This window comes from Balearica regulorum, chromosome W (assembly GCF_011004875.1).
Source record: "Balearica regulorum gibbericeps isolate bBalReg1 chromosome W, bBalReg1.pri, whole genome shotgun sequence".
Taxonomy (NCBI): Eukaryota; Metazoa; Chordata; class Aves; order Gruiformes; family Gruidae; genus Balearica; species Balearica regulorum.
In genome coordinates, this window is record NC_046219.1 from 4495215 (window position 1) to 4567303 (window position 72089).

The 72089-nt window shown below is 45.2% G+C and overlaps 1 protein-coding gene across 1 annotated transcript; it reads left to right on the forward strand.

The window, feature by feature from the left end:
• Window positions 1-7919: 7919 nt before the first annotated feature.
• On the forward strand, window positions 7920-31487 carry LOC142599169 (zinc finger protein 608-like). Its single transcript, XM_075738954.1, has 4 exons — window positions 7920-9476; window positions 11257-11671; window positions 17769-17941; window positions 31183-31487. Exons 1-4 carry the CDS (start codon window positions 7989-7991, stop codon window positions 31186-31188), a joined length of 2082 nt encoding a protein of 693 aa, XP_075595069.1. The 5' UTR covers window positions 7920-7988; the 3' UTR covers window positions 31189-31487.
• The last annotated feature ends 40602 nt before the right edge of the window (window positions 31488-72089 follow it).

A 72089-nucleotide genomic window follows, 5' to 3' on the forward strand; every position in this document is an offset into this window, starting at 1 on the left:
GTAATGGCTTTAAGCTGAAGGAGGGTCGATTTAGATTAGATGTTAGAAAGAAATTCTTTACTGTGAGGGTGGTGAGGTGCTGGAACAGGTTGCCCAGAGAGGTTGTGGAGGCCCCCTCCCTGGAAGTGTTCAAGGCCAGGTTGGATGAGGCTTTGGGCAACCTGGTCTAGTGGAGGGTGTCCCTGCCCGCAGCAGGGGGAATGGAACTAGATTATCTTTGAGGTCCCTTCCAACCCTAACCGTTCTATGATTCTATGTTTCTATGACATGACTCTTTGCCACATAAAGGGTAAAGTCTGATGTAAAGGTCCTCCTGTTGAGTCACGAGGTTCAGAAAGGACCCCCTTGCTTTCTAAACTCCTTCTCAGAGAGGAGCCTAGGTGTGGCTAGGTCCAGTCTTAGTCCCAGACTTGGTCAACGGTTTATGTCTAAAGGATTATGTGTGTAGCCACTTATCAGAGTCAACGTTTGCCTGTCAGAGCCCCACTAAGGACTTTCACTGAAACAGTTTCGCAAAGTTGAAAAGAAAAATAGGTAATTTATTGAGGCGACAGATATAAATAGTTCAGAATTGCCGTTGATAAATGCACTTACTTCAATAGCGCTAATATATGACTATGATTATAATTATAATGCTAGCAAAGTACTATCCCAGATATTCTCACTGAAAAGGTGAAATCGCAATTGCTTACCAAGAAGACATCCCTGTCTTGGTTGCAAGAGAAGGAGCACAGCGTGTCGACTGCCTCTTCGGGGTGTTCAATCTCTTCTCTCCCCCCTGTGGGTAACTTCCTCAATATCCTTTGTACTCCAGTCTTAGCTGTTCCATCCCTGGGGTGACGTTTAACATGATTTGGGTGGAGAGTCACGTACTAGTCATATATGTTTAGCATATACTTCTTATAGCTCATTAGCATATTTAGGGCTGTCAACTTTAATATTTGTATAATACATAAGTGGACACCTGTGTTTTTAACCTCTTAGGTGCAATTCCCACAGCCTTTCACCCCATAATAAAATCCAAGTACAAATTGTCACAGTTATTTGGTATTTGGTATTTGGTATTGATTTTCCATGCTAAGGTTTTGGTGGGGAAGGGGGGCTGCAGGGGTGGCCTCTGTGAGAAGAGACCTGACCCCGTGCCAGACACAGCCAGTTACAGCCAGCTCCAAAACAGGCCCACTCCCAGCCAAAGCTGAGCCAATCAGCAACACTGGTGGCTCCTCTGCAATAACATATTTAAGATAGGGTAAAAAATCCTTTGCAACAGCAACTGGGAGAGAGGAGTGAGAATAAGTGAGAGAAACCCTGCAGACAGTAAGGTCACTGAAGAAGGAGGGGGAGGAGGTGCTCCAGGTGCCAGAGCAGAGATTTCCCTGGAGAAGCACATGGTAAAGTAGGTTGTCCTCCTGCAGCCCATGGAGGACCACGGTAGAGCAGATATCCACCCTGCAGCCTATGGAGGACCTTATACCAGAGCAGGTGGATGCGCCCTGAAGGAAGCTGCAGCCTGTGGAGAGCCCACCGTATGGGTTTCTGTGGCAAGCTTTTGGTAGTGGGGGGGGGGGCTACAGGGGTGGCTTCTTTTAGAAGCTGCCAGAAGCTTCCCCTGTGTCCGATAGAGCCAATTCCAGCCGAATCCAAGAATGACTTGCTGCTGGCCAAGGCCGAGGCAATCAGCGATGGTAGTAGCGCCTCTGTGATAGCATATTTAAGAAGGGAAAAAAACCAACCTAGAGGGAGATTTTGCAGCCAGAGAGAGGAGTGAGAATATATGAGAGAAACAACTTTGCAGACACCAAGGTCAGTGCAGAAGGAGGGAGAGGAGGTGCTCCAGGAACCAGAGCAGAGATCCCCCTGCAGCCCGTGGACTAGACAATGGTGAGGCAGGCTGTCCTCCTGTAGCCCATGGAGGATGATAGGGAGCAGATATTCCATCTGCGGCCCATGGAGGACCCCACGCTGGAGCAGGTGGAGGCACCTGAAGGAGGCTGTGACCCTGTGGGAAGCCCGTGCTGGAGCAAGCTCCTGGCAGGACCTGTGGCCCTGTGGAGAGCATGGCAGAGCAGGTTTGCTGGCAGGACTTGTGACCCCGTGGGGGACCCACACTGGAGCAGTCTGGTCCTGAAGGTCTGCACCCTGTGGGAGAGACCCACGCTGGAGCAGTTCGTGAAGGACTGTAGCCCGTGGGAGAGACTCACGTTGGAGAAGTTCGTGGAGGAATGTCTCTCGTGGGAGGGACCCCACGCTGGAGCAGGGAAAGAGTGTGAGGAGTCCTCCCCCTGAGGAGGAAGGAGCGACAGACAACATGTGATGAACTGACTGCAACCCCCATTCCTCGTGCCCCTGTGCCCCTCGCGGGGAGTAGGTAGAGAATTTGGGAGTAAAGTTGAGCCCGGGAAGAAGGAGGGGGCGAGTGGAGGTGTTTTAAGATTTGGTTTTACTTCTCATTGCTCTACTCTGTTTTCTTGGTAATAAATTGGATTAATTTTTTCTAAGTTGAGTCTGTTTTGCCCATGATGGTAATTAGTGAATGATCTCTCCCTGTCCTTATGTTGACTGATGAGCCTTTCATTATATTTTTCTCTCCCCTCTCCAGCTGAGGAGGGGGAGTGATAGAGCAGTTCGGTGGACACCTGGCCTCCAGCCAGGGTCAACCCACCACATAAATTAAATTAGTTTTCCCCAAGTTGAGTCTGTTTTGCCCATGACAGTAATTGGTAAGTGATCTCTCCCTGTCCTTATCTGGACCCATGAGCCTTTTGTTATATTTTCTCTCCCCTGTCCAGCTGAGGAGGGGAGTGATAGAGCGACTTTGGTGGGCACTTGGCATCCAGCCAGAGTCAACTGGCCATGCACACCACACCCACACAGGAAGAGACTCCTGGCAGGAGCTGCAGCCTGTGGAGAGGAGCTGACACAGGAGCAGGTTCTCTGGAAGGAACTATGGCTTGTGGGGATTCCATGATGAAGCAGTCTGTTCCTGATAGTCTGTACCCCATTGAAAAGGACCCATGTTGTAGTTTGTGAAAGACACTATCCCATGGAGAGGGACCCTACACTGGAGCAGGGGAAAAGTGTGAGGAGGAAGGAGTGGCAGAGATGAAGTGTTGTGAACTGACCACAACCCCCATTCCCCATCCCATTGTGCTGCTTGGTGGTGGGGGTAGAGTTGGGAATGAAGAAGTGAAGTTGAGGCTGGGAAGAAGGGTAGGGGGAAGATTTTTTTTATTTTGTCTTTGTTTCTTACCATCCTACTCTGTTATTAATTGACAATAAATTAAATGAATCTTCCTCCTCAAGTCAAGTCTGTTCTGCTGGTGACAGTAATTGGTAAGTGATCTCCCTGTCCTTATCTCAACCCACAAGCTTTTTCCTCTTGTTTTCTCCCCCGTCCTGCTGAGGAGGAGGAATGAGAGAGCAGCTGGGTGGGCACCTGGCAGCCAGTCAGTGTTAACCCACCACAAGTTTATTACATCTGTCTATCAGGACTACATATGTAAAATGTTTTTATGCTCATGTAGGCATGAGTTAGTTTTTCCTAACTATTGTTGGGTTACTTTTTGTCATGTAGCTTCTCTACATTGTGGTTATGAATGTGATGAGTAAAGAAAAAAGCTCATAATGGTACATAGAGAGTGAAAGACAATGCCCAAATACAGAATCTTTTCTTGCTCCTAAGAGGCTGATGAAACTCCCCTTGATGTTAAAGGATTGATTTCCACGGACAGCGGTGGACACTGGGTAACATCCTTCATGCATCTTCGTCTTATAAAGCAGCTTTTGTGTGTAATCCTGTCTTGGCTAATAATAGATTTTGTCAGAAAAGTTACTGACTAGTTTAGGTGGAGTGAATTATAAAAATTCTAGGTAACATGACCGTGTTTTCCTGTACTAGATTATGTTTGACAGTCCCTGAGCATATGTTCACCAGTTACTGTGTCTACTCCTTATTATTAAGGAGGAGCATGGGCAGTAACTTTTAAAATATACAGAAGATTATTTCTTTTCTTGGTGCTTTAATTATTGATATTTGACACTGAGGACTGCGGAGGATATTACTAATTTCAGAAATATTGTAATTGTGAATAGTTACATAATTTGCAAATGGAATGTTAAACTAAATTAAGAAATTTACACTTTGAAATATATATATTTTTTCTGTTAAATCCAAATCTTGTTAACTGTGCTCTGGTAATTGGTGAAACCCTCAGTTGACACCTTTACTTGGTAGAAGAAACATTGGTATATAATCTAAATATTATCATTTGATCTTACCTCACAAGAACTGCATTAAACATTTTAGACAGGTTCCCTGAATTGGAATCTTGGAGTCCAGATACCCTTATATACATTACATTACAAGCATCTGATTTTTCTCCCATTCTTCACTAGTAGTTATTTTGAATAGTTTAGCCTTCTGTGCTTTTTTTCTTGTGGAAATACATTAATGTATTCAGAACCTGTGGGTTCTTCAGACTACCTCCCCATTTTCCCTCTTGTTGAGACAATGCTAAGTAAATATTACAGGACATGCAGTCTTATGTAGAGGAAAACCCCTCTACCCTCATTACAGAGATTTCTTATCACTTAACACAGCCCCACTGCCACATGATAGATTACTTACCTTATGAGATATAGAGTTAGTATGTGGAGAGCTATGCCCCAGCACACACACACACAAAAGAGTGAGAACAAATTAGAGAAGGGCTCATGGATCCATGACTACCTGCCCTGTGTATTCAGATGCTGCTTTAGTACTATTTGCGTACTGCTTCTGAAACCTGGAAAGAAGTTTCAGCAGAGATTCTTGTTTTGAAGCAGATGTAATTAAGCTCTGTGTCAGGACAAATATTTGGATCAAAGAAACCTGTAATAGTACATCCTGACTGGGTGCAGCAAGAATAGTCCTTTCTATTCAGTAATGCATCTAGCATACAGAGTAGACTACATATCTTTCTCATCTATTTTCATTTACCAGTGCTTTGGTCTAATAAGCTTTCTAGTTGCATGTTTCCTTAGGGGTCAGTCCTAGCTCCCATGTTACATCTATTCTTTTGACTAATTTCTATGATAATTTTAGTATATTAAATGAGCTGCTTCCTTTGCCCTGTTCTATGAAATCTTACCTGTGGCTTAGTAATGTACTATCCATTAAAGAAAGGAAATTTATTCCTTACCACAGTTACTTAACACAGCATGGGGATTAATCTTCCCTCCTACTTGCATTCTTGGGCCTTAGCTAAGATTAACAAAATTAATAAAATGCTAAATTTTTCCTCCTTTAAGGGAGGAACTTACTTATGTTTGCTTTGAAGTATTGATTTTCTTACACTGGAAGGTCATTTGAATGTCTTCTAAGAATTACTGAAAGATTTATTGATTTGGGGGGTTTTATTATTTTTTATTATACCTACTCCTTATGCTTAAACAGTTCAGTGATGCAGACCTTGATGTATGAATGCAGTGCAGTTGAACAGACAGTAACCTTTCATCACACTGGCAAGCCTAGTTAATACAAACGAACCCAGGTTTGATTTACAGGGGCAGGAAGCATTAGACATTAAGATTATTCCTGCCTGATAAAACAGTTTTTGCATATACATCCTCCTTCCCACCATCATCCTCCCCCCTCCCCCAGCCCCAGCTGGGGTGTTGCATCACACCACCCCAACACACCAATGGATAGCCCCGTCTGGCTGCGGCAAGTGTCACAGAGTCTGGCGTGGACTATCAGGGATTGGAGTTGCCAGTGGGCATATCCCAGTGGTGGGCCGGGCTGGGCAGCCTGGGGACCCCTGCGGGGCCAGCAGGAACAAAACTTTTTCACTGCACACAAATGTGAAGTGTCTGCACAGACTTTCCTTGTTTAATTTTATTACTCTAAAAATGGGGTACCTGTTGTTTCTTTCATGTTTCATTTCAAGCAATTTTAATTCTATATTTTTGCTATATCAGAGGCTTTCGAACACAGCAATTCAACATATTGTGTCTGAGGCAAAACCAGAGTAAACTTCTGGAAACAAATATATTCCAGTCCTGTAAATATAGCTGACATGCTGAAGAATTTTAAGCAGTCAAAAATGTCATAGACACCACACATGAAGCATTATAGAGTAAAAGATGAGAAAAACATTGCTTCCCCCCAATAGCTTTTTCAGGTGTTTGTTTTTATTTGAAGGGAAGAAGACTAAAATATATTTTTCCAGGCTACTAAATTTGCATAGATCATAAAAATAAACTTGATTCTGATTGCCTATGTATCTATTTTTAGCTTAATCCTTTTATGTATCCAAAGTCTGCTTTTGACCCTGATTGAAAGAGTAGTTTATCTTTTATCCCTTAGACCATGTTGTATGAAATGTATGAAATTCTACACTCGCTTTATCATAATGGCAACTTAAAATGATATGGGAAATAATTTTCATATCTGCTATTGAGAATTTTCAAGGAAATCCCTTCTTCCAATGTACCTCAGCTAACAACACTTCAAATATGTCTCTGCTGTTAAGATCCCTGACAAATTAAGCTGCTGGTTGCATGCTTACTTTACCTTGGTGCATCATAGAGAGATACTTCTGGTGCACAATTAGAAATCACATCGATAAGACAAAATAAGCAGACAGGCTAGAAATATTTTTTCACAATGCCATTATTATATTCATTGTAGAAAAGCCAGAGTAAGAACAAGGAAAGTGTAAAGAAAAAACAAATCACAAGACTGCAATTTAGTATCTAATGCAATGCTTCTTATAAATTAGAAACAGTTTGCACCACATGACTTTCTTTGGATAGGAAAATAATTGTTTATATTGATTTATGTTCTAAAAAGAAGAAATGGCTGATTCAAGAATATTACCACATATTTATCTGCAGTACTTAATGAATTAAAAGGGTAATTCTGTTGACTAGTGCATAAACATGATGATAAATTACTTCTGTGAAGGAGTGTTTGAGGGGAGCCTGAAAACATTTGAATGAACTGCCCTCCCCCATTTATTTTATTTTTAAGACATCCTTACCATGTATATATTTTACACTGATATTTTGAATAAACCAAAATTCTAAGTCTACCTTAGATGGGCAGATATATTTACATTTTAATAGAAGTCTTAATTAAAAAAGAAATTAAATGACAATACATTTTTAAAAGTAGTCCTCATTCTAAATATCTGTATTTTGATTCCTCTTAGCTTTATTATATGGTTGCAATTTCATGTGTAATCCCTCTCTTTCCAGGGAAGAAAAGGTAAGGCAAATAATACATATTTGTATCTCTCTCTGCTAAACAAAAAACTTACAACGCATATGTGCACGTTTTTTTTGTGTTTGGATATATGCAATTTCAAATAAATAAAAGCATCATTATCATACTATTCAAAGTAAAGCAGGTTCTTCTCAGTCATTTACTAATTTAAAAACTGTAACTGATGCTCATTTTATGTTGACTAGCTGTCAAACAAAAGTGATTATGATGTGCAATAAATGCAAAATTAAGAGGTGAGTGTTGCCGTATTACAGCAGGACATGGCAAATACGTGTCCTACATCTCAAAACACATAGAGGACAGGGAAGTGATTTGAGACAGCCAGCATGGCTTCACCAAGGGCAAGTGTTGCCTGACCTAGTGGCCCTCTATGATGGAGTGACTACATCAGTGAACAAGGGAAGAGTTATGGATGTCATCTATCTGGACTTTTGTGAGGCCTTTGACACCATCCCCCACAACATCCTTCTCTCTAAATTGGAGAGTTATGGATTTGATGAGTGGACTGTTCGGTGGATGAGGAATTGGTTGGATGATTGCATCCAGAAGGTAGTGGTCAATGGCTCAATGTCCAGGTGGAGATTAGTGATGAGTGGTGTCCCTCAGAGTTCAGTATTGGGACCAGTACTGTTTAATATCTTCATCAAAAATTTTGGGAGATAAAGAAAAAGGCAAAAAAGCTAATCATTGCAAAGTGGATAAAATCCTTTCCAAACTGAAAATGGCCAGGCCCATTGCACCGACTCCTCCCCAATTAATAGCTATACCTACTGCAGCCTTTACAACCACCACTACAGGGACAATACCGGGACTGCCCTCTCTAACAGCTACTGTTGTTCAGGCTACACCAAAGAGCCCTCCACTAAAACCTATTCAACCAAAGCCCACAATTATGGGAGAGCCAAGCACTGTAAACCCAGCTCTCGCTTCACTCAAAGACAGAAAGAAAAAGGAGAAGAGAAAACTAAAAGACAAAGAAAGCAGAGAGACTGGAAGCCCTAAGACGGATTCTAAGCTGGGAAAACTGGAGGATTCAAAAGGGTCTGGGAAAGATTTATCTGGACATTTTCTAAAGGGCCATCTCAATAAAAATGAAATGTTAACTAATGGACTGTCAGAGTCTCAAGAGAGCAGGATGACAAGTATCAAGGCTGAAGCTGATAAGGTTTACATGTTCACAGACAATGCACCCAGCCCTTCTATAGGAAGTGCCTTCAGGATGGAATGCAGCACTTTGGTGAATGGACAATCTTCAATTGTGCCTCTGCATGTGTTGACACAAAGTGGTGCAGATATTGCAGCCACTAAAACCAACAGCCCTGCTTACTCGGATATTTCTGATGCAGCTGATGACAGTGGCTCTGACAGCAGGTCAGAGGGCATGAATTCAAAGGCCAGTTCTCCTTTGGATATTAGATCTAATAAGGACAGTGTTGTAAAAGAACATTCTTCAACCACAACACAATCGGTTCAAGCAAAAGAGTCCTGTTCTCCCTATTACCATGGCTACGGACCTTATTATTCTCCAGGTTACATGCACTCTGAATGGGTCAGTGCCACAGTAGCTGGGAACAACAGTACCCCACAGGGCCTGAAGATCAAAAAAGAGGCTGAGGAAGAGGCTGTAAAGAAAGAGAAGACAGAACTGTCAGATTTCAAGAAAAGTGAAACCAATTCCACTACTTTGCAGCCATATCAGTCAGTAATAACGCAAAGACACCCTGCACTTGCCCAGTCACTTTTTTATGGACAGTATGCTTATGGACTCTATATTGACCAAAAGTCCTTAATGGCCTCTAACCTTGCTTATAGACATCAGTATGAAAAATACTATGAGGACCAGAGACTAGCAGAACAGAAAATGGCACAAACTGGGAGAGACTGTGAAGGAAAAAATGAACCCCCTTTGAAGGAAATTGACAATGGTGATAATAAGCAGAAAAATAACCCATCTGCTACTATTTCAAAGGCCCCTTCAACTCCAGAGTCAAGCAAAAATAACACTAAAATAGGGTCATCAGTCCCTAACAAAGGTGAGGAGATGAGCAAATCACAGATCCTTTCCAATCACCAGCAGCAGCTTCAGTCTGACAGTTTCAAAGCCAAACAAATGGAAAACCACCAACTCATAAAGGAGGCTGTGCAGATGAAATCTGTTATGGACTCCATGAAGCAAACAGGAGTAGATCTGATGACAAGATTTAAAAAGGTGAGATCACAGGAAATAGAACAAATGTGTCTTGACTTATAATTAAATCATGTGAGATTTTTATCTCTGATTTTGCTATATTCTTTTACCTTTGCAGCCAACTAATCTCTGCCATGCTTTTTTCATGCTGGGTAGTACTGCAGTCTGTGATTAGACCAATAGACCTTTCATTTGAGCTGTTTGAAAAGAAAAAAACCTAGCAAGTGACAGAATCGAGGCTTAAAATACAAATAGACTATTTTAAATTGCATGCAGGAATAAAATAGAATTAGATTTCTCTTTTAGATGTAAATTCCAAGCAATTTGCGAAGTTCAGAAATGAGAAATTTCGAGCAAAATAAGCGGCTTTCATTGTGAGAGGACAAAGTAGATTCGAAACACAGTTTGGAGTGTTTTGGGGGTTTTTTGTGTTAAATGACAGTTGGCATTACTAAAGATGGGTGAATTGATTCTTTGAAGAGTTGGCTTGAAGTTCAGCTCTTTATCTTAAATCAAGGTCACCTTTTTGAAATAGTTAAGTTACTTTTCCCTCCTCAACCAACTCCAAACCCCTACAGACCTATTGTTGTGGTTTGACCCCAGCCAGCACACCTATACAATGGATGAAATCATCTCTCCGTTGAAGTTGGTGATAGTTTTGCCATTGACTTCAACAGAATGAAAATTTCATCTAGTGGCTTATGCTGACCTTACTAGATGTCAGATTTCCTTCATTTGAGGCAATGTTACTGTCTCTATGCTCTGAATCAGAGCCTCAATGTTGAATGTTTTTATGTTCTGGTGTATGGTACATCCCAGACTTCACCCTAATGGGCTGTCTTTCAAGATACAGTGGAGTCAGGTGAATAGGATTTAGGGAGCTATAAAGAAAATGGGATGGTATGGGCATGAGAAGAAGATTTCTGCTGATTCAAATGAGTAGTTGAACCAGACCATCCAAGCATCTAGTTCTGTGCTTATGTTTCTGTTGCATGTGCCATGAATGTATATTTGTTAGACACAATGTTTACAGTTAGCTCTTGCATATCTTGTATTTAAAAAAAAAAGTTTCCTGTTATTGTTCAGTACTGATTTGATATAGTCTTGCAAAGAACTCACCTACTTAGTTCTAGAACATACTTATAAACAGCTCTACATAATATATTATGCAAAAATGTATTTGTGATATCCTGTACATGTTCTTTAAACCTTGTGGTCCTGATCCTGTAAATACTTATGTGTGTGCAATTTTACAAACTTCAAATAAGAGTGAGTGTCAGCTGAAGGAGTCTGCCTAAATGTCTGACTTCCACTGATTCATGAGCGTTTGTAATATCAGAGGTAGCATAAGCATCTTTCCAGCTAGATCAGCTTTTCAGGTAATCTAAGTGCTCTGACGTATCATTAGGCAGCTTTAATTTTGTGGTTGACATATTTTTTGCTGTCTAGTGGGAATATCTCTCTGTGGGTTTTAATAAAAATGTTTTATGTATAGTATGGTCTCAGAAATTTGATAAAATGCATAAATATTTCATGATTAAGCTAGTTAAAGGCATGAAGGGGGATATAAGATGAAGCAATTGAATTAAATATTGATAATAGTCTCTTACTCTTTCATGGGAATATTGGTTTGACTTGGAGCTCAAGGCACTGTGTAGCAAGCAAACCTCTCCACTATGTAATGCAGATATATTATTAAAACAGCTCTTAAAAAGACATTAACAAAAATATTGGAAATATCAATAATAATCTTATTTCAACATTGAAGTTGAGAAAAAAAATTTTTTCTGCTCCATATTAGGACCCAGATTCACGAACCTGGCATCATTATGTCTATCAGCCCAAATACCTTGATCAGCAAAAATCAGAACTTGATCATGAGAAAAAGTTAAAAGAAGACAGCCCTACAAAAATACCTAACAAGGAAAGTTCCCTGCCTAACCTTCCTGTCTCATTAGCAAGCATTAAAGAGGAGCCTAAAGAGATCAAGCGTTCTGATTCTCAATCAGTGGATGAGAGCAAGATAAAAAATGATGATCAAAAGACTCCTGTAAATTGGAAGGACCCTTGGGGTGCTAGAGTGGCAGTTTCCTCATCAATGAGTCAGCATCAGCCATATATCCAGTACTTGCACGCTTATCCTTATCCACAGATGTACGATCCCAACTATCCAGCCTATCGTGCAGTCTCTCCTGTCCTAATGCACAGCTATCCTGGTATGTATTCTAAAACTTGCCTTGCACACTAGTAAAGATTTACACGCTCAAAGTGCAGTAAAGCTGTAACCATAGGATAGGGGCCGTGAAACAGAAACTATAGAATCAGGTTGAGATAATTAGTTTGTAACCAAGGTAATAGGTAATGAAGCTAACTGACCATGGCAAGGTACAATGCTGCTCTGTTCCATGTACAGTCCCTACCAAACTGAACAATAGGTTTGGAGATATTAATCTTATGAAGTAAGTTGCTATGGACAGGTGCATCCACAGCAAGGGTACTGCGCATGCCCACAAGAAGAGGGTCACCCAGCAGACATGGGTGCAAGACCACTGACGACCACCAGAGACCCTTGAGGACCACCGACTCAAATCACTGAGCATGGGTGATGGGGAGGAGAATATGGAAATGGATTCTAAGAAATGATTATCATAGGACTGCCTTTTTTGAGAAAAACGATGAATATGTATGTTTTGATCCTACATAACCTGTGTGTTGGTGATCACCTGGCATGCACGTTGGGTGGAGCTATCCCCCGTGCATCCAGCGCTGCAATAAAGAATGCCTGCCTTTTAACACTACATTGGTGTTACGAGGTTTATTCCCGGATTTCGGTGACAGTTTTTGGCGACCCAGATGGGACACTGCTTTTGAACCTCGACGGATCTGTGGGATTGCAGGACCTCCAGCCGGCACGGGGGAATTCTCGGGGAGAACCTCCGATCCCCGGACCGAAGAGCTCGGAGCAAGACCCCTGGGAGAGGTAAAGGCATTCTTATTTGATCTGAATATTTGCATGAGTTGAAGGCCTTATTCAAGGAGCCCCGTGGCTCTCCGGGACAGGCCTGCATTGGGACAGGCCCGCACCAGGACAGGCCCGCATTGGGACAGGCCCACACTAGGAGCACAGGAGGCCTGCTCGTAAGGCGCAGTGAAAGCTGCGCAGAGTTGGGCTAGGGAGACGTCTCAGGTAAAAGTCTCTGCTAGGCGAAAGCCTGTGGAGCAGGGCCCACGGGGGAGGGGAAGCCTCCAAGGTTGGGATTTCTGGTGGCAGGAGAAATCCCTGGGATTTCCAGTGGCAGGGGAAATCCCTGAGGGAGCTCTAACACGGGTTGGGGTCCCTCTGACTAGGTGCTTGTGATAGTGCACAATCACAACCACTGAGTCCCTGGGAGATGGGTACTTTTCTGAGTAAGAAACCAAACCCACAAAAAACACCACTGGGATGTATTTTGGAACATTGGAAAGATCTGGGAAACGTTGATCCTTTGACTCGGAAACAATTGGTTGAATATTGTAATCACTGGTGGCCACTGTATACTTTAGAGAATGGGGAAAAGTGGCTGGAAAATGGGACGTTGCAGTATAACACAATTTTGCAATTAATGTTATTTTGTAAAAGGGAAAGTAAATGGAATGAAATGGCATATGTAGATTTGTTTTTCACACTGCGAAATCATCTGGAATGGCAAAGGCAATGTGAATTGGTTTCATCTAATTCTGTGGTAATGGCATCAAAGGGGCAGGAACCTGATAAAAATTTGAAAAAAGGTTGCTCAGCTTGTGATATTGGTAAACGGTGGTTTAAATGTGAATTTGAAGATGATGATGTTGAATTATTGGTTGCACCTCACAGAAGGCTAGGAAATGATCAAGGGGATCAAAATCTGGAGGCTAACAATGCTTCCACGCCTCCTGTGGAAGGGGAGGCAGAAGGATTCAGCCTGATTGCTGGGAGGACAAGGGGAAGAGGGGGAGGAGATGGACTAACTCCCCTCCAGGCCCCTCTTTGACAGGCAGTTGGTAATGAGGGTCTGGTAATGGTAAAAGTTCCCTTCTCAATAACTGATTTAAGACCAGGGAAAGAAACTGCAGGCACTTATCGAGATGATCTTGAAAGAGTTGCCAAAGTATTTGAAACAATAATCAGAACCCAGAACCCCGATTGGGAGGATTTGCAAGTAATATTGGATACTTTGTTGGAAGACACTGAAAAGAAAATGGTATTGAACACGGCCAGAAAACAAGTGGAAGGAGCTCATGCTAATGGGATTATACAAGGGACAGTGGACCAGAATTTTCCATCCACAAATCCTGAGTGGGACCCTAATCAACTGGGACCCAGAGGGATGTTTAGGTATCAGGTGGATTTGTTTGGTGTTAGACATGCAATGCCAAAAGCAAGTAATCGGTCTAAACTTTATGAAGTGAGACAAGAATTAAATGAGTCCCCTTCAGCCTTTATGGAAAGACTGAAGGTGACTGCTAGAAAATATACTAATTTGGACCCAGAGAAGAAAAACACAAACAAAAAAAAACACCATGGAAGAAGCTATACAATTGGCCTATATATTTATGGGCCAATTGGCCCTAGAAAAAAACCTCCAGAAATTGGAAGGGGCTGAGTCCAGAGACTTAGGTAAAATGCTTGAAGTAGCCTGGGCTGTGTATAACAACAGAGAAAAAGAAAAAGAAGTCAGACAAATGCAAAGGGATGGAAAAATTCTGGCAATCTTGACTGAGAATAATAAATACGTAAAGCAAAACTCAGCCATAAATCAGCAGAGGTTGTTGGTGTGACAGGGCGAAAAGAGAACTGGCCTTTCTTGAAACTGTTAAAATTTAAGCTGGGAAAACAGTGGGTAACACATCAATTTTTGTACATGCCCAAATGTCCGTTGCCTTTATTGGGACGAGATTTATTAAGCAAATTAGATGCACAAATAATTTTTAAAGATGGAGAAATCAGATTGCTAATACCAGAATCAAAAGCCATAGAGGCGAGAGTGTTTATGTTACAGGATTCCTCCAAGGAGGAACAGATTCCAGAAGAAGTGGACAATGCAGTAACCCCTTTGGTATGGGCAAGTGAAGTTCCAGGACGATCCAAACTGGCAGAACCGGTAAAGGTGACTTTAAAACCTGGAGCCAAGCCGGTAAGACAAAAACAGTATCCTATTAAGTGGGAGGCTCGAAAGGGATTAGAGGGATTAATTACAAAATTTTTAGAATATGGGCTGTTAGCAGAATGTGAATCAGAATACAATACCCCTATATTGCCAGTAAGGAAATCAGGAGGTAAGGAATACCGATTGGTTCAGGACCTGAGGGCCGTAAATCAGATAGTTCAAGGTATACACCCAGTAGTGGCCAATCCATACACTTTACTGACCTCTTTGAAAGAGGAACATAAATGGTTTACTGTACTGGATTTAAAGGATGCCTTCTTTTGCATACCTCTGGATACAAAAAGTCAAAGCATATTTGCTTTTGAGTGGGAAAGTCCTGCTACAGGACGAAAAACGCAACTAACATGGACTGTACTTCCACAAGGATTTAAAAATAGCCCTACAATATTTGGAAATCAATTGGCAAAGGAGTTAGAAATGTGGAAGAAACAGAATCAAGGAGAAGGTATATTATTACAGTATGTGGATGACATCCTGATAGCAGCAGAAAGCAAAGAAACATGTTTTGAAATGACCATCAGTTTATTGAATTTCCTGGGCCAAGGGGGATACAGAGTTTCCAGAAACAAGGCCCAGATAGGGAAAGAAGCAGTGATTTATTTGGGATTTGAGATATCTCAAGGACAGAGACAACCGGGAAACAAAAGAAAAGAAGCCATTTGTCAGATCCCCGAACCTAACAGCCCAAAGGAACTGAGAGACTTTCTGGGAATGATTGGGTGGTGTCGACTCTGGATTCTAAATTATGGACTCCATGTGAAACCCCTATATGAAGCCCTGAAGGAATCCAAAGACCAATACTTGACTTGGACACCTGAATGCCACAAATCATTTAAGGAACTCAAAAAGGCATTAATGATGGCCCCTGCATTGGGTTTACCTGACCTAACCACACCTTTTGAGCTCTTTGTGCACGAAAGGCAACATCTGGCCCTTGGAGTGCTGGCACAACAGCTGGGATCCTGGAAGCGACCGGTGGGGTACTTCTCCAAACAACTTGACACTGTGAGTAAAGGATGGCTGGGATGTTTGCGTGCTGTGGCAGCAACGGTGCTGCTGATTCAGGAAGCTCAAAAATTGACGATGGGCCAAAAGATAGTGGTATATGTACCGCATATGGTAATAACTGTCTTTCTTAGAACAAAAGGGGGGTCATTGGTTATCCCCTAGCAGAATGTTGAAATACCAGGTTGTCCTATTGGAACAAGATGATGTGGAATTAAAAAAACACAGCAATTGTAAATCCGGCAATGTTCCCGTCAACAGAAAATCCTACCGAGAAATTGGAACATGATTGCCTGCTGACCATTGAACAAGTTTATTCCAGCAGACCGGACCTGAAGGACGAACCTTTGAAGGATCCTGATCTGGAGCTGTTCACGGATGGAAGCAGCTTCATGCAAGAAGGAAGGCGAATGGCCGGGTATGCTGTTGTCACCACTGACAAGGTATTGGAGTCAGGGACGCTACCTGCAAATACATCAGCGCAGAAAACAGAATTGGTGGCGCTAAAGCAGGCCTTACGGATGGCAGAAGGGAAAAGGGTAAACATATGGACTGATTCCAAATATGCATTTGGTGTGATCCACGCTCATGGAGCTATCTGGAAAGAAAGAGGACTGTTATCAGCCCAAGGATCACCGATAAGGCATAAGGAGGAAGTTCTTCAACTCCTACAAGATGTCCAAAAACCGAAGGAAGTGGCCGTAATGCATTGCAAGGCTCATCAATTTGGTCAGACAGCTGTAAATATAGGTAATCGGTTGGCAGATAAAGCTGCAAAGGAGGCTGTAGAACAAGGTATCCTTGCACTAGTACCAGTAAAACAGATGAAAATTCCATATTTAAAAGCAAGATACAGTAAACTAGGTGAACAGTTGGCAGAGCACTTAAAGGCCTCTCAGAATACGGAAGGATGGTGGGTAACACCAGAAAATCAGGTAATAGTGACCCCACAAGTTATGTTAGAACTTGCAAAAGAGAAACATGAGCAGACACACTGGGGTGTAGATGCTATGGTTACAAGTTTAAGAACATCTGTAATGTGTCTAGGATAGGAAAATATGAGTGGAAGTATTGAAAAGTTATTATTTCAAAACTTCCAAAGGGGGGAAATGTAACCGTGGGATAGGGGCCGTGAAACAGAAACTATAGAAGCAGGTTGAGATAATTAGTTTGTAACCAAGGTAATAGGTAATGAAGCTAACTGACCATGGCAAGGTACAGTGCTGCTCTGTTCCATGAACAGTCCCTACCAATCTGAACAATAGGCTTGGAGATATTAATCTTATGAAGTCGTTATGGACAGGTGCATCCACAGCAAGGGTACTGCGCATGCCCACAAGAAGAGGGTCACCCAGCGGACATGGGTGCAAGACCACTGACGACCACCAGAGACCCCTTGAAGACCACCGACTCAAATCACTGAGCATGCGTGATGGGGAGGAGAATATGGAAATGGATTCTAAGAAATGATTATCATAGGACTGCCTTTTTTGAGAAAAACGATGAATATGTATGTTTTGATCCTACATAACCTGTGTGTTGGTGATCACCTGGCATGCACGTTAGGTGGAGCTATCCCCCGTGCATCCAGCGCTGCAATAAAGAATGCCTGCCTTTTAACACTACATTGGTGTTACGAGGTTTATTCCCGGATTTCGGTGACAAAGCCTGCATTTTAATATTTCTTTTAGCAGCTTTGTTTTACTTGTGCTTATGCTAGGAAAAGTTCCATAGATTAAACTGATTTAATACAGGATGTTCCTTTTATGAACTGTCAGAGTTCCCAGCTACAGTTTCCTCAACCCTTGACAGTCTGCTATTGCTGTTAGACTGACAGATAGTTTATTGCCTAGAAAAATATTCTAAGCACTTACTGTCACAACCATTATAGCTATTATTCCTTTCACTTAAAAAGAACCCATAAATGTCTGAAATGACTATGAGCTCAGCCCTCTATAGCCTTCATTCACCAGAGCAAATTAGGAGAAAAAATAGATACAATTTGATAATCACATGATCCTTTTTTGATGTTGCCCTCTGTCCTGGCATCCCCTCCTCCCACCTTGATATAATCAAACTGTAAAAACAGTAACCTGATGTGGCATTTATTGTTTACCTGCAGGGACCTATCTCACTCCAGGATTTCATTATCCTGTTTATGGGAAGATGTCAGGGAGAGAAGAGGCAGAGAAAGTCAATACCAGTCCAAGCATCAATGCGAACTCAACCACTGAGTCCAAAGCACTGGATTTGCTCCAGCAGCATGCCAACCAATATTGCAGCAAGTCTCCTGTTGTAAGGCTTTATCTGTCATTACTGAAGAGCAGTACATTTGGGGAGGGGTAGAGAACATGATTTTAAGAAGCACACACAGTCTGGCATCAACCTATGAATGCATGATGCTTCTTTATACTACTGATTAAAATAAAAGTAATTTTAAATCAAAATGCTTTCTTGGCAGAAATTGGAAGTGACACATAAAACAGAGTTCTGTGCTCAGTCTCCTTAATTTAAATGAATGGACTCATATAGAAAACTATATTCAGAAATACACATTGGTGCAGAATTTATTGCACTTAAACAGGAAGCTCCTGTTTATAAACAGATAATAAAATAAAAAGTTAGACTGTGGGATTTGGTAATATCCCCTCAGTATATTTGCCATGAAGCCATCCATATCTTCCTAAAAGCACATTACCTCTGTTTCTGAAAACCATTTGTTTCTGAAGATTTCCATGGAAATTTCAGAAATTTCCATGTTAGATCAAACACTATCGTTTCACTGTGGTAGGTTTACCCTGGCTGGACTCCAGGTGCCCACCACAGCTGCTGTATCACTCCCCTCCTCAGCTGGACAGGGGAGAGAAAATATAACAAAAGACTCATGGGTCGAGATAAGGACAGGGACACATCACTCAGCAATTACCGTCATGGGCAAAACAGACTCGACTTGGGGAAAATTAATTTATTACCAATCAGATCAGAGTAGGGTAATGAGAAAATAAACACAAATCTTAAAACACCTTCCCCCCACCCCTCCCTTATTCCTGGGCTTAACTTTACTCCCGAATTCTCTACTTCCACCCCCCCAGCAGCACAGGGGGACAGGGAATGGGGTACAGTTCTGTTGTGGTTTAACCCAGGCCAGCAGCTAAGCACCACACAGCTGCTTGCTCACTCCCCCCACATCAGGATGGGGGAGAGAAATGGAAGGGTAAAAGTGAAAAAATTCATGGGTTGAGATAAAAACAGTTTAATAGGTAAAGCAAAAGCCATGTGCGCAAGCAAAGCAAGACAAGGAATTCATTCACTGGTTCCCATTGGCAGGCAGGTGTTCAGCCATCTCCAGGAAAGCAGGGCTGCATCACGCGCAATGGTTACTTGGCAAGACAAATGCCATAACTCCAAACGTCACCCCTCACCTTCCTCTTCCCCCAGCTTTGTATGCTGAGCATGATGTCACATGGTATGGAATATCCCTTTGGTCAGCTGGGGTCAACTGTCCCAGCTGTGTCCCCTCCCAACTTATTGTGCACCCCCAGCGTACTCACCGGTGGGGGTGTGTGTCCCAGCAGAAAAGGCCTTGACTCTGTGTAAGCACTGCTCAACAATAACAAAAACATCTCTATATTATCAACACTGTTTTCAGCAAAAATCCAAAACATAGCCCCATACTAGCTACTATGAAGAAAATTAACTCTCTCTCAGCTGAAGCCAGGACTAGTTCTTCATTAACTGCTCCAGCATAGGTCCTCTCCGCGGAGTGCAGTCCTTCAGGAACAGACTGCTCCAGTGTGGGTCCCCCATGGGGTCACAAGTCCTGCCAGCAAACCTGCTCTGGCGTGGGCTCCTCCCTCTGTACCAGTTCACAGGTCCTGCCAGGAGTCTGCTCCAGTGCAGGCTTCCCACAGGGTAACAGCCTCCTTTGGGTGCATCTACCTGCTCCGGCATGGGGTCCTCCATGGGCTGCAGGTGGATATCTGCTCCATTATTAACTTTCAAGGGCTACAGGTGGACAGCCTGCCTCACCATGGTCTTCTCCATAGGATGCAGGGGGATCTCTGCTCTGGCGCCTGGAGCACCTCCTTCCCCTCCTTCTTCACTGACCTTGGTGTCTGCAGAGTTGTTTCTCTCACATATTCTCACTCCTCTCTCTGGCTGCAATTGCTGTTGTGTGTGGTGTATGATAGGCACGGACTCCGTAGGGTGCAAGTACAGAATCAACTTTATTACAGAATTTCCTGATTATATAGTATTTCTTGTTAAAAGGGGAGGCTCTTTTATTCCCCAGTCATCACCCGATTCGTGTTCCCCGCAAGATCTGTTATTCTGTTTTTCTCTTGCACCTGGCGGGCGCCTGGCTGTCTGTTCTCAGCTCCTTATCTCCTGGATTCGGCCAGTCACATGTTATTTACGAGCTACTGAAGAATGCAAGGCCAGTTTTGTGCATATCTTTTCTTTGAACCACTGTTTTTCACTGCTTTAGCGCACAGGTGGAAATCGCACATTTCCCACGCCGTCTTTATTCGCTAAAGCATTGTTCTCCACATCTCCCCCTTTTTTTGTTTATGACAACCCCGTTGAGCAACAGTGTGTCCATAACACGTGCCTCTATCGTCTGCACTCGTCAGATAGCCAACCATAGAATCTGTAAAAAAACCACCAAGAACAAGAAAAACACCACAGTGCCTATGCCAATAAAAACCCACATTCGAAGATTTAAACCACTAAACCAAGTTTTTGGATTTAGCCGTGATAGGTCATTTTTTAATGTGTCGAATACACTTTGACTCATTAGTTCCCGTAATTTTTTAATTTGGTCCCTCAATTGATCATGTAAAGACTGAATATTATGTTGAAGAGATAAATCAAACGTCCTTCTAAATGTTGTTTCACTATTTTATAAATCGCTAAAAGTTATACAACTCCTAAAGTCTGGTGAAGACAGGGTAATACAAAAAGATCCATGTGGTGGGTTGACCCTGGCTGAGGGCCAGGTGCCCACCAGAGCTGCTCTATCACTCCCCTCTTTCATTAGACAGGGGAGAAAAGGTACAATGAAAGAAAACTTACGGCTCGAGATAAGGACAGGGAGAGATCATTCTCTAATTATCATCACGAGCAAAACAGACTGAACTTAGAGAGGGAATTCATCTTATTTATTACTAAGCAAAACAGAATAGAGGAATGAGAAATAAAACCAAATCTTAAAAACACCTCCCCCCACCCCTCCCATCTTCCCGGGCTCAACTTCACTCCCGGCTTCAACCTCCGCCCCCCTCAGCGGCACAGGGGGACGGGGAGTGGGGGTTATGGTCAGTTCATCACGCGGTGTTTCTGCCGCTTCTTCATCCTCAGGGGGAGGACTCATCGTTCCCCCGCTCCAGCGTGGGGTCCCTCTCACGGGAGACAGTCCTTCACGACCTTCTCCAACGTGAGTCTCCTCCACGGGGTGCAGACCTTCAGGAGCAGACTGCTCAAGCGTGGGTCCCCCACGGGGTCACAAGTCCTGCCAGCAAACCTGCTCTGGTGTGGGCTCCTCTCTCCATGGATCCACAGGTCCTGCCAGGAGCTTGCTCCAGCGCGGGCTTCCCACGGGGCCACAGCCTCCTTCAGGTGCCTCCACCTGCTCCAATGTGGGGTCCTCCACGGGCTCCAGGTGGAATTGCTACACCCCCTCATCCTCCCTCCATGGGCTGCAGGGGGACAGCCTGCTTCACCATGGTCTTCACCACGGGCTGCAGGGGAATCTTGCTCTGGCGCCTGGAGCACCTCCTCCCCCTCCTTCTTCACTGACCTTGGTGTCTGCAGATGTTCTTACATCTTCTCACTCCTCTCTCTGGCTGCAAAAGCACTCTCTAACTGTTTTTTCTCTTTCTTAAATATGTTACCACAGAGGCGCTGATTGGCTTGGCCTTGGCCAGCGGCGGGTCCGTCTTGGAGCCGGCTGGCATTGGCTCTATCAGACACAGGGGAAGCTTCTAGCAGCTTCTCACAGAAGCCACCCCTGTAGCCCCCCTGCTACCAAAACCTTGCCACGCAAAACCAACACATCCATTACATGATAGAATAGTAGCATTGGAGGTTAGAGTAAAAAATAAGGATGGGTTGTGCAGACCACGATTTCTGCTTCAGACAAAAGCGTTACATTAGCCTTAGTTGCGTTCTCCATCATTAGTACTTGACATAATTGTCACTTAAAAGAAGAAAGACCCATCTGCCAAATATTTGAATGAGCCGGGAAAAAAGATAAATCTCATGTGTTAAAACTATCATTATAATACATCTGCAATTCTATAAGCCACCATATCTTAATTGTGAGGTTGATCAATCCCAGATGCAACATCATCTTGGTGTTTCTTATCGTCCTGTTCATCTTCAGTATGCGTTTTCACTTGCACTGGCTTTACATACCTTGCAGGGATCCAATAGGGACCTGAGGGAAGAGAAACACAAGCATATCCCCGTCCCCAGGTAAGCAAGGGGACCGGTCCTTCCCATTGACCAGATTCCAAATTTTTATAAAACACCTGAGGCTTCACGGTAGAGGATTCCTCAGTTCTGAAATGTCTATCTACTGCGGAACTATATTGCTTAGATCCAGATAGATTAAGAAAATTTAGAACATAAGTAGCTTTGTCTAGTATTTCCTGTGGTGTTGTCCCTACTGGATTCCCCCTTTTTTGTTTATCAATAATAGATTTCAAAGAACGGTGGGCACGTTCTATTATTGCTTGACCAGTAGGGGAACGTGGAATTCCAGTAATATGTTCAACTCCCCAGTCCTGTAAGAATAACAGAAAACGTCGAGAAACATAAGCTGGGCCATTGTCTGTTTTAACTTTCCGTGGGACCCCCATGGTCGCAAAACATCTTAAAAAATGCTTCACAACGTCTCTGGCACGTTCTCCGGAATGGGCAGTGGCTACCAGAAAACCAGAGAAGGTGTCAATAGAAACATGAACGTACTTAAGGCGTCCAAAAGAAGAAATATGTCTGATTGCCACAAATCATTAGCATTTAAACCTCTGGGATTAGTCCCTGGCAAAACTGGCAAAGGGGACAGGCGCTGACAATCCGAGCATGCTCAAATTATATCTTGAGCTTGTGCGGTAGTTAAAGAGAAGTGCTCTCGTAATGAGTGTGCATTTTGGTGGAAAAATTCATGAGCTAATTTTGCCTGGTCAAAACGTCGAGGAAAAACTTCAGCCATTGTAAATTGGTCTGCTATTGTATTACCTTCGGCAAGGGGTCCTGGTAAGATAGTGTGAGAGCGAATATGGACAATGAAATAAGAATGCTGTCTGATTTTTAAAAGTTGGGCTAGCTTTAACAATAAATCAAACAACTGTTTGTTGTCTACCTCTCGTATAAAAGCGGATTCTAAACGCTGAACAATACCTGTAACATATGCAGAATCTGCAACGATATTAAGAGGTTCCTTAGAAAATAACTCAAAGGCACGGACCGCTGCAGCTAACTCTACAATCTGCGTCGATCCAGATAAGTGAGAAACATCTGAGGCCCACTCCTCGCAGTTTGCGTGACGCCATACAACTGCAGCCTTACCTGTTTTGCCAGAACCATCGATAAACACAGTACGAGCATTTTGTAGAGGAACAGAACTCAACAAAGACCGTGGTTGGAGAGGTAAACAGTGCAGAGAACCTAATAAACGATGGCGTGGCAAAGAATACAAAACAACATTAGTATAATCAGCCAGTGCAGCCTGAAAAGCCAAACTGTTACACAATACAACACGAAATTCTTCTTTGGTTAATGGTAGATGAAGGAAGGTAGGATCTTGTCCTGTCAATTGTTGACATTTCAAACGACCCTGCGAAAGAAGTCTAGCAATCATTTCTAGGGCAGTGGTCAATGCTTTTGCAAAAGAATGTGGCAAAAATAACCACTCCAAAATGCGTAAAGCATGCTCTTCCTTCTGCACCTTCTCGTCCCACTGACCTAGGAGAGCATATGGTTGAAAGGAATGATAAATGATAAACAATCGAACTGGCAATTGCAGAGAAATTCGATGAGCAAACATAAAATTAATTTTATCTATCACTGTCTGCAGCGCCGACTGGGCTGCTTCTGTCAATTGTCTAGGAGAAGTTAGTTCAGGATTCCCCTTCAGCAACGAAAACAAGGGGGGACAGTTCGTGTGTCGTTATTCCCAACAGTGGTCGAAGCCAGTTAATTGTCCCCAACAACTTCTGTAAGTCATTTAGAGTACTCACTGTAGTAGCAAGTCGTACAGACTGTGGATATACATGCGAATCAAGAAGTTTCCAGCCGAGATACCTCCATGGAGGGAGTGACTGTACCTTTTCCATCGCAATTTGGAGACCGTATCACCGAAGCTCAGCTACTAAACTGTCGAAAACTCGGGAAAGAGATGATTCAGTTTCCACAGCCAACAAAATATCGTCCATGTAATGATATAACATGATTGCATCATATGTTTTGCGAATATTTGACAAGGCCTCACTAACAACAATTTGACATATAGTCGGGCTATTTTTCATTCCTTGCGGTAAAACCACCCAATGAAACCGTTGCATGGGTCTATCATTATTAATCACAGGAACCGAAAAGGCAAAACGAGCACAATCTTCAGGATGTAAATGAATGGTAAAAAAGCAATCTTTTAAATCAATAACCTTCAAATGCCAATTGTCCAGAATCATAGTGGGATTAGGAGTTCCTAGTTGCAAGGCCCCCATAGGTGCCATCACTGCATTAATAGCCCGGAGGTCCTGCAACAATCTCCATTTGCCAGATTTTTTTGGAATAACAAATATAGGAGTATTCCAAGGGCTCGTGGAGGGAACAATATGGCCTAATTGTAGCTGCTCTTGCACCAATTCATGAGCCCTTTCTAGCCGCTCACCTTTCAAAGGCCACTGATCTACCCATACTGGCTTATCTGTTAACCAAGTCAGTTTGAGTTGCGGCTGAACGTCAGTGGCTCGTGTTAAAAATGTGTCGTTATTGTCATCTTCCATTGTTGCAAGAGATCGCGACCCCATAATGTACATGGCACAGTTAAAACATATGGTTTTAAAACCGCTTGTTTGTTGTCAGGACCTTCCACAATCAAGGAATGCATACTCTGCCAAGGTATTTGTGTCCCTCCAATTCCAGTAATAGCAGCAAACGCCTGTACTAATGGCCATTCCTGTGGCCAGTCCGATCGTTGAATAATAGAAACATCTGCTCCGGTGTCCACTAAGCCAGTGAACACCCGACCGTTTATTCTACAAGTCAACATCGGTTGTCCCGGGGTAATCTTCTGTGTCCAAAAAATGCGAGGCAGACCTGTACTACCAAACCCGGAGGACCCCCTTTCGCCAACATGGGCGGAACTTTTAGTTTGAATTTGAGTGTTGGGCAGCAAAAGCAATTGTGCAATTCGCTCTCCAATAGGTATAGTACAAGGTGGCGTAGGGGTCCAGACCATAATTTTTATTTCCCCAGTATAATCGGAATCTATGACCCCAGGCAAAACAAATAAACCTGCTCTGGAAGTGGAGGAACGACCAAGCAATAAGGCACATAAACCCTTAGGCAAAGGTCCGTACACTCCTGTAGGCACTAGATGTACTGACTGATCTCGAATTACTGTGGATTGACTGGTGGCCAGGTCCAACCCGGCGCTGCCTGCTGTGGCTGGTCTGAGAGACTCGACTGTAGTGAGTTGCCAGCATTCATCTCGCTTATTTGTGCCGGCCAGGTCAAGGACTGTGCCGGCGGGGGCTGGGGCTGGGTCCTGTTGTGTAGTCTCGGGGCACCGGACCTCGCGCCCCTCCTCCCATTTCCCGAGGTATTCTCAGGGAGTGGATTGCCTTGTTTGTCAAACTTAGAACAACATTGATTACCCCAACGGTATCCCTTTTGACAACGAGGGCATAATTGAGCAAGTTGTCTTCCCTGCCCTCCTTGTCCTCGTCCTCCTCTTCTCGCTTTCAGGCAATCTTTCTTCACATGCCCTTCCTGACCACAGGAGAAACATTAAGTAGCATCTCGTGCAACTGCCAACTGTTGAGCTAAGGCAGCAGCTAGCATACCTGCCTTATGTTGCTCAGAGCCCACGTTTTGGCATGCTCTAATAAGATCATTCAAAGTTTTTGCGTGATTACGAATAGGATCAATGGCTCGCCTGCAGTCCGTGTTTGCATTCTCAATAGCAAGCTGAAACAATAACAATTCTGCTGCTTCAGAAGAGTCTATCTGTCTCTGTATAGCAGTTTGCAAACGATCCAAAAATTGTACATACGGCTCCTGAGGTCCCTGACGAATGGAAGCAAATGACGACTCTCACTTGCTGAAATCCGGCACCCGTCGGAGTGCCCTCAAGGCTAACCCTGTGGCTTGGGCAAGAACATTCCGCGATAGTCCAGCCTGTGCTATCCCGGTAGCATAATGCCCTTCTCCCATTAATTCGTCGAGACTAATAGCAGTTCCTGCCGTTAAATTGTCCATCACCTGAACTTGCACCAGCTCACGGTATTCCGAAAACCACACACAGTACTGTGCTGCAGACAACACAAGACGTAGGATGGATTTCCAATCTAAGGGTGTCAGTACGTAAGATTCTCCTATAACCTGTAACAAGTTCATTGTGAATGATGCCTGCAAACCATACTCCTTTATCGATTTGCGGACCTCCTTTATTACATCATATGGTAAATGAACGTATTCGGGGGGTCTGTTCGGTTGATACAACACAGGCATGGCTTGAAGAAGCGATATGTCCCCTCTTTTTAGTGCCTCTGTCCGGCACTCGTCAAGTAGTCCACCCAAGATTTTAGACTGAACAGTTCCTTGCAATGGGTAACTCGGGGGGGGGGGGGGGGGGGGCAGGGGTGCAGAAGGGGGCGGGCGTGCACCGAGTGGGGGGGGTGAGGGGGTGGGCGTCAGGGATATCTGTGAGAGAGTCTTTTGTCTCTGTTGTTGCAAAATCTCTTCTGCCGTGGGGGCAGAAGCAGCCTTCGCTTTTACAGGAGTAAGCGGGGGATATAAATCTAGCTCTCATTTGGGGTCAACGGGACCTGGATCAAAAGGATCCCCAGGGTCTGCTCTGCCCTCTGACAGCGGAGGTTCAGTCACCACCTCAGCATAGTCTGACTCCAACTCAGGATCTATTAATTCAAACAAACGAGATTCTTTTCTCGTATTTGTCTCAGCGGGTGGTAATACGGAGTCATTCACTTTCTGCAATACCTGTTCAGCAGGTAGCAGAGTCCTGAGAGCAGTATAAACCACACGCCAAGTAATCAATATATCATCATGGAGCTCCAACTGCAAAAGCTGCTTAGCTTGCAGCTCCTCTCCAACCTTCTGCCACTGAGTGAGATCATATGAGCCTTTAACAGGGAACCACGGACAATAGTCCCGAATCCATACAAGCAACCTCACCAAATGCAGTGGAGCGACCTTAAAGCCTAGTTCTCGTAAAATACGTTGTAAATTCTCTGTATGAAACTTCTGTTCTCGAGTCGCTGACTGTCCCATAATAAAAAAACGACAGTCTAAAAAACTTTCCCGTGGCTGCTCACCTGTTTTGTCCAGTGACCGGTGATGAATATGAGCGCTCGATGCAGTGCAGTTTCCTCCGTCCAGCTACGCAGGGGTACACCACCGGTAATATTCCGCACTGCTTTTCCTTCTTCTCTTTTCCAAGTCCTTCTTCTATTTTTCAAGTCCCGATTCGGGCGCCATTTGTGGTATATGATAGGCACGGACTCCGTAGGGTGCAAGTACAGAATCAACTTTATTACAGAATTTTTTGATTATATAGTATTTCTTGTTAAAAGGGGAGGCTCTTTTATTCCCCAATCATCACCCGATTCGTGTTCCCCGCAAGATCTGTTATTCTGTTTTTCTCTTGCACCTGGCGGGCGCCTGGCTGTCTGTTCTCAGCTCCTTATCTCCTGGATTCGGCCAGTCACATGTTATTTATGAGCTACTGAAGAATGCAAGGTCTGTTTTGTGCGTATCTTTTCTTTGAACCGCTGTTTTTCACTGCTTTAGCGCACAGGTGGAAATCGCACATTTCCCACGCCGTCTTTATTAGCTAAAGCGTTGTTCTCCACAGTTGTGCAGGGGTTTTTTTCCCCTTCTTAAATCGTGGCTTGTATCAGAAATAGTGTGGCCAGCAGGACTAGGGAAGTGATTGTCCCCCTGTACTCGGCACTGGTGAGACCACACCTCAAGCACCGTATTCAGATTTGGGCCCCTCAAAACAAGAAAGATATGGAGATGCTGGAGTGTGTCCAAAGGGCCGCAACAAAGCTGGTGAAGGGTCTAGAGAGCAAGTCTTATCAGCAGCGACTGAGGGAACGGGGATTGCTTAGCCTGGAGAAAAGGAGACTGAAGAGAGACCTTATTGCTCTCTACAACTACTTGAAAGGACGTTGTAGCGAGGTGGGTGTCGGTCTCCCAAATAACAAGTGATAGAACAAGAGGAAATGGCCTCAAGTTGCACGAGGGGAGATTTAGGTTGGATATCAGGAAAAATTTCTTCACCAAAAAGGTTGTCAAGCATTGGAACAGGCTGCCCAGGGAAGTGGTTGAGTCACCATCCCTGGAGGTATTTAAAAGACGCATAGATGTGGTGCTTAGGGACATGGTTTAGTGGTTGGACTTGGCAGTGCTAGGTTAATGGTTGGACTTGATGATCTTAAAGGTCTTTTCCAACCAAAACAATTCTATGATTCTAAATATTGTATCACAGAGTCACTACCACCATCGCTGATTGGCTCGACCTTTGCCAGTGGCGGGTCTGTCTTGGAGCCAGCTGGCATTGGCTCTATCAGACACAGGGGAATCTTCTAGCAGCTTCTCACAGAAGCCACCCCTGTAGTCCCCCTGCTATCGAAACCTTGCCACACAAACCCAATACATCTACTTTCAGATAGATTGGTTCTGTTTTTAATTGTGAGCAAGTCACTGACTTGATTCTATTTTTAGAAGAATTTTTTTTCTTGCTGCTCAGGCAGGATTGATCCCCAGAGTGCAATAAAGAAGGCTGAGAACTAATTTACATCAGTTCTTAACAGCTCAGATAGGTTGTTCAAGCATTTGCAAGTCAGCCAGGCTTAAGAGAACCCAAAGCTAGTAGTCAGCATGATGACTTCATGCTGCAGTGTGTCACCTCAAATTCCCTGTGCCCTGAAAATCTTCCATTAACCAGATACACCAGCTTTAGGCTAAGATCAAGTACAAATCTCCAGTAGAGAGATTTCTTCATCAGAAAAAAATCGGTTTCATTATTTTAATTTAAAAGGTCATTGCAGGGTAATATTAGTAAGTGGATTTTTTTTGTGATTTCCTTCCTTTTAAATTTCTCACATCAGTTTTCTTTCACCTTTTATTGTCAGCCTGTGGAAAAATCCGCAGCTGAGCATGAACTGGAAGCAGAGAGGGAAGGAGACCGTCATTCTCCTTTTAGCCAGAGGCATCTCCATACACACCATCACACACATGTTGAAACGGGTTACCCACTTATACCTGGTCAATATGACCCATTTCAAGGTGAGCAGAAGGTTTCCAATGGTGGTATTACCTTGCCTTGTGAAGTTGTTACCTTAACATTGCAAGTCATATATGTACATTACAATTACAGGCTGGGTGGGGAATGCATTGAAAGCAGCCCTGAGGAGAAGGACTTGGGGGTATTGATTGATGAGAAGCTCAACATGAGCCGGCAGTGTGCACTTGCAGCCCAGAAAGCCAACCATGTCCTGGGCTGCATCAAAAACAGTGTGACCAGCTGGTCGAGGGAGGTGATCCTGCCCCTCTACTCTGCTCTGGTGAGACCCCACCTGGAGTACTGCGTCCAGCTCTGGGGGCCCCAGTACAGGAGAGACATGGAGCTGTTGGAGCGAGTCCAGAAGAGGGCCACGAAGCTGATCAGAGGGCTGGAGCACCTCTCCTCTGAGGACAGGCTGAGAGAGTTGGGATTGTTCAGCCCAGAGAAGAAAAGGCTCCGGGGAGATCTAATTGCGGCCTTCCAGTACCTGAAGGGGGCCTACAGGAAAGATGGTGAGGGACTGTTTACGAGGGAGTGTAGTGACAGGACAAGGGGTAATGGCTTTAAGCTGAAGGAGGGTTGATTTAGATTAGATGTTAGGAAGAAATTCTTTACTGTGAGGGTGGTGAGGCACTGGGAACAGGTTGCCCGGAGAGGTTGTGGAGGCCCCCTCCCTGGAAGTGTTTAAGGCCAGGTTGGATGAGGCTTTGGGCAACGTGGTCTAGTGGAGGGTGTCCCTGCCCATGGCAGGGGTGTTGGAACTAGATGATCCTTAACGTCCCTTCCAACCCAAACCATTCTATGATTCTATGATTCTATGATTATATGATACATGAAGCATTTTGAATAGAGATCCCCCCGTCAAATCCCAAGTGCTTTATATTTAGGAAGAAGACTTGAAAATTCACAGCAAGGACTAACATCAAATAAATATCTTGAGGCCTGAGAAATACCAAGTTTTGTTTCCAAAACTGGTTGTCAGAGCATTATTAAAGATTTACCAGTTAGACTGTTCACGTATATCTTTTGAATCCTAATGCAAACTGACATTAACTGCCTGAAAGGTGGCCAAAACCAAACCAAACAACCTCCTTTTATATAATTAGAGTTGTATAAGCAATGAAAGAAGTGTGGCAAAGACAAAAGCTTTTTATACTGAATGTATTTTATGTACAAGGGATTGCAGTCACAAGGGTTTGAGTTCATTACAGTTGGAGCATATGAAAGAGAATTCTTTCTATTTTTGATAAATGCAGTGCACAGAGTTGCAGTCAGGGAAAAAAGCAGCACAGTAAGACATGATTCATTCTCCCTAGGTTTTATACCCGTCTTTGACTGTTTTTCTCTAACCCTGGATTCTAGATGAATTAAAAGAAGATTTGCTCCCATACAGCAAAGTACATGCTATTACAATTGGTAGCTAAAATGACATAAATTCATTATGCTCTCTCAGTCCCTTCACGGTTAATTTTTCCTGTGTAAAAGTCTTGAAATTTCTCAGTTTGATTCGGTGATTCCACATGACTTATGGGATGCATTATGCTTGTTCAGAAGGAAAATTGGAGAAAAGATAAGTTTTTATCAAAGCATTGTATTCTGAGCAGCTAGCATATAATTTCTGTAATTCTCTGTGAATTTTGATTCTTGTTGTTTCCTGGTACTTATTATTTTTACTGAGCTTCCTATTCAGAAATTTATACAAACCATTTAGCATCATGTGGTGCAATACTTGGAAAGGAATACAGTAAGTTGGAATGCTGTAAAATACCTATCAAGGGGAAGTCAGTATACTATATGAAGGCATATTGGTCATGCTGGGCAGACTGTCTTAATACTGTTGCCTGAAACATGCTGTCTGTGTAGTATTAAAAGCCATTTTCTGATGGTAGGGGTTTTTTTATTTGTTTGCATTAAAGATTCTTCCTACCATTTCTCTGAACATAAAAATCCATTAAAACCAGAAGTACATCCACATTCTTTTGTTTCTTCTTTCCTTCAGGACTGACCTCTGCTGCCCTTGTTGCCACTCAGCAGATGGCTGCTCAGGCATCTGCCTCTGGTATGTTTCCTGCACAAAGAAGGTAAATATCCAGCAAATCTTGAATTATACATCTTAATACAGAGACAAGAAAGGAAATCATAGATTTTATAGCCTGAAGGTATATATTTCCTTGAAAGACATAGTTTTTAAGGTGGGAAAAGAGGTTGGCTGGACTTTGGGTTAATTGTAGTTTTATTCTCTTTAAGATGACATTTTGTACTTGAATTGTATCTATTAATTGTAATACGAATCATTAAGAGGGAACAAATAGTCTGTCTTCTGAGATTTTCTATAGGCAGGGATTGATGGGATCGTAAAGGAATGCCCCACAGCAAAAATTGCCATGTGTCTCCCAGGCGAGAAGAAATTGACTCGCACAGACGTATTGGTCGGTGCTGCAAACACCAACATATTGGGATTTGATGTGTTGTATGGCAGAGTGTGGAAACTCCCCGATGGGTCAGTCTGGAGTTTCGCTGGACGAGGTGATGGAGAAATAGCATGGCTTGAAGAGGATGAGCCTAAAGCTATAAACTTATTAGAGATGTCTATACCTCTACCCCTGTTGAGAATTCCTAATGTAAGGCAGTACCCCCTGCCAGCAGCCGCACATTCGGGCACTGACGGGGTGGTAACAGACGTGGAAAAAAGAGGTATTATCACTCACACACACTCCCCCTATAAGTCTCCTGTCTGGCTGGTAAAAAAGCCGAACGGACAGTGGCGGCTTACAATTGATTATAGGCGATTGAATGCCAATACTGCACCTTTAACGGCAGCTGCACCAAACATTGCAGAATTAGTAACCCAAATTCAGGGAGCATCATGCTCATGGATGGCAACTTTAGATGTCAAAGATATGTTCTTTATGATCCCACTCCAGGAACACTATAAGGCCTAATTCTCGTTTCCTTGGAAAGGGGTACAGTACACCTTTAACAAACTACCACAGGGAGATAAACACTCCCCCACCATTGCCCACAAGGCCTTGGCAAAGTTTTTAACAGAAATTCCCAGCCCACAGGGTATCATGATATAGCAATATATTGAAGACATGCTGATCGGAGGAGAAAACTCAGAGGAAGTCAGGCATACCATGGAAGATGTATGGGAAAAATTGATACCTTTGGGACTAGACATTCCTCCATCCAAGTGTCAGGGACTCGCCCAGGAGGTTAAGTTCCTGGGAGTCTGGTGGATTAAAGGAGCTGCCTCTATTCCCCCCAACACTCTGGAAAAAATAGAGCACGGGCAGAATCCATCTAGCATAAAGGAATTACAGCAAGTTCTGGGAACCTTAGGCTATTGGCGCAAACATATCCCTGGTTTATCTGTTATTACCCATCCCTTATACAATCTGCTCAGAAAAGGTAAATCATGGGAATGGACTGAACAGCATGAGAACGTGTTAGAGTTATTAATAAGAGAACTGAGGCTATTCCAACAGCTAGGTCCCTTACACCCGACCGACCCTATCCACGTAGAGTAAAGATTCAGTGAGCATGGTTGTAACCTATGGCAAAGGGGACCAGAAGGGCCAGAGAGACCGCTAGAGTTTAGCTCCCATTCTTTCAATGACACCAAAATGAGATATTCAGACCTTGAAAAAGGCTTGCTATCCTTAGCGCTAGCAGTGAAATGAGCAGAACAGAGAAGAAAAGGACAGAGTGTGATCTTTCGGGGGCCTTTCCGTCTCCTAGATATAGTTTGGAAGGGTACGGCACCACCTGCAGGCATTGCCCAGAAGCCTACCATCCATAAATGGTACGCCTACCTGGAAGGTATCGATGAAATCATGCCTATTGGGGAGGGCAGCATTAAAGTATCTAAATTGCAGAAAGATATAGACAGCACATTGTTATTCCAAACCTCGCCAAGCAAACCATCTCTGATTCAGGAGGCACCTCCTCTGAAGGAAGGCAGTGTCCTTAAAGGGGTATGGTTCACTGATGCATCCATCATCTTACAGGCAAGACAATGAGTGGAATTATAAGGCCGTGGCACTGGAAGTGGCCACGGGGGAAAAGTTAAGTGAAAGAGGCAGAGGAAGTGCACAAGTAGGGGAGCTTAGAGCAGTCCTACTAGGCGCATGACATGGTGCCAGCCATATCCATACCAACTCACATGCTGTTTTCAAGGGAGCTACAGAGTGGCTGGGTCACTGGGCAGCCAACGACTGGCAGGTAAATAGAGTCCCAGTCTGGCAAACTGACAGCTGGAAACAATTGCTAGAAATAGGAGAACAAAGGCTGCTGCATATCGGATGGGTGAAAGGACATGATCAATCAGCTTCTATCGCAGCCCAGTTCAATCAACAGGTCGATAGCCTCACACGATTACAGAAATATGATGTCGTGAGTAATGAGCATGAACGGGAATGCTTACTCAAATGGTTGAATGTAAAACGAGGCCACACCAGGCAAGCCGATTTCTATCAGGAAGGTATAGCCCAAGGATGGCCCATATCGGTAAAGCTGTGTGAGCAAGTAGTAACTGCCTGTTCACAATGTCTTTTGCGACTTAACAAAGGCCAGCCAAGTAAAGCACCACCCCTACATATCCGGGACAAGAAAACACTGTGGCACACCTGGCAGATCAACTACATTGGCCCACTATGACCCTCAGGGGGTAAAAATTACATACTCATGGGAGTGGAAGTCATTTCAGGAGTTACCATGGCTACAGCCATCACAGCTGCCACTGGGGAAAATACAGTCCATAGTCTGAAGGAATGGTTTAGTACACTTCCCCTTCCTGAAGAGATTCAAAGTGATAACTGGTCGCATTTTTCAGCTACAGTAGTACAAGACTGGGCAAAGGGAGAAGGGATCCAGTGGGTATTCCATACTCCGTACTACTCCCAAGCCAACGGTATTGTTGCGCAAACAAATGTCTTGGTTAAGTGATTTGCTAAAACTTGTGAATCTGGGTGACATTCTATGACTGTCCAATACCATCTATCAATTAAACAATAGATGGAGCGGAGATGGTTGTCCAAAGATGAAAGCTTTTTGCGCTTCTGCCACAACTTTGGTGCCAAAGACAGACGTAAAACCAGGGGAATACCCTGCTGGCTTTTATGCGGGCCAGCCTGTGCTGGTTAAAATGCCTCAGACTGGGACAGTGGCAATGGTACTAACAACCCCAAAGAATCTTTACGCTTGGGAAGTGAAAGATAGCTCTGGAAAACTCCATCGAATCAGTACTAGATGGACAGTACTCACCTTTTAACTTAACATCTGTTGGTCATATTACAACTGAGCATCTTTTTTCTTTTGTATCTTACAGGAATACTGATGCCAAGAAACCGTACATGGCTATCCTACACTGTACTGGAGTGTCCTCAAGGGCTGTTAATATTTATGGTTGGAGTTATGGTGTTATTGTCATAGATGAAGGTGTTCTCACACGATTACGATTTAGTCAATTTAGAATGTATTAATAGTATAAGGTAAATCAAAGGTTAAATTTTAGCAACACTTAATGGCTGACAAATTTAAAGATTTACAAGTAATTCAGTAAAATATATTATGATCAAAACAGCAACTTAATTACAGATTCGAAGATGACAAGATTCACACTAAGTTACTATAAGGTATCTTAAATCAAAATTTATAGATACATATATGGATATATAAATAAACACAAAACATGCAAGTACACACACAGAGACAGAAATATTTGGGCCCAGTGATATATGTCACCCGCATTCGTGAAGGCAAATGTGTATATTTAAACACATAGATAGGTAGGGAGGTGGATGAAGGAAGCTAGCTTCTAGTTAAAATTTCCCTCTTTGAGTTTAAATACACACAATGCATTGGCATTCCTCAGTGGGCGATAGTTGAGACTCGAGAAGGCTGACTCTGCTCTGGTCTTCCATTGGCACATGATTCTCGAGAAGTTTGTGCCTGAGAGGTGTCCCAGCTAAGGGGAGATGCTGGTCACAGCCTGCTGCAGTCCAGGAGAGCTCAAAGTGTCTGTATTGGGTCTGGCTGAGATGGAATTAATTCTCCCCACAGCAGCCCTCATGGTGCTGTGCTGTGTATTGGTAGCTAGCAAGGTGTTGATAACACACCAGTGTTTTGGCTACTACTGAGCAGTGCCAGCACACCTCAAGGCTGTCTTTCCAACATTTCTTTTTCCCCAGCAGCAGGCTGGGGGTGGGCAAGATCTTGGGAGGGGACATAGCTAGGACAGCTGACCCAAACTGACCAAAGGGATATTCCATACCGTATGACATCTGCTCAGCAATAAGAAACTGAGAGATAGGGGGAGGAACAGGGCGGGGGCATTCGTTGTTTTTTTTTTTTTTTACAATGTTTGTCTTCCGGAGTAAGGGGCACGCATACTGAAGCCCTGCTTCCCAGGAAGTGGCCGGACATCGCCTGCTGATGGGAAGTAGAGAATAATCTTTGCTTTTTGCTTTGCTTCCGCGCGCGGCTTTTTGCTTTAGCACCATTAAACTGCCTTTATCTCGACCCACGAGTTTGGGGTTGTTTTTCCATCTTCCTTTCTCCCCTCCCTGCCTTACTGAAGAGGGGAGTGATAGAGTGGCTCTGGTGGGCACCTGGCCCCCAGCCAGGGTCAACCCACCACAGTCCTTTTTGGCGCCCAAGGTGGGGCTCGACAACGGCAGTTTTGTATTAAGAAGGGTGCTACAGCTCTAGTAGTTATTAAGTTGCAAGCTCCTGTGCAGGTCACGGGGTTTGTTAGCTGTGCTGCTTATCTCTATTTTGCTAAGCTTAGGAACATGCTGATACAAACAATGGCTGCTCTGTGCTTTGGCCTAGTGTTGACGATCTTACTGTGCTGGGGGAGCTATTTTGTGGGGAGGATGAAGGAGCTTGGGAGCATGCTAGTACAAACAATGGTTATGTGCCTGGCCCTGGCATCGATGTTATTGCTGTGCTGGGGGAGCTATCTTGTGGAGATGATGGGGGAATACATCTCTCTCTCTCTCTCTACCTGGGTTTGACGTGGATGGTTTCATTATACAGGCTCCTAAGGTCCTTATTCACCCTTATGTAAGCTCATTAATATTACTAATGAATACTGCTGGCATATTACGGGTGTTGTGGAGTTTGGTTTTGTCCTGGTTTAAGGGGAGACAACTTTTGAGTGAGGCAATACTGAAACGTGCCCTGAGGCAGCCGGTCCCCGGGTGGCAGGGTGTGTGGAAGGATTTGGGCAGGTTCCTAGGGAGATTATCACCTCCTATAGCCTGGGACTTCACACCTGAACAGGCAAGTGACCCTGGCAAACTGACGCGCCACCTGATAGAAGGGTGCCTTGCCTATCCCAACGAAAACCAACAGCTTCTAGCACTGTGCTGGGGCCTGGCCTGGGCCTATCGAGCCACAGTGCAGTACTCTCAGAGGACTGTGGTCGAGGCAGGGACCCAAACTGCAGCTGAGGACACCGTGGCTGAGATAGGGACCCAAACAATAACAACTACAGTAATTGCCCCAGTAGTAAAAAAGAAACAGTGGACCAGGAGGTCAACAGGTCCCTATCATCGATTAGTAAGGGAGGAGGAAGAAGAGGAGGAGAGGTTTGATCAGGAAGCTGGTCCTTCAGCAAAGAAGTGGGAAGAAGGAGTGAGAGAAATCAGACAGGAAGCAGAAACTACCTGGTCCCTGACCTCATCAGAACTTTGAGACATGCGGAAAGATTACAGCCGCCAGCCTGGTGAGCGGATTGCTGCCTGGCTGCTTCGATGTTGGGATAATGGGGCTGACAGTCACCAACTGGAAGGCAGGGAAGCCCAACAGCTGGGAACCCTAGTTAGAAACCGGGGAATTGAGAGGGGAATTGGAAAAGAGACAGCAATTTGCAGTCTCTGGAGACAGCTGCTTTCAAGTGTGAGGGCGAGATACCCATTGAAGGAAGATCTAGTTAACTCCCCAGGAAAGTGGACCACCGCAGATGAAGGCATCCAGTACCTGAGAGAACTAGCGGTGTTGGAAGTCATCTATAGTGATCTAGATGATGAGGAGGTCTCCAAAGATCCAGAGGATGTCCTGTGCACACGGGCCATGTGGAGGAAGGTGATTCAAAGTGCCCCAGCATCATATTCTAACAGCTTGGCAGCAATGTATTTCCCAGATATGGACACACCAACTGTGGAGAAGGTGTCTGCTTGGCTTCAGAACTTTGAAGAAAACCTCTATACCTCCTCCTCCCTACGGGCCAGCATGTTGGCTGTCAGAGGTACCCCAAGAAATCAGTCATCTCCTGCTCCGGTCAGAGGGAAAGGGAGCCCCAGGCGTATGCCATGTGGTGCACTCTGGTTCTTCCTGCGTGACCAAGGGGAGGACATGAGGAAGTGGGATGGTGAACCCACCTTTAAGCTGGAAGCCCGTGTTCGTGAACTAAGAGGGAAGACAGCTGTTAAGAAGGAGTCACCCAAGAAGGCCATCAGTGTAGTTGCTACAGAGACAGGAGAAGGCAAACAGCGATCTCCCAGATGTAAAACTAAAATCACCTCCCTTGATCCTGGTGAGGGGACTTCTGGTCTGGCACTGTGAGGGTCGGACAGTGAATACTCTGACCAGGAACAGGAATAGAGGGTCCCTGCCTTTGGCCAGGAGGAGGAAAGGGATGACCAGGTATACTGGACTGTGTGGATGCGATGGCCTGGCACATCAGACCCACAGAAGTACAAGGCTTGGGTAGACACTGGTGCACAGTGTACGCTGGTAGCATCAGGGTATAGGGGCACAGAACCCACCTGGATCTCTGGAGTGACAGGGGCATGTGAAGAATTGTCTGTATTGGAGGCTGAGGTGAGCTTAACAGGGGACAAGTGGGAGAAGCACCCCATTGTGACCGGCCCAGAGGCCCCTTGTATCCTTGGCATAGATTACCTCAGGAGAGGGTACTTGAAGCACCCAAAGGGGTACCGATGGGCTTTTGGTGTAGCCACCGTGAACGCAGAGAAGATCAAACAGCTATCATCTACCCTGTCTGGTCTCTCGGAAGACCCCTTCGTTGTGGGATTGGTGCGAGTTGAAGAACAACAGGTGCCAATTGCTACCAAGACAGTGCACCGGCGGCAATATCGCACAAAGCGAGACTCCCTGGCTCCCATCCATGAGCTGATTCATCAGCTGCAGAGCCAGGGAGTCATCAGCAAGACTCACTCACCTTTTCATAGTCCCATATGGCCAGTGCAAAAGTCTGATGGAGGGTGGAGGTTAACGGTGGACTATCGTGGCCTGAACGAAGTGAGGCCACCACTGAGTGCCGCTGTACCAGACATGGTTAGAGCTCCAATATGAACTGGAGTCAAAAGCAGCCAAGCGGTATGCCGCAACTGACATCGCCAATGCGTTCCCCTCAATTCCTTTGGCAGCCGAATGCAGGCCACAGTTTGCTTTCACGTGGAGGGGTGTCCAATACACCTGGAATCGACTGCCCCAGGGGTGGAAGCATAGTCCTACTATTTGTCATGGACTAATCCAAACTGCACTGGAAAAGGGTGATGCCCCTGACCATCTACAATACATCGATGACATCGTTGTGCGGGGCAATAAGGCAGAAGAAGTATTCGAGAAGGGAAAAAGAGTAATTCAGATTCTTCTGAAAGCTGGTTTTGCCATAAAGAAAAGCAAGGTCAAGGGACCTGCACAAGAGATCCAGTTCTTGGGAATAAAATGGCAGGATGGACGCCATCATGTGCCTATGGATGTGGTCAACAAGATAGCAACTCTGTCTCCACCAGCTACCAAGAAGGAGACACAAGCCTTCCTGGGCCTTGTGGGGTTCTGGAGAATGCATATTCCAGGTTATAGTCAGCTTGTGAGCCCTCTCTATCGAGTAACCTGGAAAAAGAACTATTTTGAGTGGGGCCTTGAGCAACAACAAGCCTTTGAGCATATCAAACAGGCGATAGCTTGTGCGGTAGCTCTTGGGCCTGTCCGGACAGGACCAGCTGTACAAAATGTACTCTACACTGCAGCTGGGGAGAATGGTCTCACCTGGAGCCTCTGGCAGAAAAGAGCAGGAGAAACCTGAGGTTGACCATTAGGGTTTTGGAGCTGGGGGTATCGAGGATCAGAAGCCCACTACACCCCAACTGAAAAAAGAGATCCTAGCAGCATATGAAGGGATTCGAGCTGCTTCAGAAGTTGTTGGTACAGAAGCCTCTCTCCTCTTGGCACTGTGATTGCCCGTGCTACGCTGGATGTTGAAAGGAAACATTCCCTCTACACATCACGCAACCAGCACTACATGGAGTAAGTGGGTAGCACTAATCACGCAGCGAGCTCGACTGGGGAAACCCAACCACCCAGGAATCCTGGACGAGATCGTGGACTGGCCAGAAGGTAGAAATTTTGGAGCGCTGCCTGAGGAGGTAGCTCGTGCCCAAGAGGCACCACAATATAATGAGTTACCAGAAGATGAAAGGCGTTATGCTCTGTTTACTGATGGATCCTGTCGTGTTGTAGGAAACCATCAGAAGTGGAAAGCTGCTGTGTGGAGTGCCACACGACAAGTTGTTGAGGCCACTGAAGGAGAAGGTGAGTCAAGTCAGTTCGCAGAAGTGAAAGCCATCCAACTAGCCCTAAAGATTGCTGAACGAGAAAAGTGGCCGGTACTCTATCTCTATGCTGATTCATGGATGGTGGCTAACACCCTATGGGGGTGGCTACAGCAGTGGAAGAAGACCAAGTGGCAGCGCAGGGGTGAACCCATCTGGGCTGCTGCGTTGTGGCAGGACATCGCTGCCCACGTAGAAAACATGGCTGTGAAGGTATGTCATGTAGATGCTCACATGCCCAAAAGCCGTGCCACTGAAGAGCAATGAACAGGTAGACGAGGCTGCCAAAATTGAAGTAGCTCAGGTGGGCCTGGACTGGGAGCGTAAGAGTGAGCTCTTTGTAGCTCGATGGGCCCATGAAACATCAGGACATCTAGGGAGAGATGCAACATACAGATGAGCTCGTGATCGAGGGGTGGACCTGACCATGGAGGCCATCACACAGGTCACTCATGAATGTGAAATGTGTGCTGCAATCAAGCAAGCGACACGAGTAAAATCTCCCTGGAATAGAGGGCAGTGGCTGGGTTTTCAATATGGCAAGGCCTAGCAACTTGACTATATTGGGCACTGCCACGAAGGCGCCAAGGCAAGCGCTACATACTTACCATGGTGGAAGCAGCTACTGGCTGGCTAGAGACATTTCCTGTAAACCATGCCACTGCCCGAAACACGATCCTAGGCCTTGAAAGGCAAATGTTATGGCGACATGGTACCCCAGAAAGGATTGAATCAGACAATGGGACTCATTTTTGAAATAACCTCATAAGCTCCTGGGTAAAGAAACACGGCATTGAGTGGGTGTATCACATCCCCTCTCCCAAAAGCTTCTGGAAAGATCGAGAGATATAATGGACTGTTAAAGACTATGTTGAGGGCATTGGGCAATGGGGCATGGAAGCACTGGGATACACATTTAGCAAAAATATTTCAGCCTTTCCTGGATAACAAGGAGAGCAGTTTTCATGTTTCTTCATCACACAGGCAGCTGAAGATAATGGACCTTACAAGAGAGAGTAACTGAACTAATATTCAGCAAGGAGTGAATGGGAATTAAAGCAAAATGCCTGCTCTGTCTTCTAAAAACACCATGGAACCATAATTTTTTCTATATCAGAAAGCATTGAGGATTACAGTAGAAAGTATTCACCAAAGATTACTATTTAAACACTCACTCCCTAGAGGAGATCAGAGTTTTGTGGCCTTTTCTCTCCACAGTACTGTATTGAACCAGAACTTTTAAGGCAAATGATTTAACACGTTCCACACTTTATGCCTACTTCACAGTTCATGCTATATGGAAACATTCAGCTGTCATGTAAAAGTCACCAGTAAAGAAGAGTCAGATTATTGCACCAAATTAATTTGTTATGGAACACATTGCTCAAATAGCGTATGTGCCTTCCCAAAAGTTATCAATTCTTGCCACAAGTAACTGGATTCCAAATTTGCAGTTAATTTTTCTCATTCCCCAAATCACCTCTTCCATTAGAAACACAGAATTGAAAACAACAAGGATAGAGGCAATCACTGAAGAACAACATGCAATTCTTTGAAGGAAAGACCTTTTGATCTCCAAGATTCAAATGCTCAACAGTGAAAATTCGAGTTCTTTAAATTTCCAGGGAAAAAGCTACAAAAAAGAACTATGACCCAGGCTGTCAGTCATGCTTAAATCCCTAGCATTTTTTACTGTTAGTAAAAAAATCACAGTACTAACTACTAAGTACTACAGTACTACAGTACTAAGTGCTACTAACAGTAGCTCTCTTGGTGAGCAATGTCATCATCAATACCATGGTTATTAAAGGCTTAAATAACTCTTTTCCTACAATTCATTCTGGTGGAATGAGTAGGAAAGAATGAGTGAGAGAAACACGAAGGGTGAAATAAAAGTTGTATTTTTTTGCCTTTCTCCTGGTGGAATGTCAAATTTCAGATCTCCAAATTTTTATCAAATCACGCTTAGTTGTTAATACAATTTTTGCAAATTTGAATGCCTCGTTTTATTTCAAAGTCAAAAGAGTGTGATGTCAAATGGCATTAAAAATCTCATTTGTGGCAGAATTATGAACCTTGTTCGTTTTGAGGGACAGTCAAACAATAAAACTGTACTGAGCTGCATTTCCGACTTCTGTCATTTTTTAATCCTTTCTCAGGAAAGCTGTGAAGGAATGATGCTTTTGAAAATTGCTTTAGTCTTTGGCAGCCTATGGAGTTTGCTGATTCCTAATTGACACAAGACAAGCTCTGCTAAAACATTTGTTTTACAAGTGCATTTTTCACAGGAATCCCAGTGATTAATTTCCTCAATACTTACAGGCATACATTTCCAAAAAGGGAAAAATCAAACTTATATAACTTTGGCCAGCTGCCAGACACCCACCCAGCTGCTCTCTCATTCCCCTTCCTCAACAGGACAGGGGTAGAAAATAAGAGGAAAAAGCTCATGGGTCAAGATAAAGACAGGGAGATTGCTTACCACTTACTGTCACAGGTGAAACAGGATCAACATGGGGAAAATGAATGTAATTTATTGGCAATTAAAATAGATTTGGAAGGTGAGAAACAAAGACAAACTAAAACAACAACTTCCCCACACCCTTGGGAAACACCACTAGTGACTGACTGCCAGCCAGTTACCCCTTTTACTACACCTCTTTGAGCCCAACCCTTCAGCCAATTGTTCACCCATCATATTGTGTACATGTCTAGCTGTATGCTGGACATTTTGTCCAGAAGGATACTGTGAGAGACAGTATCAAAAAGCTTTGCTAAATCAAAAAACCCCGCATCCACTGCCTTCCCTTTGTCCACTAGGTGGGTAATCTTGTCATAAAAGGATATTAAGTTAGTAAGGCATGACTTTCCCTTCATGAACCCACGTTGGCTTTGACCGATGACTGCATTGCCTTTCAAGTGTTTTTTCAATACCTCCCAGAATAATCTTCTCCATAATTTTACCAGGCACTGAAGTGAGACTGACAGACCTGTAATTACCAGGGTCTTCTTTCTTGCCCTTCTTGAAAATGGGAATAACATTTGCTAGCTTCCAGTTGACTGGGACCTCTCCAGATTCCTAAGACCATTGATAAATGAGAGAGGTCTCGTAATAACATTGGCCAACTCTTTCAGTACCCTTAGATGAATTCCATTGGGCCCCATAGACTTATGTGCATTCAGATGCAGCAGTAAATCCCGTACAAGTTCAGCTGACTGGGAGCTTATCACTCCCCCAGTCGCAGTCCTCCAAAATAGGGCTCTGGGGGTCCCAGGGCCCATCACTGCTGTTAGAGGCGAAGAACGCATTAAATGTCTCTGCTTTATCTTCATTCCTATTTGTGAGGTGACCAACCTCATCAAGTAATGGACTAATGTTTTCTTTAGTCCTCCTTTTGCTGTTAACATACTTTAAAAAGCCTTTTTTTGTTATCCACCACAGTGGTGGATACAAACAAGCGTAAATTTTTATGTAAATAGAATAAAATGTAAATGGATGCTCTGATTGATACTCCTTTAAAAAACAGAATTAAAGCAAAATGCTCTAAAACTGGCCTTTTTTCCCCAGATGTTGTTTTTTCCCATAAATCTGATGATGGAGTTTGTGGATATAAAATTGATGAACGTTAATTGTGGCTTCCATTGCAGCACTAACTTGAATAAAATTAGACCTAGTTTTTCAGTCTAAATCAAGAAAGCTATTTGAGGTTTTCTTTTTTAATATTCTTTGTCTTCACCCTCAGCCTCTACCTTTCCTCTCTCCCTCTACTAGATCAAAAATGTAATCTGTAATCTTTTAGTCACCCTGAAGGCCATAGAACTCTTCACTTTTCAAAAATTTTAAACTGAGATTTTCCTTGTGATTTTTGGATTATCTCATCACAAACAGTTCCAGACTAGTATCTAGGTATTACCACCTCAGTAATAATTGGAATGAATTATGAGTATGCCCTCAGGGTGACAAAACGTAAGTTTCCATTGATTCTAAAATATGAAAAGCTGGTTGTCTTACACAGGCCAGATAGTCCCAATAACAAAAGCAGCTTTTTGTTACGTAACCCAAAGCACAGGAAAAAATTTAATTAATTCTTCTTATTAATCTGATATTAATCTGCATCAGTAAGAAAACTTATCATCCAGCAACAGAGAGAATCTCTTGTTCACCACACTGCACAATGTAAGCAATACTTATGAGCGTAACAAAACTAGAGGACCACAGCTTGCCCTAACTAGTTAAACTATATACAAAATTAGAGTGACTACGAGAACATCTTTAAATAAGTGGCTTAATCCCTGAATCACACCAGTTAGAGATACCATTTCAATTGTGCATTCATTTCTTATTCCAGTGGTATTTATTTGGTAAGAAAACACTTGCACACATACACACTTTCTTCACTAACAGTCATCCCTCCCCCTTGCTATCTACAAACTCAAACATGTTGCAAGTATTCGGTACTAGAATGATCTTAATTCTAAGCAATCTGCTGCTATTGTGATTTTGCTTTTGAGCAGTAAATGCTCAAAACTGTTGCATTAAGAAAAGCAACTCCTTCAGCGTTCATAACATTACTGCATGTTCAAATAGCTCCAAGCCAATGTTTCCAATTTAAATTATCCTCCATCCTTTTTCTATGCATCCTCCCTGCCTCCATATGCTTGTTTTAAAATAGGGATAATTTTCTATGTATGTACAAGCAACACATGGAGTCTTCCTCCATGGCAGTCTGGCAAGATACAGCTTATTATGTAAGCATTGTCTGGAATTTGTTAATTTTTTTCATTCTCTGTCGTGGGTTATACCAAGATAGTGGCACAGAGTCTTCTTACTGAGCTATAAGAAGTGGTATTTGCCACTTTGCTGACCATTACCACCCTGGCTAAATAAGATACTTTGGATATTCTTGGTTACAACTGAACTGTGGCTATGCTCTGCTTAGCATTACATTTGTATCCATAGGAGAAAAGCAACAAGACAGGCACTAGGCGATAAACAAATTATTCATCCCACCATGGAGTACAGATGCACAGCCATACAATAAACAAAGTCATAGAACTAACACTAGTTATAGTCTGCAGTGTGTATATATTCAGGGAGGAAAGCTGATATTTAAAAAATAAAATTTAACATTTAACATAACAGCATCTTTATACACATTTCCTAGGTGCTTTTCTTTCACTGGTAGCTTGCACAGCCTTAAAAAATCCTCTGACACAAAGTGATGGTGTTGGGAAGGAATGGGAGGGAAAGTGAACCAGCTTAACTTCTCTGCTGCATAAAGAAAGTCTGGAAATTAGCGGTGGTTCTGTCTTGTCCTCAGTTTTTCCAAGTTTTTCTCTAACAGATGGTCACTAATCTGTGATACTTTGCATCACCTATACAAATAGCCTTAAACTTAAATTAGTGCTAAAATGAATGAACAATTGAACATCTCTAGAAAAAGGAGCACTTAGTAAAAGAATCAAAATTACACTGGAGGAGGTTTGGTTTGGTCAGAAACAGTTCCCTTGTTCATTACCTCAGCACAAATATTTAGCTACAGATGCATCATAGCCATAAGTGGTGGATTGAACTTGGCTAGTTGCGAGGTGCCCACCAAGCTGCTCTATCACTCCCTCTCCTCAACCGGACAAGGGAGAGATAATATAACAAAAGGCTCGTGGGTCAAGATAAGGACAGGGAGAGATCATTTCCACAATTACTGTCATGGGCAAAACAGACTCAACTTGGGAAAATTCATCTAATTTATTACCAAAGAAATCAGAGTAGAGTAATCAGAAATAAAACCAAATCTTAAAACACCTCCCCCCACCCCTCCCTTCTTCCTGGGCTCAACTTTACTCTCAGTTTCCTCTATCTACTCCCCCCCAGTGGCACAGGGGGATGGGGAATGGGGCTTGCGGTCAGTTCATCACACGTTGTTTCTGCCACTCCTTCCTCCTCGGGGGGAGGACTCCTCACACTCTTCCCCTGCTCCAGCGTGGGGTCCCTCTCATGGGAGACAGTCCTCCACCAACTTCTCCAATGTGAGTCCTTCCCACAGGCTACAGTTCTTCACCAAATGCTCCAGCGTGGGTCTCTTCCACAGGGTGCAGTCCTTCAGGAGCAGACTGCTCCAGCGTGGGTCCCCCACGGGGTCACAAGTCCTGCCAGCAAACCTGCTCCAGCATGGGCTCCTCTCTCCACGGTTCCACAGGTCCTGCCAGCAGCTTGCTCCAACAAGGGCTTCCCATGGGGCCACAGCCTCCTTCAGGTGCCTCCTGCCTTCAAGGGTCCTCCACGGGCTGTGGGTGGAATCTCTGCTCCCCCTCATCCTTCCTCCATGGGCTGCAGGGGGACAGCCTGCCTCACCATGGTCTTCACCACGGGCTGCAGGGGAAACTCTGGAGCACCTCCTCCCCCTCCTTCTTTGCTGACCTTGGTGTCTGTAAAGTTGTTTCGCTCACATTTTCTCTCTTGCTGCAAATGCTACTCCTAGGATTTATTTTTTTTCCTTCTTAGATATGTTATCACAGAGGCACTACCACCATTGCTGATTGACTTGGCCTTGGCCAGTGGCAGGTCCGTCTTCGAGCTGGCTGGCATTGGCTCTATTGGACATGGGGGAAACTTCTAGCAGCTTCTTGCAGAAGCCACCCCTGTAGCTCCCTTGCTACCAAAACCTTGCCACACAAATCCAATACAGGGGACAACCTGGGTCACCATGGCTTTCACCATGGGCTGCAGGGGAATCTCTGCTCCAGTGCTTGGAGCACCTCCTCCTCCTCCTCCTTCTTCACTGACCTTGGTGTCTGCATAGTTGTTTCTCTCACATATTCTCATTCCTCTCTCCCAGGTGCTGCTGTGCAACAGTTTTACCCCTTCTTAAATATGTTATCACAGAGGCACTACCAACATCACTAATTGGCTCAGCTTTGGCCAGTAGCAGGTTAATCTTGAAGCAGGTCCATCTTGGAGCCAGCTGGAACTTGCTCTGTTTGACATGGGGGCAGCTTCTGGTGTCTTCTCACAGAAGCCACTCCTGCAGCCCATCCCACTACCAAAACATTGCCACGTACACCCAATACACCACAAAATATGTCAAGATGAAATTCCTGCCATACTGGCTCAGACTAAGCAGTCCACCTAGTCCACTGCAAGAAACATTGTAAGAGACAGTTACATGACAGTGTCAGAATTTATATCCCTAAACAAGTACATACACTGATCAGATAAGGTAAGGCATATTGGTGAGGTAAACTAAAAGGCCCCTTGCACCCAACAAACTTAATTGTACCTACTGCCAAGTTTCTCCTGTAGTCCAAATCCTGTAACACTACTCTCAAACTTTTCTCAGATACTCTGTGTACATCCAAAAATGCAATCTCCCAAACTCTTTTTGTAAAATACGTATGTCATGGTTTAGCCCCAGCCGGCAGCTGAGCACCACGCGGCCGCTCGCTCACCCCCCCCCCCACCACCTCCCCCGGTTGGATGAGGAGGAGAATGGGAAAGACAAAGGCAAAGCCTTGTGGGTTAGGATAAGGACAGTTTACTGGGACAGCAAAGGGAGAGGGAAATAACAACAATAGTACTTAGCAGAATACACAAAACTGGTGATACACAGTGCAGTTTCTCACCCAACGACCCTACAACTCAGACCGCACCCTCAGACCCGTTGGGAAGCCAGACCGTCCTGAGCCACGTGTCCTGGAGCCAAGCCAAGCCAAGCTGCCCCTCCCTGACTAGCCCCCCTTTTATACTGAGCATGATTGTCACATGGTATGGAATACCCCCTTTGGCTAGTTTGGGTCACCTGTCCTGGCTGTGTCCCATCCCAGCTTCTGGTGAAAATTAACTCTATCCTAGCCGAACCCAGGACAATGTAGAGTCTCCATAAGACCACAACACAGTTTTTTATGCAAGCTTGTGACTTCCTTTTATGAGATATAATCCATTTCTCTTTTGGAACAAGCTTCTATGCGATATGTATTAGGTGTCAGATTCTAAATGCCTTAGATAATACAATGAGACATTTGCGGTCTTGTCCTGGTTTTGACTGGGACGGAGTTAATTTTCTTCCTAGTAGCTAGTATGGTGCTTTTTTTTGGATTTAGTATGAGAATAATGTTGATAACACACTGATGTTTTAGTTGTTACTAAGTAACGCTTATACTAAGTCAAGGACTTTTCAGCTTCCCATGCTTTGCCAGCAAGGAGGTGCACAAGAAGCTGGGAGGGCGCGTAGCCAGGACAGCTAACCCAACCTGGCCAAAGGGATATTCCATACCATATGGCATCATGCTCAGTATGTAAACTGGGGGAGTTAGCTGGAGGGGGCTTGTGATTGCTGCTTGGGAACAGGCTGGACATCGGTAAGCAGGTGGTGAGCAATTGCATTGTGCATCACTTGTTTTGTATATTCTTTTATCGTTATTATTTTATCTTCCTTTGCTATCCTATTAAATTGTTTTTATCTCAACCCACGAATTTTTTGCTTTTGTTTCCCCCCCCGATTCTCTCCCCCATACCACAGGGGGGGAGGGGAAGGGGAGAGAGTGAGCGAGTGGCTATGTGGTGTTTGACTGCCTGCTGGGTTACACCCCGGGCTTCCTTAAGTCCATTAATTTACTGGATCCAATATCACAGACAGTAGAAAGAATGATAATACTTAACATTTCAAAATATAAAACATGCATGTATCTAGACTTTTTCTGAACAGACTATATTTTGCTACTGTCTGATGTTCGTACAGGTCAGCAGATGACTCATATGACAGTAGAACAAAGCTGCATTTCAGGTGGTCTCTTAATGCAGCTGGCCAAAAAAGCTATCTCTTCCATGAACCACTTCTCTCTAACATGGACATAAGGAAGCTTCATTTTTGAACAATGAACTTCAGAGCTTTTCTCCCATATAAACACCCACTGTCTTTACAGTACTATGCTGAATATCAGTAAGAATATCAGACCACTGCTTCCTGTATTCAGCAAGTTAATGTTCTACATCACTCAGAAAAGAGGGAATCTAAATGCACTAAGTCTGGAAACTTATCTGTTTTTTCCAGCTGTATCACTTGGTTTAATAAAGGATATAATCTCTCTCTACAAACCTTGCCTGAACTTAAGATGACAGCATTTGTTCAAATTTCTATGTATTAATGTATGGTTCTGTATAGGGTGTATGTGGCAAGGTTTTGGTAGTGGGGGGGCTGCAGGGATGGCCTTTGTGAGAAGAGAACAGGGGCTGCCCCATGCTGGACACAGTCAGTTCCAATACGCTCTAAAATGGAGCCACTGTAGGTCAAAAAAACATGACACAGGCAAGGGGGGGAGGGGGAAGAGTGAGAAATAGCAGTGCGAAAACCAAGGTCAGAGATAGTGCTCCAGGCACCAGAGCAGGTATTCCCCTGCAGCCTGTGGAAGAGACAATGGTGGAGCAGATATTCACCTGCAGCTCATGGAGGATCCCATGCCGGAACAGTTGAATATTTCCTGAAGGTATTGTGGCCTGTGGAGAGCCCACGCTGGAGCAGATTTTTTTCCCGAAGGACTGCAGCCCCTGGGAAGGACCTATGCTGGAGAAAAGTGTGAGGAGGAAGGAGCAGCAGAGAAGAACTGTTGTGAACCGACCGTAACCCCCATTCCCTGCTCAGGTAGGGGGGTAGAGGAGTCAGGAATGAAGGAGTGAAGTTGAGCCTGGAAAGAGGGGGTTGGGGAAGGTTTTGTTTTAATTTTTGTCTTTGTTTCTCACTGCCAAAATTGGCAATAAAAGAAATTAATTTTCCCCAAGTTGAGTCTGTTTTGTCTGTAATGGTAACTGGTAAGTAATCTCCCTGTCTTTACCTTAACCCACGAGCTTTTCCATCTTATTTTTCCATATTATTTGTCCTGTTGAGGGGGAGTGAGTGAGCAGCTGGGTGAGCATTTGGCTGCTGGCCATGGCTAATCCACCACAGATTCTTTGAGAAAACAGATTAGGAAAGCAAAAACATTTTTCTCTAATTTATGCAATTGTTTACTTATGAGTTTGACAGTGCTTTTACATTAAAACTTTCATTGTTTTATCATGTCTTTGTATTTGTGAAAGTAGGAAAATGTGGTGGTCAAACTACTTCCAATTCTTCTAATTCTACACACACACACACACACCCTTACTTATACACACATGTACAAACACATATATAACTAAACAGATTTAAACCAGATTGCATTCTTTTAAAATATTTTTTGCAAAAGTAACACCACATAGTAAGGCGAGGAGGAATCAACCTCAGCTCTGTGCAATCAGTATGTTTTCAAAACAGTGTCTATGCATATTAAATACAAATGTGGCAAGTGGGGAATCCCATCCATAACAAGTATCGGCATGCCTCTATGTAAATTAAGTTTTCTCTTTCCTATTTGAAATTTCTGCAGTGTCACAACTGATGATACTATACATTTGGAAGACCCTAGTGCTGATTCCATCAGATTTCTGAGACACAATATAATAAAATTACAGCAAAATTCAAATTCCTAGTTCTTACATTTGACACATAGTCTCAACTTATAAAATCAACAAGCTAATGCCAACAAGACAACTCTTCAAAAAATACAATTAATTTCTGTATTATTTATTACCAAATGACAACAGTAAGTTGTACCCAAACTGTACAAAGAGGAAGAATGTCAATGCAGCATGTGAGAACTTGAAGGCTGTGAGTTGACAGCTTGTTCTGCACACAAAGGCAGCAAAGTGACGGATAGCTGTCTCTTACACAGTTTTCAAGCAAACAAGACATCATTAGAACAAGTGCTTCTCACAACTAAAGGCTGACTCTACTACTAGATGCAGTACCAAAACCAGGACTTGACCCAGGGAAGCCAAGTGTGAGAAATAAACAAAAAAAAACCCCTAAGCTTTAAGCAATTTAGAAAGTTGGTTGGTGGTTCCCCTTTTTTTTAGGTCATTTTTATTTCCTCCAGGCAGTAAGAAACAATTACTTCTCTGTTTAGAACTGTTTTCCCAGAAGATAATTACACCATTTAGCAAGTACCCCATTCTAGATTAACCTTATTTCTCAATATAGAAATATAGACTTTTAGCAGTTGTTTCCAAGAGAAAACACAGAGTATCAGAAGAACCAACCAAACAAAAAATACACTCCAGTAACACTACCAAGCTGCTTTGTGATGGATTTTTACTGTTACTGAATGGTATTAACAACACATTTAGCTGCCAACTTTCAGGTTGACTTGCCCATAACTATTTCTCATTCCACTACTACAAGGTAGCCTCAATTAGTTCCTAAAATATTTTTTTTCTACAGCCATTAACATTATTTTGGACACATACCAAGTCATAGCCAAATAAGGTTGTTATGCAGAAGAAAATGCCTACAGCATACATATGTATAAATTAAACACTACACAACTGAGTAGTGCAACTGAGAAATGCCCACATGATAACCCGCATTCTCAATTATATCAGTAAAATCACAGACATGGTTAGTTACAAAGCCCTGTAACAAAATGTGACAGACTTCAGATGTCGGCTTCCCTCTACACATCTTAAGATTGAAACACTCGGGGAAAAATGGTCTGATTTATTAAATCTGCTGATCAAATCAACTGAATAGATTGGAGTGGGATAAATCAAAAGAGCTGTAGTAACAGTGATCTCTTTGATCAGTCACAATTTTCTCTGAAATCCAATGCTTTTCTTCCCCTTTGGAGTGATTATCTTAAAAACATGAATAATAAAAACCAAACATCATCCTTCTTGTGACCTTGAAAAACAAATGCAACAGAATGTGAATTGTTTAAAATTCCTAAATCAAAAACAGTTATTTCAGCTATTGAAAACCTTCAAAAAATGAATTCCCAAATATACACCTTCCCTTCTAGAAAGCATGTATTAGATTTAATAATAAGTTCTAAATAAAATATCTGATTTCATATTCCTCTACTCAGTGTACTGTTCTCATTATAACTGTGATCATCACATCCTTTCTGTATTTCCATTCCCATTGCTAGTTACTGCAGCATATGAAAACTGCTTAGCATGCACATTTGGTTCATAGCTGCCATATGCATAGGGTGTGCAGACATCCTACAGGCCTGTTCTAATCACCTCACAGCTCCTCTCACAGAATCAGGTGATACGAAATAATTCAAATTATTGAACAAGGTTCAACAAGGCTAAGTGCCGGGTCCTGCACTTGGGTCACAACAATCCCATGCAACGCTACAGGCTTGGGGAAGAGTGGCTGGAAAGCTGCCCGGTGGAAAAGGACCTGGGGGTATTGGTCAGCAGCTGGCTGAACATGAGCCAGCAGCGTGCCCAGGTGGCCAAGAAGGCCAACAGCACCCTGGCTTGTATCACAAATAGTGTGGCCAGCAGGACTAGGGAAGGGATTGTCCCCCCTGTACTTGGCACTGGTGAGGCCGCACCTTGAGTACTGTGTTCAGATTTGGGCCCCTCACTACAAGAAAGACATTGAGGTGCTGGAGCATGTCCAAAGAAGGGCAACGAAGCTGGTGAAGGGTCTAGAGAACAGGTCTCATGAGAAAAGGAGGCTGAGGGGAGACCTTATCGCTCTCTACAACTACCTGAAAGGAGGTTGTAGCGAGGTGGGTGTCGGTCTCTTCTCCCAAATAACAAGCAATAGAACAAGAGGAAATGGCCTCAAGTTGCACCAGAGGAGGTTTAGGTTGGATATTAGGAAAAATTTCTTCACCAAAAAGGTTGTCAAGCATTGGAACAGGCTGCCCAGAGAAGTGGTTGAGTCACCATCCCTGGAGGTATTTAAAAGACGTGTAAACCTGGTGCTTAGGGACATGGTTTAGCAGTTGGAATTGGCAGTGCTAGGTTAATGGTTGGACTTGATGATCTTAAAGGTCGTTTCCAACCAAAACGATTCTGTGATTCTATGATTCTATGAAATGTCTCAAAACAGGAGCCAAGGCCAGAAATTCTCAAACCTTAGCTTCTTAGAATTGTTTTACCTTAAAAAGCCATCATATATATAGACAGCTAGATGTCAGTTTGCATGTGTGTTTTATTAGGATTTAGAAAGCAGTGAAGGGGTTGAATATGAATGAAACATGGATATCAAGAAAGAAATGAATTTCAGTTGGACATTATGAACAACAGGATGGGTTTAGATCTCACCAATTGCAATGATTTCAGAGTATTCTGGATTTACACCAATTTAGCAAAGGTCATGTTCTGGCCTAATTAAAGTCAAAATCATAACTGGAGAAAATGAGTATCTAATAATGATGATGCTGTTAAAGATAAATAAAAGACCCATCTGTACCCTGCTTTCTAAAATTTGGCAGATGTGGCTTTATAAAAAGCTGCTATACAGCTGCTTTCATGTACATATCAGGATATTTGAAAACAGCTAAATATATACATGCATGTGTGCAACAAATGTCAAAACGAAATTAAAATGCAAAACTGATCAATAGGAAGTAATTTTTCATAATGCTGTATTGACTGAGAACACTGGTTTGGGGGAATTAGAGTAAAAGTAATATTTTCTTCAGTTAGAGTATGAAACAATACAATTTCTTTGAGAGGAAATCATACCAAATATCTTCAGTCTCTTAATCTACACTCTATCTATATCACTAGACTATTTAAAAATCCCATTTCAGTGTCCTGGGCAACAAGCTGGCTGAACTTATAAACAGAGATTTAAACTAGATTTAGCAGGGGAAGGGGATGGAGTTCTAAGCACTAGAGAAGAGCCAGGGGCTGCTGAGGCATTAGGAAGCAACAGGGAAAAACCTGCAAATTGCCTCAAGGGAATTATGGCAAAAAAAGGTGATGTGGCCAGTAGCTCAGCTGAAGTGCCTCTATACCAATGCACGCAGCATGGAAAACAAACAAGAGGAGCTGGTACCCGCTGCCCAGATGGAAAACTATAACCTGATTGCTATCACGGAAATTTGGCAGGATGAATCACACGATTGGAGTGTGATTCAGAGTGTGATTCAGTTTTTAACTCAGCAAAGAGTACGCCTGTCCTAGCCATGAGCAGCCAGTTTCTCCAGGAGAATGCTGTGGGAAACGTGTCAAAGGCTTTACTAAAATCCAGGTAGACAACATCCACAGCCTTTCCCTCATCCACTTCAGTGGGTCACCTTGTCATAGAAGGAGATCAGGTTAGTCAAGCAGGACCTGCCTTTCATAAACCCGTACTGACTGGGCCTCATCACCTGGTGTTCCTCTATGTGTGTCCTGGTTTCAGCTGAGAGGGTTCATTTTCTTCACAGTAGCTAGTATGGGGCTATGTTTTGGATTTGTGCTGGAAACAACGTTGATAATATAGAGATGTTTTTGTTATGTGGACCTGTTGTTGAACAGTACTTACACAGAGCCAAGGCCTTTTCTGCTTCTCGCACCGCCTTGCCAGCGGGACGGCTGGGGGTGCACAAGGAGGTGGGAGGGGACATAGACAGGACAGGTGACCCAAACTAGCCAAAGGGGGGTATTCCATACCATGTGACATCATGCTCAGCATAAAAGGGGGGCTAGCCGGGGAGGGGAGGCAGCAGCTCCAGGACACATGGCTCGGGGACAGTCCGGTTTCAGGACAGGTCTGAGCGTGTGGTCTGAGTTGTACGGTCCTTGGGTGAGAAATTGCATTGTCTATCACCAGTTTCGTATACTCTGTTAAGTACTGTTTTGTTTTGTCTTCCCCTCTCCCTTTGCTATCCTAGTAAACTGTCCTTATACCAACCCACCAGGTCTTGTCTTTTCCTTCCCATTCTCCTCCCCATCCCACTGGGGGGGGGGAAGGAGGAGGAGGGGGGGAGTGAGTGAGTGGCTGTGTGGTGCTCAGCTGCCGGCTGGGGCTAAACCACGACAATATGCCACGTGATGGCACTCAGGATGATCTGCTCTATAACCTTCCCCAGCACCAAGGTCAGAGTGACAGGCCTGTAGTTCCCTGGATCCTCCTGCTGGCCCTTCTTGTGGATTGGCATCACTTTTGCTAACCTCCAGTCAACTGGGACCTCCCCAGTTAGCCAGGACTGCTGATAAATGATGGAAAGTGACTTGGTGAGCACTTCCACCAGCTCCCTCAGTACCCTTGGGTGAATCCCATCTGGACCCATAGACTTGTGAGTGTCCAGGTGGTGTAGCAGGTTGCTAACCATTTCCCCTTGGATTATGGGAGCTTCATTCTGCTCCCCATCCCTGTCTTCCAGCTCAGGGGGCTGAGTACCCTGAGAACAGCTGGTCTTAGTATTAAAGACCGAGGCAAAGAAGGCATTAAGTAACTCAGCCTTTTCCTCATCCTTTGTCATGATGTTTCCCCCTGCATCCAATAAAGGATGGAGATTGTCCTTAGCCCTCCTGTTGTTAATGTATTTGTAGAAACATTTTTTATTTTATTTTACAGCAGTAGCCAGATTAAGTTCTCGCTGGGCTTTGGTCCTTCTAATTTTCTCCCTGCATAACCTCACGACATCTTTGTAGCCCTTCTGAGCTGCCTGCCCTTTCTTCCAAAGGCCATAAACTCTCCTTTTTTTCCTGAGTTCCAGCCAAAGCTCTCTGTTCAGCCAGGCCAGTCCTCTTCCCCACTGGCTCATCTTTTGGTACATAAGAATGGTCTGCTCCTGTGCCTTTAAAATTTCCTTCTTGAAGAATGTCCAGCTTTCCTGGACTCCTTTGCCCTTCAGGTCTGTCTCCCAAGGGACTCTCTCAACCAGTGTCCTGAGCAGGCCACCATCTGCCCTCCAGAAGTCCAAGGTAGCAGTTCTGCTGACCCCCCCTCCTTACTTCTCCAAGAATCGAAAACGATCATTTCGTGATCACTATGCCCAAGATGGCCTCCAACCGTCACATCACCCACAAGTCCTTCTCTGTTCGCGAATAACAGTTCCAGCGGGGCTCCTTCCCTAGTTGGCTCATTCACCAACTGTGTCAGGAAGTTATCTTCCACACACTCCAGGAACCTCCTAGACTGTTTCCTCTCTGCTGTATTGTATTTCTAGCAAACATCTGCTAAGTTGAAGTCCCCTATGAGAACAAGGGCTAGCGATTGTGAGACTTCTCCCAGCTGCTTATAGAATATTTCATCTGCCTCTTCATCCTCGGTGGGTGGTCTATAACAGACTCCCACCATGATATCTGCCTTGTTGGCCTTTCCCCTGATTCTTACTCGATTCTTTCATCACCATCATGAAGCTCTAGACTGTCAAAACACTCCCTAACATACAGGGCCTTTCCTTCATTGCCTGTCTCTTCTGAAGAGTTTGTAGCCATCCATTGCAGCCCTCCAGTTGTGTGAGTCATCCCACCATGTTTCCATGATGGAAACTATATCAGTTTTCCTGCTGCATAACGGCTTCCAGCTCCTCCTGTTTGTTGCCCGTGCTGTGTGCATTGGTGTAGCTTCACTTCAGTTGGGCTATTGGTCCTGCCACCTTTTCTGGTGGAGAAGCCCTAATTCCTTCGTGACTGTGCTTCTGTGGTTTCTAATACATCAATAACTCTTGTTTCTTTACTGCTGCATGGATCTCCATCCTCTAACTCTACTGAGATGGCTAAGATGCAATGTTTATTAGTACAGGGACATTTCAATGTGCACCAGTGTACTCAGCATGCTCATATCATGGACTAGACTGAAGGATCTTGCTAGAAGACAGTCCCTCAAACACTGGCGTGCCACTCCCAGGCTTATCTCTAGCGAACCTACTATTATCCCTTTCTCCCTTCAAATCTAGTTTAAAGCTCTTTCAATGAGCCCTGCTAACTCCTGTGCAAAGATTCTTTTCCCACTTTGAGACAGGGGTACCCCATCTGTCACCAGTAGGACTGGTATCATGTAGACTGACCCATGATAAAAAGAAAAAAAACCCCAAATTTCTGCCAGTGACATCAGTCACAGAGCCAGGTATTGATCTGCTGGGTCTTCCTTTTTCTTCCCTCATCATTCCCTGCAACGAGAAGGATAGAGAAGAACACTGCTTGAACTCCTGATCCCTTAACTAGTCATCCCAAAACCCTGAAGTCTCTCTTGATTGCCCTTGGACTTGCAACATTGTATTGGGTCTGGCTAAGATGGAGTTAATTTTCCCAATAGCAGCCCTCATAGTGCTGTGCGTTGTATTAGTAGCTATAAAGGTGTTGATAACACACCAATGTTTTGGCTACTGCTGAGCAGTGCTCCCACAGCATCAAGGCTGTCTCTCCAATATTCCCCCCCTCACTCCCAAAGGCCAGTAGGCTGGGGGTGGGCAAGATCTTGGGAGGAGACACAGCCAGGACAGCTGACCCAAACTGACCAAAGGGATATTCCATACCATATGACGTCTGCTCAGCAATAAGAAGCTGAGAGATAGTGGGAGGAACTTGGGGGCATTCATTATTACGACGTTTGTCTTCCAGAGCAACTGCTACTCATACTGAAGCCCTACTTCAGAGGAAGTGGCTGGACGTAGAATCATAGAATCACAGAATCATAGAATCTTTAAGGTTGGAAAAGACCTCTAGGATCATCAAGTCCAACTGTTGACCCAACACTACCATGTCTACTAGACCATGTCCTGAAGTGCTATGTCTACATGCTTTTTGAACACCTCCAGGGATGGTGACTCCACCACCTCTCTGGGCAGCCTGTTCCAATGCCTGACCACTCTTTCGGTGAAGAAATTTCTCCTAATATCCAATCTAAACCTCACCTGATGCAACTTGAGGCCATTTCCTCTTGTCCTTTCACTAGTTACTTGGGAGAAGAGACCAACACCCACCTCACTACAACCTCCTTTCAGGTAGCTGTAGAGAGCGATAAGGTCTCCCCTCAGCCTCCTTTTCTCCAGGCTAAAAAAAATCCAGTTCCCTCAGCTGTTCCTCATGAGACCTGTTCTCCAGACCCTTCACCAGCTCTGTTGCCCTTCTCTGGACACGCTCCAGCACCTCAATGTCCTTCTTGTACTGAGGGGCCCAAACCTGAACACAGTACTCAAGGTGCGGCCTCAGCAGAGCCGAGTACAGGGGGACAATCCCTTCCCTAGTCCTGCTGGCCACACTATTCCTGATGCAAGCCAGGATGCTGTTGGCCTTGGCCACCTGGGCACACTGCTGGCTCATATTCAGCCGACTGTCAACCAGCACCCACAGGTCCTTTTCCTCCAGGCAACTTTCCAGCCACTCTTCCCCAAGCCTGTAGCGTTGCCTGGGGTTGTTGTGACCCAAGTGCAGGACCCAGCACTTGGCCTTGTTAAACCTCATACAGTTGGCCTTGGACCATCGATGCAGCCTGTCCAGATCCCTCTGCAGAGCCTTCCTACCCTCAAGCAGATTGACACACCCTCCCAACTTGGTGTCATCTGCAAACTTACTGAGGGCGCACTCGATCCCCTCATCCAGATCATTGATAAAGATACTAAACAAGACTGGCCCCAAGACTGAGCCCTGGGGAACACCGCTTGTGACCGGCCGCCAACTGGATTTAACTCCGTTCACCGCTACTCTCTGGGCTCGGCCTTCCAGCCAGTTTTTTACCCAGCAAAGAGTGCACCTGTCTAAGCCATGAGCCACCAGCTTCTGTAGGAGAATAGTGTGGGAGACCGTGTCGAAGGCTTTACTGAAGTCCAGGTAGATAACATCCACAGCCTTTCCTTCATCCACTAGGCGGGTCACCTGGTCATAGAAGGAGATCAGGTTGGTCAAGCAGGACCTGCCTTTCATGAACCCATGCTGGCTGGGCCTGATCCCCTGGTTGTCCAGCACCTGCCTGGTGGGCGCACTCAAGATGAACCACTCCATAACCTTCCCCGGCACCGAGGTCAGGCTGACAGGCCTGTAGTTCCATGGATCCTCTTTTGAGTCCTTCTTGTAGATAAGCATCACACTGTCAAGCCTCCAGTCGTCTGGGACCTCCCTTGTTAACCAGGACTGTTGATAAATGATGGAGAGTGGCTTGACAAGCTCCTCTGCCAGCTCCCTCAGCACATTGCCTGCTGATGGGAAGTAGAGAATAAACCTTTTGGTTTGCTTTGCTTTTGCTTTATTAAACTGTCTTTATCTTGACCCATTTTTTTTTTCCATCTTATTTTCTCCCCTCCCTGTCCTGCTGAGGAGGGGAGTGATAGAGCAGCTTGGTGGACACCTGGCATCCAGCCAAGGTCAACCCACCACAGTCCATTTTGGCGCCCAAGGTGGGGCATGAGACAATGGCAGTTTTGCATTAAGCGTGCTATAGCTATAGTAGTTATTAAGTGGCAAGCTCCTGTGTGGGTCACGGAGTTTGTTAGCTGCACTGCTTATCTCTATTTTGCTAAGCTTAGGAACATGCTAATACAAATAATGGCTCTGTGCTTTGCCCTGGCATTGATGGTCTTACTGTGCTGGAGGGGGGAGCTATATTGTGGGGAGGATGAAGGAGCTTGGGAGCATGCTAGCACAAGCAATGGTTATGTGCCTTGCCCTGACATTTCTGTTATTGCTGTGCTGGGGGAGCTATCTTGTGGAGATGATGGGGGAATACATCTCTCTCTCCCTACCCGGGACTGATGTGGAAGGTTTTTAATATGCAGGCTCCCAAGGTCCTTGTTCACCCTTACGTGAGCTGTTTAATATTATTAATTAATACTGTTGGCATATTATGTGTTTTGTGGAATTTGGTCTCGTCCTGGTTTAAGAGAAGACAACTTTTGGGTGAGGCGATACTGAAACGTGCCCTAAGGCGGCCGGTCCCTGGGTGGCAGGGTGTGTGGAAGGATTTGGGCAGGTGCCTAGGATGGCTATCACCTCCCATAACCTGGGACTTCACACCTGAACAGGCAAGCGACCCTGGCAAAGTGACGTGCCACCTGATAGAAGGGTGCCTTGCCTACCCCAATGAAAACCAACAGCTTCTAGCACTGTGCTGGGGCCTGGCCTGGGCCTATCGAGCCACAGTGCAGTACTCTCAGAGGACTGTGGTCGAGGCCAGGACCCAAACTGCATCTGAGCACGCCCTGGTTGAGATAGGGACCCAAACAGCAGCTACGGTAATTGCCCCAGTAGTGAAGAAGAAACAGTGGACCAGGAGGTCGACGGGTCCATATCGTTGATTAGTAAGGGAAGAGGAAGAAGAGGAGGAAAGGTTTGATCAGGAAGCTGGTCCTTCAGCAAAGAAGCGGGAGGAAGGAGTGAGAGAAATCAGACAGGAAGCAGAAACTACCCGGTCCCTGACCTCATCAGAACTTCGAGATATGCGGAAAGATTACAGCCGCCAGCCAGGTGAGCGGATTGCTGCCTGGCTGCTTTGATGCTGGGATAATGGGGCCGACAGTCAGCAATTGGAAGGCAGGGAAGCCCAACAGCTGGGATCCCTTGCTAGAAACCGGGGAACTGAGAGGGGAATTGGAAAAGAGACAGCAATTTGCAGTCTCTGGAGATGGCTCCTCTCAAATGTGAAGGCGAGATATCCATTGAAGGAAGATCTAGTTAACTCCCCAGGAAAGTGGACTACCGCAGATGAAGGCATCCAGTACCTGAGAGAATTAGCAGTGCTGGGAGTCATCCATAGCGATCTAGATGATGAGGAGGTCTCCAAAGATCCAGAGGATGTCCTGTGCACGCGGGCCATGTGGAGGAAGGTGATTCAAAGTGCCCCAGCGTCCTAGTCTAACACCTTGGCAGAGATGTATTGCCTGGATATGGACACACCAACTGTGGAGAGAGTGTCATCTTGGCTTCAGAACTTTGAAGAAAATCTCTATACCTCCTCCTCCCTACGGGCCAGCGCATTTGCTATCAGGGCCACCCCAAGAAATCGGTCCTCTCCTGCCCCGGTCAGAGGGAAAGGGAGCCCCAGGCGTATGCCGCGTGGTGCGCTCTGGTTCTTCCTGCGTGACCAAGGGGAGGACATGAGGAAGTGGGATGGTGAACCCACCTTTAAGCTGGAAGCCCGTGTACGCAAACTGAGAGGGAAGACAGCTGTTAAGAAGGGGTCACCCAAGAAGGCTGTCTGCGTAGTTGCTGCAGAGCCACAAGGTGGCAATCGGCGCTCTCCCAGACGTAGAACTAAAATCACCTCCCTTGATCCTGGTGAGGGGACTTCTGGTCTGGCACTGTGAGGGTCAGACAGTGAATACTCTGACCAGGAACAGGAATAGAGGGTCCCTGCCTTTGGCCAGGAGGAGGAAAGGGATGACCAGGTATACTGGACTGTGTGGATGCGATGGCCTGTCACGTCAGACCCACAGAAGTACAAGTCTTGGGTAGACACTGGTGCACAGTGTACGCTGGTAGCATCAGGGTATAGGGGCACAGAACCCACCTGGATCTCTGGAGTGACAGGGGCATGTGAAGAATTGTCTGTATTGGAGGCTGAGGTGAGCTTAACAGGGGACAAGTGGGAGAAGCACCCCATTGTGACCGGCCCAGAGGCCCCTTGTATCCTTGGCATAGATTACCTCAGGAGAGGGTACTTGAAGCACCCAAAGGGGTACCGATGGGCTTTTGGTGTAGCCACCGTGAACGCAGAGAAGATCAAACAGCTATCATCTACCCTGTCTGGTCTCTCGGAAGACCCCTTCGTTGTGGGATTGGTGCGAGTTGAAGGAGAACAGGTGCCAATTGCTACCAAGACAGTGCACCGGCGGCAATATCGCACAAAGCGAGACTCCCTGGCTCCCATCCATGAGCTGATCCATCAGCTGGAGAGCCAGGGAGTCATCAGCAAGACTCACTCACCTTTTAATAGTCCCATATGGCCAGTGCAAAAGTCTGATGGAGGGTGGAGGTTAACAGTAGACTATCGTGTACTGAACAAAGTGACACCACCACTGAGTGCCGCTGTACCAGACATGGTTAGAGCTCCCATATGAACTGGAGTCAAAAGCAGCCAAGCGGTATGCCACAACTGACATCGCCAATGCGTTCCCCTCAATTCCTTTGGCAGCCGAATGCAGGCCACAGTTTGCTTTCACGTGGAGGGGTGTCCAATACACCTGGAATCGACTGCCCCAGGGGTGGAAGCACAGTCCTACCATTTGTCATGGGCTAATCCAAACTGCACTGGAAAAGGGTGGTGCCCCTGAACCTCTGCAATACATTGATGGCATCGTTGTGTGGGGCAATAAGGCAGGAGAAGCGTTTGAGAAGGGAAGAAGAGTAATTCAGACCTGCGCAGGAGATCCAGTCCTTGGGAATAAAATGGCAGGATGGACGCCGTCATGTGCCTATGGATGTGGTCAACAAGATAGCAACTCTGTCTCCACCAGCTACCAAGAAGGAAACACAAGCCTTCTTGGGCCTTGTGGGGTTCTGGAGAATGCGTATTCCAGGTTATAGTCAGCTTGTGAGCCCTCTCTATCGAGTAACCTGGAAAAAGAACTATTTTGAGTGGGGCCTTGGGCAACAACAAGCCTTTGAGCATATCAGACAGGCGATAGCTTGTGCGGTAGCTCTTGGGCCTGTCCGGACAGGACCAGCTGTACAAAATGTACTCTACACTGCAGCTGGGGAGAATGGTCTCACCTGGAGCCTCTGGCAGAAAAGAGCAGGAGGAACCCGAGGTTGACCATTAGGGTTTTGGAGCTGGGGGTATCGAGGATCAGAAGCCCACTACACCCCAACTGAAAAAAGAGATACTAGCAGCGTACAAGGGGATTTGAGCCGCTTCAGAAGTTGTCGGTACAGAAGCATCTCTCCTCTTGGCACCGCGATTGCCCGTGCTACGCTGGACGTTGAAAGGAAATCTCGCCTCTATGCATCACTTAACCAGCGCTACGTGGAGTGAGTGGATAGCATTGATTATGCAACGGGCTCGACTGGGGAAACCCAACCACCCAGGAATCCTGGAAGAGATCGTGGACTGGCCAGAAGGTAGAGATTTTGGAGCGCTGCCTGAGGAGGTAGCTCGTGCCCAAGAGGCATCACCATGTAACGAGTTACCAGAAGATGAAAGGTGTTATGCTCTGTTTACTGATGGATCCTGTCGTGTTGTAGGAAACCATCGGAAGTGGAAAGCTGCTGTTTGGAGCACCACATGACAAGTCGTTGAGGCCACTGAAGGACAAGGTGAGTCAAGTCAGTTTGCAGAAGTGAAAGCCATCCAACTAGCCCTAAAGATTGCTGAACGAGAAAAGTGGCCGGTACTCTATCTCTATGCTGATTCATGGATGGTGGCTAACACCCTATGGGGGTGGCTACAGTAGTGGAAGAAGACCAAGTGGCAGCGCAGGGGTGAACCCATCTGGGCTGCTGCGTTGTGGCAGGACATCGCTGGCCGGGTAGAAAATGTGCCTCTAAAGGTACGTCACGCAGACACTCGCATATCCAAAAGCCGTGCCGCTGAAGAACATCAAAACAATGAACAGGTAGATGAGGCTGCCAAAATTTAAGTAGCTCAGGTGGACCTGGACTGGGAGCGTAAGGGTGAGCTATTTGTAGCTCGATGGGCCCATGAAACATCAGGACATCTAGGGAGAGATGCAACATACAGATGGGCTTGTGATCGAGGGGTGGACCTGACCATGGAGGCCATCACACAGGTCACTCATGAATGTGAAATGTGTGCTGCAATCAAGCGAGCGACATGAGTAAAATCTCCCTGGAATAGAGGGCGGTGGCTGGGTTTTCGATATGGCAAGGCCTAGCAACTTGACTATATTGGGCACTGCCACGAAGGCGCCAAGGCAAGCGCTACATACTTACCATGGTGGAAGCAGCTACTGGCTGGCTAGAGACATTTCCTGTAAACCATGCCACTGCCCGAAACACGATCCTAGGCCTTGAAAGGCAAATGTTATGGCAACATGGTACCCCAGAAAGGATTGAATTGGACAACGAGACTCATTTTGGAAATAACCTCATCAGCTCCTGGGCAAAGAAACACGGCATTGAGTGGGTGTATCGCATCGCCTATCACCCACAAGCCTCTGGAAAGATTGCGAGATATAATGGACTGTTAAAGACTATGTTGGGGGCATTGGGCCATGGGGCACGGAAGTACTGGGATACGAATTTAGCAGAAGCCACTTGGCTGGTTAACACCAGAGGATCTGCTAACCGTCCTGGTCCCGCCCAAACAAAACACCATACATCCCGGAACTGCGCCGCCCCCTCCCCTGCCCAACTAGCCCCCTTTTATGGTGAGCATGACGTCACATGGTATGGAATAGCCCCTTGGCCAGCTTGGGTCACCTGTCCTGGCTCCTTGTGAAATTAACTCTATCCTTGCCATAACCAGGATATTATCCACCCCTTATTCTATACCATCTATGTCATGCCCAGATTATTTCACAGACACCATTCTCTTACTCTATGGGCCATCCCTCTAAAATATCTGTCGAGTTCATTTAGTCCATGGCTTCGGGTTCGTTCCATCTGCCATTACAGTGTCTCAGAGCAGGAACAATGGTGCATGCTGCTGGATTGTTGCATGCTGCATCCGGAGTTTTTTCATGGCTGGTGTATCTGGTATGGTCCATGCTCGCAGTCTGGACGTCAAAGATGTGATTTTCGATGAAGTTCCTGGGCACCACTTGCTGAAGTCAGTTCTAGTTCCATCATCATGGCACTTTGTTCAGTTTCAAAGTCCATCCTTCATTAGTTTTGGGTGATTCTTATGGTCATACCATTGATACAGTATATCGCTATTAACATCATGCAATTTAATTTATAGGCTATTTTCACCCAAAATCAAATCCCCTTGGGGTACACACCGGACTTCCCCATCCTTTCTCATCACCCACCAAGTGCACCCTGGTCCCTGAGCAAAAGCCATCCCGCAGATGGGCTTGCCTTTGCCTGAAGCAGGGATAACCCAAACTGTTTTACCCAACATATTTTTCATGTGCACTACAGGAACTTTATCCCCTTCTACTGGGCATGGAAATTTTGATTGGGCAGGGCCAGCTCGATTGGCAGATCCCCTAGTGTTAACTAGCCAGGTGGCCTTTGCCAAATGTGTGTCCCAGTGTTTGAGGGTCCCCCCACCCATTGCTCTCAGGGTAGTTTTTAGCAGTCCATTGTACCTTTCAATTTTCCCAGAGGCTGGTGCATGGTAGGGGATGTGATACACCCACTCGATGCCGTGCTCTTTGGCCCAGGTGCCTATGAGGTTGTTCCGAAAATGAGTCCCGTTGTCTGACTCAATTCTTTCTGGGGTGTCATGTTGCCACAGGACTTGCTTTTCAAGACCCAGGATAGTGTTCTGGGCTGTGGCATGGGGCACAGGATATGTTTCCAGCCACCCAGTGGTTGCTTCCACCATTGTAAGCACATAACGCTTGCCTTGGTGGGTTTGTGGGAGCGTGATGTAGTCGATGTGCCATGCTTCCCCATATTTATATTTCAGCCATCGTCCTCCATACCACAGAGGCTTTACCCGCTTGGCTTGCTTGATTGCGGCTCATGTTTCACATTCATGGAGGACCTGGGAGATGGCGTCCATGGTCAAGTCCACCCCTCGATCACGGGCCCATCTATATGTCACATCTCTTCCTTGATGGCCTGAGGTGTCATGGGCCCACCGAGCTATAAACAATTCACCCTTACATTGCCAGTCCAAATCCACCTGAGCCACTTCACTCTTGGCAGCCTGATCCATCTGCTGGTTGTTCTGATGTTCCTCAGTGGCCTGACTCTTGGGTACGTGGGCATCTACATGACGTACCTTTACAACCAGCTTCTCTAGCCGGGCAGCAATATCTTGCCACAACGGGGCAGCCCAGATGGGTTTGCCTCTGAGCTGCTGTCCTGGTTTCAGCTGAGAGGATTGATTTTCTTCATAGTAGCTAGTGTGGGGATATGTTTTAGATTTGTACTGGAGACAGCATTGATAATACAGAGATGTTTTTGTTCTGTGGACTTATTGTTGAGCAGTGTTTACACGGGGCCAAGGGCTTTTCTGCTTCTTGCACTGCCCTGCCAGCAGGATGGCTGGGGGTGGACAAGAAGTTGGGAGGAGACACAGACAGGACAGGTGACCCAAACTGACCAAAGGCATATTCCATACTATATGACGTCATGCTCAGTTTATAAGGAGCTTGGGGGAAGAGAGAGGGGGGGGTGGCGGCGTTCGGAGCAATGGCGCTTGTCTTCCCAAACAACCGTTACGCGTGACGGAGCCCTGCTTTCCTGGAGATGGCTGAACACCTGCCTGCCCATGGGAAGTGGTGAATGAATTCCTTGCTTTGCTTTGCTTGTGCGTGCGGCTTTTGCTTTACCTATTAAACTGTCTTTATCTCAACCCACGAGTTTTCTCACTTTCACTCTTCCAATTCTCTTCCCCATCCCAATAGGGGGGGAGTGAACGAGCGGCTGCGTGGTGTTCAGCTGCCGGCTGGGGTAAAACCATGACAGCTGCGAGTTGCTCCGCTTCCACTGCTGTAACCACCCCCACAGGGCATTGGCCACCATCCATGACTCAGTATAGAGGCAGAGCATGGGCCACTTTTCTCGTTCAGCAATAGCTAAAGCCAGCTGGATGTCTTTCACCTCTGCAAACTGTCTCGATTCACCTCCTTCAGCAGCTTCTGCAACTCGCCGTGTAGGATTCCATACAGTAGCCTTCCACCTCCGATGTTTTCCCACGATGCGACAGGACCCATCAGTGAAGAGGGCATATCGCTTCTCATCTTCTGTTAGTTTATTATATGGTGGGGCTTCTTCAGCACCTGTCACCTCTTCCTCTGGCAACATTCCGAAATCTTTCCCTTCTGGCCAGTCTGTGATCACTTCCAGAATTCCTGGACAATTGGGGTTTCCTATTCGAGCCCGTTGTGTGATCAGTGCAACCCCCTTACTCCACGTAGCATCGGTTGCATGATGTGTAGAAGGAGCCCTCTCTTCGAACATCCAGCCCAGCACCAGCAGTCGGGGTGCCAAGAGGAGCTGCGCTTCAGTACCAATCACCTCTGAAGCAGATCGAACCCCTTCATATGCTGCCAATATCTTCTTTTCTGTTGGAGTGTAGCGGGCCTCGGATCCTCTATATCCCCAACTCCAAAACCCCAGGGGTCGACCTCGAGTCTCCCCTGGTGCTTTCTGCCAGAGACTCCAGGTAGGGCCATTCTCCTCGGCTGCTGTGTACAGCACATTTTTCCCATCTGGTCCTGCCCGGACTGGCCCCAGGGCTGCGGCATGAACTATTTCTTGTTTAATTTGTTCAAAAGCTTGTCGTTGCTCAGGGCCCCATTCAAAATCGTTCTTCTTCCGGGTTACGTGGTAGAGAGGGCTTACAATGAGACTGTAATTCAGAATGTGCATTCTCCAGAAACCCACAACACCTAAGAAAGCCTGTGTCTCCTTTTCGCTGGTTGGTGGGGACATGGCTGCTATTTTCTTGATAATATGCATTGGGATCTGATGCCGCCCATCATGCCACCTTATTCCTAAAAACTGGATCTCCCACGCAGGCCCCTTCACCTTATTTCATTTTATGGCAAAGCCAGCCTGCTCATCATATTCACTACTCATTTCTTGCAAAAAGGACTTAGAAGTCCCTTCAAGAGGATCATAAGTGTGATCTGGCCTTCCACTTTGTCTGGGGGGCTGCCCGGTGGAAACTGGAGCAGCATTCTTTCTGGAAGAGTCCCTTTTTACAGCTGTCTTGCCTTGTAGCTCATGTACACGTGCGCACAGGGTTGAGGTAGGCTTCCCATCCCGTTTCCTCATGTCTTCTCCATGGTCACGCAGATGAAAACGCAGGATACCTCGTGGTGTGTATGCTCCATATTGCCTCTCCGGAGCAGAAAAACTCTTACTCCTAACAGCTGAAATACGGGTCTGTACAGATGGGGAGTAAGATATATCCTCTTTGAGTTGCCGGATGTCCTGAGACAGTTTCTCCACAGCCGAGACGAGGGAGGAAGAAAGGCTCTCTTCATATTGCCAGAGTCGGCCAGCCACTTCGTCCACTGTGGGTGCCTCTTCACTTTTCCAGTCGATTACTGCCAGTGAGTTGGCGTACAATGATGGTGCGCTCCGTACAAATTTTCGCCACATGGGTCGGGTACATTGGACTTCATCGGGGTCTGTGGGCAACTGCGCATTGTCCGGATCATAATAAACCATCTCCCGCATGGCTAATTCCCTCAGATATTGGATACCTCTCTCCATAGTGGTCCACTTGCCTGGATGACATACAACATCTTCGCTGAAGGTATACCTTTCCCTCACACTTGACAGGAGTTGCCTCCAGAGGCTGAGGGCCTGTGCCTTCTTCCCAATTGCCTTGTCAATGCTCCCTTCCCTAGACAGGGATCCTAGCTGCTTGGCCTCCCTGCCCTCCAGTTCCAGGCTACTGGCCCTGTTATCCCAGCAGCAGAGCAGCCAGGTAATAATATGCTCCCCTGGAAAGTCTTTCTGCATATCTCACAGCTCACTCAGGGACAGGGATCGGGTGATCACTTCTGGTTCTGGCTCTTCTTGTTCTCGTGATGGTCCCGGTTCATCATCATCTTTCACTAAGCGAACCGATTTCCTTGTGTATTTCTTTTTGTGTATAGGGGCGACTGATACTGGTATGGGTTGATCTTTTGGCTCAGCTACAGTGCCTGTTGCGGGGGCCTGGGCAGCTGCAGTGCCTGTTGCGGGGGCTTGGGTAGCTGCAGTGCCTGTGGGTCCACTCTCTCCCCTCATGGATGGTGCTGTCTACTATCTAGCAGTGTTTGATAGATTGTGGCCAGGGCCCAGCACAGCGCAGTAAGTTGTGTCTCCTTGGAATACCCACAGCATTTTCCTTTCAAATATTCTACCATTTTATCAGGGTCTTGCAGTTCTTCGGGAGTGAAGCTCAAAACCGTTGGGGGTGAGAAGGTCTCTAGATACCCACCCATACTCTCCCACGTGCCATGCCAGTCCTGACTATTCAGCCTCGGGGAAGATCCCTGGGTGGTATTCTTGAAACAATAATTGCTAGCCCTGACCAAGACTTGAAACACATTCAGGAGACCTAGCAATAGGAATATACTGGCCTGAACATTCCAAGGGTATTCAAAATTCTCAAAAATTGTTGTAACCAACCAAAAGGGAAAAGGGGAGGTGAAAGAGTGGGAGAAGGTATTGCCCCCCTGTCTTCCCCATAGATTGGGTCCAATTATTAATCAATTCTGAAAGGTATTGACCGAGGTACGGACATGACAGAAATGCTACATACAAGTACCAGCTCAGACTCATGACCATCGATGATATCATAAGTCATTATCACACAGTACAGCAACATGAGAACAGGAACCCCTCTCCCAGAGGTGATAAACAGCACCACAGGGATTACATAGAGTAAACACGGGTTTACAAACCAGAGCCATGGGACCAAACAGAACATCATTGTGACCAGCCACTGTTTAAATAACATTATAAATGCTTATAACAACTTTGTTTTAACACACTTGGGTCAGACTTGTCATTATCACAACCCCTCGAGCCCCACGTTGGGTGCCAAAAAGGACTGACGTGGTTTAGCCCCAGCCGGCAGCTGAGCACCATGCACCGCTCACCCCTCCCCCAGCGGGATGGGGAGGAGAATGGAAAAACAACGGCAAAGCCTCGAGGGTTGGGATAAGGACAGTTTACTGGGACCGCAAGGGAGAGGGAAACAATCAACAACAGTACTGATAACGGAATGTTCACAATGGGTGATAACAGAGAACAATTTACCCATCCATCGACTGACTGACTGGACACTCAGTCTGTCCCGGAACCGCGCCGAAACCACGCTGCCCCCGCCCCTGCCCGACTAGCCCCCTTTTATGGTGAGCATGATGTCACATGGTATGGAATAGCCCCCGGCCAGCTTGGCTCACCTGTCCTGGCTCCTTGGGAAATTAACTCTATCCTTGCCAGAACCAGGACAATGACCCAAAGCAAGCCAGTGTTGGTGCCCGACAATCAAACATGTTGCTTCTCCTGTCCTGAACACCCATCTTGACAGATGGAGCTCAAGTCATAGCTTGTTCTAATCGACATTTGAGGGAGTCATGGAGGCCCATGAAATGGGAAAATAATATCTATCTATCTCTTAAGGGACAGGGGATATTAGTTAATGAGAAGGTATAAATCTCTATGTTGGGTATAAAGATGGTTTAAGTATGTAGTTGTGCTGGTTTTGGCTGGCATAGAGTTAATTTTCTTCATAGTAGCTAGTATGAGGCTATGTTTTGGATTTATGCTGAAAACAGTGTTGATAATAGAGGGATGTTTTTTTTATTGTTGAGCAGTGCTTACACAGAGTCAAGGCCTTTTCTGCTGGGACACACCGCCCTGCCAGCGAGTAGGCTGGGGGATGCACAAGAAGCTGGGAGGGGACACAGACAGGACAGCTGACCCCAACAGACCAAAGGGATATTCCATACCGTATGACATCATTCTCAATGTTTAAAGCTGGGGGAAGAAGAAGGAAGGGGAGGATGTTAGGAGTGATGGTGTTTGTCTTCCCAAGTAACGCGTGATGGAGCCCTGCTTTCCTCGAGGTGGCTGAACACCTGCCTGCCAATGGGAAGTGGTGAATGCATTCCTTGTTTTGCTTTGCTTGCATGCGTGGCTTTTGCTTTAGTTATTAAATTGTCTTTATCTCAGCCCACGAGTTTTCTCAGTTTTACTCTTCTGATTATATCTCCCCCATCCTGCTGGGGGGGGTGAGCAAGCTGCTGCATGGTGCTTAGTTGCCGTCTGGGGTTAAACCATGACAGTAGTTTAAGTTGTAAGTGGTGGTAAGAAAGGATTTCAGTAATGATAATTAAATACAGTGGAATGTTTAGGAGATATATATATGTATATATTGAATTATGTGGGACTTGAGCATGACACAAATGGTATGGAATAAGGGGTGGAGATTGCATTGAGTCTGGCTGAGATGGAGTTAATTTTCCCCATAGCAGCCCTCATAATGCTGTGCTGTGTATTGGTAGCTATAAAGGTGTTGATAACACACCAGTGTTTTGGCTACTACTGAGTAGTGCTCGTACAACATCAAGGCTGTCTCTCCAACATTTTTCCCCCCCTCAGCAGTAGGCTGGGGGTGGGCAAGATCTTGGGAGGGGATATAGCCAGGACAGCTGACCCAAACTGACCAAAGGGATATTCCATACCACATGACATCTGCTCAATAATAAAAGGTAAGAGAATAGAGGAGGATGACTGAAGCCCTACTTCCCAGGAAGTGGCTGAACATTGCCTGCTGATGGGAAGTAGAGAATAAATCTCATCACATCTTTAACCTGGGCCCTAGGGAGGCAGCAGACTTCCCTAAGAAGTGTGTCTGGTGGGCATATTGGACCTTCTGTTCCCCTCAGGAGAGAATCTCCTATGACGATGACCTGTCTTTTTTACCTTATGGAAGTCATTTTGACGCAGAGCGTAGGCTGACTTAACCTTGGCGACACCTCCGCCATAGATGAACCATTGTCCTTGTCATTGTTCGGTTCCATTTGCAGAGCCTTGTACCTATTATGCAAGGGCACCTGGGAAGGACATGGAGGAGATGCGCCTGTTGGACTGGGCAGGAACTGGTTGCCATTGCCCCCTATCCCTTAAGTCATCATGTTCTGCTGGGTGGAGAGAGGATAGGGAATCCTCCATATCATGTGTCCAGATAGGGATCTTTCAATTTTGGAGACAAAACATTTTTCTGTTTATGTACCTTTATCCATACCTTATACCCTGGGGATACTCCTCTAGTGGTATTGGCTATGCCACTTGGGCCTGATTCTGAGTTTGTTTTGTAATTTGTTGAATATTTATTATATATTGTGTTATTTGTTCATCTCCGGCTAATAAGCTTGTAAGAGTCCTTTTATTTGTTCTTTGTTCGAAATGCATGTTCTTGCAGAGATTATAAAACCTCTGTTTCCAAATTTTTTCCTGTGATGTGGCACACTCCAAAGGCATATTGCAAGTCTGTGTAGATGTTAACCAATTTATCTGTGCTTAGTTTATAGGCTTTGGTTAGGGCAATTAATTTGGCTGCTTGTGCACTTAGTCTGGGGCTAAGTGCCTTGCTTATTAATGCTTCAGTTTCTGTAGTAAATGCAAAGCCTGTGATGTCCATTTAGGTAATATGAAGGGCCATCAATGTATTGAATAAAAGCTGGATTTGCAAGTGGGGCATTTTGCAGGTCTTCTCTTATTTTTCTGGATACTTGTATGACTTCTATACAGTCCCGATGTGCAAGTCCTTCATGGGGTAGTGGAAGTAAGGAAGCTGGATTTAAAGTGTTGCAACTTTTCAGTTTAATGTTGTCAGCTGTTAAGTATGTTGCTTCATATTTATGAAGGCGTTGAGGGGACAAGGCTTGAGTTACATGATTTGTCAAGATTGTTTCAACTTCATGGGGTACTTGAACTTCTAGGAGGTGTCCTAGGACTTTATTTTTCACTCTGTGTATTAAAGTAGCCGCG

Excerpts from the sequence above, each read along its gene's own strand:
- LOC142599169 (XM_075738954.1), top strand. The coding sequence starts at position 7,989 with ATGGCCAGGCCCATTGCACCGACTCCTCCCCAATTAATAGCTATACCT. Across the intron at positions 9,477-11,256 it reads TGATGACAAGATTTAAAAAG|GACCCAGATTCACGAACCTG; the intron begins GTGAGATCACAG and ends GCTCCATATTAG. Across the intron at positions 11,672-17,768 it reads CCTAATGCACAGCTATCCTG|GGACCTATCTCACTCCAGGA; the intron begins GTATGTATTCTA and ends GTTTACCTGCAG.